The sequence below is a fragment of the Lactuca virosa genome, chromosome 3, assembly GCF_052849685.1.
Source record: "Lactuca virosa cultivar CGN04683 chromosome 3, Lactuca_virosa_CGN04683_v6, whole genome shotgun sequence".
Taxonomy (NCBI): Eukaryota; Viridiplantae; Streptophyta; class Magnoliopsida; order Asterales; family Asteraceae; genus Lactuca; species Lactuca virosa.
In genome coordinates, this window is record NC_136428.1 from 315,493,519 (window position 1) to 315,565,607 (window position 72,089).

Here is a 72,089-nt window from a genome sequence, read left to right on the forward strand (position 1 = left end):
GTCCTATAAAATGGAAAGATTAACCATGATATACATCAAGGAGGTAGTGAGACTTCATGGAGTGCCAATATCTATCATCTTGGATCGAGATAGTAGATTCACTTCACGCTTTTGGCAATCACTTCAAAAGGCTATGGCAACACAACTCGACATGAGCACTGCTTACCACCCACAGACGGATGGTCAAAGTGAGCGAACCATTCAAACGCTTGAAGATATGCTTCGAGCATGTGTGATAGACTTTGGAAGGTCGTGGGATACCCACTTACCTTTAATTGAGTTTTCGTACAATAACAGTTATCACACAAGCATCAAAGTTGCTCCTTTTGAAGCATTATATGGGCGTAAATGTAGATCACCGTTGTGCTGGGCTGAGGTAGGTGACACTCAGCTAGAAAGAGGACAGACCCCAAACAACGCTTTAACAGGGACAGAAACCATACGCGAAACAACTGAGAAGATAGTTCAAATCAAAGCTCGACTACAAGCATCGCGAGACCGACAGAAGAGCTACGCTGATAAACGGCGAAAGCCTCTGGAATTTCAAGTCGGAGATCGGGTGTAATTGAAGGTCTCTCCCTAGAAAGGGATGATTCGTTTTGGGAAACGGGGGAAACTAAACCCATGATACATTGGGCCATTCGAGATTCTAGCCCGAATCGGCCCAGTGGCCCATAGACTGTAGCTACCTGCCAAGCTCAGCAACGTACACCCCGTGTTCCATGTTTCCAATCTGAAAAAGTGCTTATCCGATGAAACTCTTGTCATCCCATTGGAAGAAATCGAAATCAACGAGAATCTCCTGTTCATCGAGGAACCAGTTAAAATCATGGACAGGGAAGTGAAGCGTACTAAGCAAAGTCGCAATCCGATTGTGAAAGTTCGATGGAACGCAAAGCATGGACCGGAATTCACATGGGAACGCGAAGACCAGATGAAGCAAAAGTACCATCATTTATTCTCGCATTCTCAAATCTAGCTTCAAAAAGAATTTCGGGACGAAATTCCCTCTAACGAGTGGATGATGTCACAACCAGGAAATTCTATGCTTTTGTAAATATTAACAAGGACAAAATCGTAAACAAAATTTGGAAGCATGCATGATGTTTATTCAATGACAACAAAATTACATCAAAAACTCTATACAAACACTTCAAATGGTCAACGAAAGATTGGAAACCTTGAAAATCTCGGTTTAAGTCCATTATAGACTAGGATTTCCTTATTGGGCCTAATGGACCAATAAGTTTCCAATTTGACTATTTTGAGCTTAGAACCCTTAAATGGGCTCTAATGGGACCCACTTTCATGAAACTTAACATTTTGGGCCATAATGGATCCAAAATGAATTGGTTTACCTTAATGGGCCTTATTGGGCCATAATTTATTCAATTAGCTTTCATGGACCATAAATCCATTATTTTATACAAAATTAGGCCGTAGACTACCCAAAAGGCCCAATGGGCCGAAAACTTCTTTATGGACCTCATAATTTCGAACCAAGATAAGAAGTGGGCCAAATTAATTTACCTCCTTCCTCCTAGCCCAAGATCTCGGCCCATCATCATAAAAAAAGGGAAAAGATTATGCATAGAGTAAATGGTGACACCTCAAGTTTACCTTGGGGTTCTCCATGCTAATTACCCACTATGCAAAGAACCAAATCTCATACTTCTAAGCACCCATCAACTCACACCTCTCTCCTCTTCCCCTCTTCTTACCTTCGGCCGAGACACCACCACCCCACCTCTATTCTATCATTTCAAATCACTTCAAAATTTCTCTCTAGAAACTCCCTCTTTTTCCCTCAAATATTAGAGATTTAGGGTGTTTACAAGAGGATTCTTCACCACAATCACCATCCTTGGTAAGTTTTTATTTAGATACATGGACTAACTTCTTGATTTCATCAAAAATCTCATCATAGCCCACCCTATTTCGTGATTATGCTTCCTAGAACCCATCTAAGTTCGAAAGTCCCTCAAGGAGCTTGTTAGGGCCAAAAACAACACCATCTTCTTCCATTCTTCTTTAAAACCGAGAACAACAAGCAAAGGTGAGTTTTTGGGTCAAATAGGCTAATATTTAAATTATTGGGTCAAGAATATTAAATTTATAATGCATGGTTTTTAAAATATTTATAGATATACATATATATATATATATATATATATATATATATATATATATATATATATATATATAACCAAAGCTTCGTTTTAAATCAAACGTCAAAGTATTTTTAACATCGCGAATAAACATTTGGTATATAAAAAAACCTACACTACGAACTTAAAATCGATAATCAGATAAATGCTACAAAGATTGGGCCCAAAATCTTCTATTTGTGCTATTGGGCCTTTGTGTTCCAATTCCATGATTATTGGGCCCAATATAATCAAAACATGTTTATTGGGCCTTGGTGACCCAATTACATGCCCAATGGGCCTTTATCAGCTTTAACATGATATTGGGCCTTAGTGGCCCATTTGCAATTCTAATATGGCCCTAATCATTCATCATATGCTTAATGGGCTATAACGTGTCCGTAGCATACTCGACAGCCTATAATAACATACATGATTAGTGGGCCACCGTTGTCCTCTTTCGTGTCTATTAGGCTTACTTTATATTCACGTAAACATCATTCGAGTTGTAAAACAAGGTTATTCAATTTCATTGGGATTTAGTGAGAAATAACGGGTGGCACCAATAAGTGTCGGTCGTAGCCTGTAGTTATAATCAGAGTCTCCTGGAGGGAGAGCGAGAGTTTGTGTATAGATCTATACGGGGATGACTCCCCCACACCTGAGCTGTTCGCTACAGTTAGACTCAGCCAGTCTAGGGTGACAAAATCTTGATCAAAACCGGCGTTTGGAAAAATGCCAAGACAGGCGAATTAGTCACTATTATGCATGGTTATAACGACTCACATAGAGATCCGTTACCATCTATGTATTCATGGGAAATCATATTCATACACTGTGATGATGCAAAGTGATTTATACAATAATACAAAACTATCATACTAGGTAAATTAGAAAACATCGGGTTTTCCGGGGAAACGACATTATTCACTTCTACATACAACAACTACAATACAAAGAACAATTATGAAGAACATTCACTTTTACATGTTTTGAAATCACATACATATACACTTATGGGATCATCACATCTTTTTCGTAAACAGTTTTTGGTACAGAAAATATCGGATTTTCTGGGTTTTACAAACAATAGACACTATTTTTATATCAAACATGCTTATGAACTCACCAACATTATATATGTTGACCGTTTTCAAAATAATTTGTATTCTCAGGAAATCGTTAGACTGAAGAACCTTCAAGTGTGTTTCAGGAATGTCTTTTGTGAAATGTTAATCATCAAACAATTTATGTTTTGAAATATGTAATGTAAACAATGTACTTGATTCGAACAAGGTCAGTTGTAATGTATTAATGCATGGTTGTTGTTTATGTTTTGTTTCATGTATATTCATTGTGATGATATTTCAATTTAAGTCACACGAGCCCTCGGACGTTTCCGCCGTCTGGTCCGGGGGTGTGACATGGAGTGAGTTGTGACACTATACCACAACTCCTAAGATGTTCCTCAAATTCATAGCTTAGATATTCATCACCACAATCTGATCGTATGAATTCAATCATTTTTCCTAGCTGATTTTGTACTTCAATTTGGAATACCTTGAAGATATCAAAAGCTTCATGTTTGTGTTTCATCAGATACACATATCCAAATCTACTGAAGTCATCGGTAAATGTAATAAAGTATCTTTCACTGCTTCTAGTCATTGTCCTAAAAGGTCTACATACATTAGTATGTATGAGTCCTAATAGATTAGAGGCCCTTTCACCAAGGCTGATAAAAGGAGATTTTGTCATCTTGCCACTTAGACATGATTTGAATACATCAAAAGACTCTGAGCTTGTTGATTCTAATATTTTTTTCCTTTTGAAGCTTAGCGATGTGAGTTTTGTTTATGTGCTGAAGGCGACAATGCCATAAATAAGTTTTATTTAAGTCCGACTTTGTTTTCTTATTTGTCAAATTGTAAATTGAAATTTCTATATTGTATGAACCATTCAAATCAATCTCATATATTCCATAATTGAGAGAAGTCACAAAATAGAATATATTATCTTTAACCACATATATGTTTCCAGAATGAAAGTAAAATTCAAAACGGAAACCTTGTTCATACAAATGGAAAATAGAGATAATATTCCTAGTTATACCATGTACATAAGAATAATTGTTCAAAACAAGATAAATACCATTTGCAAGTAGGAGATGATATTAGCCTATGTCCTTGACAACTACTCGAGTGTCATTTCCTACATACAGTTCCAAATCGCCATCTCGAAGTTCTCTAACATTCTTTAGTCCCTACAAATCATTTTAGATGGTAGTACCACTTCCAGTATCGAATACACAAGAAATACTATATAATGCATATAATTCAATTATATATATATATATATATATATATATATATATATATATATATATATATATACACACACACACTTGAGGTGCCGATCTGGTTGGCCTTGTTTTTCTTAACTTCCTTTAGGTATTTGGGAAAGTTTCATTTCCAGTGTCCCTTTTCATTACAGCGAAGCAATAAGAGTCAACAGTAGGTTTAGGCTTTGGATTAGGGTTAGTAGCAGGAGGCTACCCTTGACCATTTCCTTTGCCCTTGTCTTTCCCTTTACCGACATATTACTGGTTTTCTTCTTAAAGATTTGACCCTCGCAGATCATCAGCACTTGATTTCCAAATTTCTTGATGTTGCCCTCGGCATTTTTCAACATTGAATAAAGCTCATTAATTCTTTTTTCCTAGTCATTCACTGTAAATTTCAATACGAATTGATTGAATGACTTTGGTAATGAGGCAAGGATCATATCAGTTTCTAGCTCATCTCCAAATCGGAATCTAAGACGAGAAAGCTGCTCAGTGTAGGCTATTTTGAGCACATGTGTACTCACAGAAGAACACTCGACTATTTTGCAGTCAATGAAAGTAGTTAGGGTCTCAAACCTTTCTTGCTTAGCCTAAACCTGAAACATGATTTTTAGTTGCTCAATCATACCGAGCGCCTCACGAAACTCAAAAGGTTTTTGAAGCTTAGGAGACATCGTGGCAAGCATTATGCAAGCTACCTCAAGTGAATCATTGACATGTTTCATTCGAGCATCTTTCAATGCTTTAGTTGCATTGATTGTGAGTTCATCTGGGATACTTTCATCAAGGACATAGTCCTTTTTCTCAAGTTTGAGGACAATCCTAAGTTGTGTGAACTAGTCAAGAAAATTTGGTTCACTTAGTTTTTTTTTCAAGGATGGAACGGATGGTGAGAGAGGATATTACAGTTGGGGTTTTCATCTACAAAATAATAAGATTCATTTTGATATCTTTGATCTAATTCCTTTTAATTTTATTTACCCTTCAAAATAAGATTTAAGTCTAAGATCCACATCACCCATAATTACTTGATGTAGTGACCCACAAAAAAAGTGATCATGTTGATCGGTAGGTTGTGATAACCAGTTACAACTCTTACGTAATTCTTAGAATTTAATGGGATCCAAAAAACATCTTTCGTTTAAGAGTAAATTACACGAATGGTCCTTGTGGTTTGGCGTATTTTTCACGTTTGGTCCCTAACTTTTTTTTTTAACTCGGACGGTCCCTATGTTATTTTTTTGTTACGTCGTTGGTCCCTGCCTTAGATAAAAAGAATACTTTACCCTTACTTATTTTTATTTATTTATTTGTTTTGTGTTTATATTTTATAATATTAAAAATAATAAGTATACGCCCCACTCCTCTCTCTCTCTCTCTCTCTCTCTCTCTCTCTTATCCCCTTTCTTTTCTCTCTCCCAAGCTAGCTTCTTCTCTTCGTCTAATTGTTGCAGAAATTAGAATGACCCCGATACTGAAATTGGCAAAAATTTATCTTTGATTTATCAAGTATGGATATTGGAATAGTGGTTGGATCTCTAACAATTTCAAAGAAGTGATGATGAACTGATGAGCTTCTTCCCTCTCTTTTTTTAAACTCCACACCTTCTCAAACAATCAAACAAACCCACCTGTAACAACAGTTCTGACCAAACTCAAACCCAAACTACGCAGCCTAATTCCGACTACCAAACTCTAACCCAACTACCAAATCTAGCGGAAAACAAGAATAGAGATCTAAGTGTGCTTTTGCAAAACCCAGATAATCATAATCCACCAAATCTTGCAACAAGGTCGCCGACCATAGGAAGAACGTATTAAACCCCAATTAATCGAGGATTTCATCGGCTTATCCTTCAAATCTTGCAGCAAGGTCTCCGCCGATGGGATTGTTAGGGATGTAGAAGGTAAAAGACCAACAACTTTCAAGATTAGGGTTCGACTCCACCAGCAAGATCGCCGACGATGAGAATTTTATAGATCGTGTTCCATGATTTGAAAGGACAACGAACAAAAGTGATTGTCTTGAATAACCGCAGCAAGATCCCCAATCGATTTCTGACGAGTTCATCCACGCCCATCTTAATCGTAAGGTACGGTATTGATGGTCGTTCCATGGTTGTTCGATGATTGTTCACCGACACCGCGAACATTTTCAAGCATGAGATTCTGAGTAAAGGGAGGCTTTTGCGGCATCTACGTTTGAGGGGTGTAGTCGATGGAAGGGATTAGGCAAAAAGCAACATAAAGAAGGATTCAAGAAAGAATACAGACATGTTTGGCCCTATTTAATTCATTACATATTTATATTTAAATAATAAATAATAAACTAATTATAAAATAAAAATACATGGGTAAAATAGTCTTTTTGAGTCTAACAGGGACCATATACGCAACTAAAGAATATAATAAGGACTGTCCGAGTTAAAAAAAATAAGTTAGGGACCAGACGTGCCAATTAACCTAAACCACAGGGACCATGCATGTAATTTACTCTTTGTTTAATGGCATTTTAATCACATCTATGCATCAAGTCTCTCGTGCTTAGGTGACTTTTATTACATAGGATTATTGATCAAATCATCCAATTCAAATATCTTGTGAATTATACTTTATCAACGATTAGGTGACATGTATCCCATTAGTAAATATAAAATACCATGGCCATCATAGGACGATCCAAATATATAAGGTGAGCCAAAAACCAAAAATATTGCACAAATGATGCACGAGCAGTGTTTTAAAAACCGGTTCGAACCGGGAACCGGAGGTGAGGACGGTTTGATTTGGACCGGTTTTATAATGATTTTCTGACCGGATTGAACCGGCCGGTTTTGGTAAAAAACCGGTTCAACCGGCTGAATTGAACCGGAATGGACCGGGTTGAACCGGACAGTCTTGAATTTTTGTGTTTGTTTTGGGCTTCTTTGTTTGATTTTGGCTTCTATAATAATTGTTTTTATATGTTACATTCTATTTACGTTTGTAATACGAAAAAGATGACAAGTTTTGTAATCAATGTATGCAGAATAATTAAAAACATATAAAAATATAGAACCGGTTTGACCATCCGGTTGAACCGGTCAAACTGGTTGAACCGGAAAACGTCACCCGACCGGTTCAATTAAAAAACCGGTTTTTAAAACATTGTGCACGAGTGATATTTAAGTGGATGACATAAAAAGTTTTTAAACAAAGGGATTTTATAAATGTTTTATTATTCTAGGTTTTAAAAGATTTTGTATCATGATTATTTCATGCATAAAATATTTCATGATACATTATATAAGGTTTCAAATGTACATATTTAAAACAATATCTTATATTCAATTTTAGTTGTAAAACTAATGCCCAATATTAAATTCGACATTATAAACAAGAGGAACCGGTTTAACGTTTTAACAAAACTTCCTTTTATTATAAAGTTATGGAGATTAGATTTAGTTTTAAAATCATTTTAAACCCTTTAAATATTTAAAGTTTTGACTATTCAATAGTTTTAAAATAAAACTCTTTCATAAAAAAAACTCAATTTTGTATATATCTTATTTTGAAACTTTATTATTTAAAATTCCAAACTCCAACTTGATGTTATTTTGTTAAAATTTCATTTAGCATGGTAAACATATTTTCATACCTACAACACTTTATAGCAATATAAAATAAATATCACAAGCATGCATTATAAAGTGTATAAACAAAGTTGTAACAATTGGTAAAAAATTGTCAGAGTTTAACGGTTAAACCACCGCGAACCACTATGTATTAAGAACCAAATATGTGTAATTTTATGTTTATAATGTATATTAAAAATATTATATTCATAATTACCTTTAAAAGGTCACAAACTACTCAACCAACCGTCTATCGTTAAGGACCGAATTGAAAATCACCAAAAAAAATATTTTTAATTGTGACGTTAATTTTTTTTTGAGTAAGTATACTTGAGAGCTATGGATTATAAATTTGAATAGATTACGTTCTACTGATTTCGTGGATATAAAGAACGTCCAAAACGGAGATCGTATGAAGAAGTTACGCCCATTTTAAGTTATAAAATCAGTATTTATCTGATTTTCCTGAAATGAACTGTGCACTGCTTATTTTGGAATAGCTACGAGCCTTGTAAATCAATTTTGAGCATGTTTTTGAACTCAGACTATGGTCTATTATTTTATTTCATTTTTATCACATTTTTATTCTCGACCAAAATCAGATTCGTAAAATATGTCAAACGAATTAATCGCGAAACTTTAAAGGTTAGTTTCCGGGAGTACGGCGGAATTGAATTTCTTCCGCGTTTTTGGAATCACAACTACTGAGATAATAAGCAAGCACGTTCGTAAAAAATTTACAAAACAAGATGATGACACGAAAATCGAGATACGGGATTTAAAACACAAAAATACATTTCATTTGATCATGAGAGTTCACCGGAGACACCCACTACCACTTTGCTCCGCCACCACCAGTTTAGGACTTCAACCCTTCCTTTCCCTTGCTTCGTTGAGCACCACCACAGAACGACCATTCCTTCTCTCTCTTTTTTTGTTGTTGTTTGTGTTTGCTACCGAATCGGACCAGAAAAGGGAAAATGCACTGGCGACAGCCATCTGTCGGCAACCCTAATTGCGATTGGCTCAACCACCTGAACCCCCCACTCGATTTTGGCTTCCGTTCGCGTACCCTTTTGCTCCGATCAGACACAAAGACGCTGAGAGAAAAACCAAGGGGAGAACTCCGGAGATCGTCGCCCCTCCTCACGATCTCCCAGACACCATCGGAGATTTCCATCGCCTGCTTCCAATTCGTTTCTTCTCTGCCGATCAGTCGAAGACGACGATCCTTTTTCCCCCTTTTGTACATTTGGGGGTTTTGACAAAACCAGTCCCTCCTATTGTGATTTTTAAATCAAAATCAGCCCTCGATATAAATTTTTACAAACCAGGTCCCATTTGATTTAGGCATTACAAAAATGGTCCCTTTTTAGATAGAATTTATCACAAAACATTTTTTGTGTTAGATAAATTACCAAACAACCCTTTTTAAAATGTAAAATATTTCAAAACAAGTCCCTTTTAGTTTAAAATGTTACAAAAATAGTTTCGGGATTTGTTTTATCTCAAAAGGTTGTTGATTTTTGGTTTCTTACGTGAAGCTTCACCAAAGCGAACCTAGATCGAGATCACGCATCGAATGTGAGTTTCTACGACCCATCTTTTACAATTTTAATATTTGGGGGGGGGGGGGGGGTATACATGAGTTTCTATTAAATTTTCGATGATTTTCAAGTTTTATACACAAAATAACATCATACTTTATTATTGGTCAAAAGTTTATGAAATACCGATCCAAATTGTATAAATCATCAATAAATCATATAAGTTCTAGTAGAATGCTATAAATGATATAAGTACACCTTGTTGTGATATATTAATTAATATTAATAAAAATCACAAGATTTTACGTAGATTGCTATAAAGATATAAGTTATTTGACGAATCATAAATTGTAATACTCGTCGTATATATATATGCACGAAATGATGAGAAAGCATGAAAAGAGATTATACATATGACCAAATATGTTATTCAAAATAATTATGTACAAAAAGAATGTACATTGCCTTAAACGGTTGATAAACGAAGATTGGACAAATACATAATAATTAATTGAAAATATACCAAAAACCAATTATTATTATACTCTCGATCATCATCTAGAAATTATTTCTAAATAAACGATATATTTTATTTTTATAATTATTATAAAAATATAAATCATTTTAGTTGTAATACGAAATTCATCATATATGATAGCATAATTTATTCTCATATTTTAAGAATTGTTACCTAATAAATCATACATCGTATCAATTATACAATTTATCGAATATTATGGAAATCGTTGGTTTTCACGTTGGTTGAAAACTGGAAAATGTTATAAAATTAGCCGTTATGCTGCCCGAATTTCGTCATGACAGACAACAAGATTTGAAAATATATTAAATCTAACGAATCTCAAATACTAAAAGACTTAAATCAAAATTCATTCCTAAACATCAAAGAATTATAAGTATATTATAAAGTCTTATATCAGAGAGTTTAGGATTAGTATGCCTAGACATATTGTTAGGTTCAATCACACCCACAGGACGCTCTACATGAGCTATGTTTGTTTCTAAAAGATTGTGACAACCCGAAATTTTTTTATTTTGAAAGCCCAGTCAGTCAACTCAACTGAGTGTCAAACTCACTGGAAATGAGTTCTAGCCTGGTTAAAGGTCACTCTAAGGAGTATTAAGCCTAATACACTCAAGGAATGAGTGTTAGGGAATACCTGTTAGAACCACAGTATAACATGCAAGCCTCAAACTCCATCAAGAGGAGTTTACGGCCAAGTTACCAAGAGTTTACGGCCGTAAACTCAAGGGGGCCGTAAACTCACCTCTACATATATAAAACTTGGCCATTTTTCTCATTCTTTCTTTCCTTGGCCGATTTTCTTCAAATCCTCTCAAGTATCATCCAACTTTTCATCCAAGATCTTCATATATGTAAGTATTATAGCCTTGATTAGTTGATACATCTCTTAAACTAGCTTCATCCATTGATTTCATCCATAGAAATCATATTTTCATAGATCTTCAAGAAACACCAAGAACACCAAGAACACACACTAGTGTTCTTGGCCAAAATCAACCATTTCAAGCCTCTATATCGTAAGTACTCTTCCCTACACTTGATATCTAGTTAGGACTCATGCTTAGAGCCTTGAAAACATCAAGAACACAAAAAAAGGAGTTTACGGCCAAGCCATCTCCCATGGCCGTAAACCCCTTTAAGGGTGCCATTTTGGCCATAAACCCTCCTAGATGCAAAGCTTGTGACCTAGAACCCTTCATTGATGGAAATAGGACCTTAAACTACTCACAAATGCATAATGACAATGAGTTTACAGCTGTAATGTAACGCCCGTAGATTCGGGCTAGTCAATTTAGAGATAATAAGGGTCGAAAACTACTTTTCGACAAAAGATTATTTAGAATAAATAATCTTAACCAAGTTGTAGAATATGTCTCAAGGGTTCCGTACATATAAAGAACGCCGAAATTCGAGTTATAACGAAGAAGTTATGGCCCGTCGAAGTTTTTCGGCAAAACCGGCACGGCACCAGGAGACGTAAATAGTGAATTTAAGATAGAGGACTTTTTAGCCTTAGTGATCTAAACAAAATTTGTAGTATACGTTAAACCGAGAACATACAAAAAAAGAACGCCCAAATCTGACTTCGTATGAGGAAGTTATGAGTTTTCTAAGATTTGGCATAGCAGTGCACGACCCGAAACTCGAATTTTAGTTCGAGCGGTTTTTGGGCGACGCGACCTAAATGAGAGTTGAATATCTCATTAATAGGAACTCAACGATAGAAAGACAGACGAAAACGGAGTACGTATGAAGGAGTTACGAATTCTTCGCGGTCATTTAACAGTCTAATCTCTTCCTACTGTTAAATTTAAGATCGGTCGATAATTAGCCGACAGAGTCTAAATGAAAGTTGTAGATCTTGTTTTTACCTACGCGTGGATATAAAGAACGTCGAAAACGGAGCTCGTATGCGAAAGTTATGAATTTTTGAAAATCGACTGATTTCCACCCTGTGTGCGATGCCACGTGTTAGCACCAGGCTGTGACTTGGAGCCCAAGCTCACTCACGACGTGAACATCAAGAGATTCATGATGTGAACCTTCCTTCAGCTCCTATAAATAAGTGGTGAGGTCTCCATTCATTCTCACACCTTCCTACTTCTTCCTCTCTCTCTAGAACCTCTCTCTAGCCCCTGAAACCCCAAAAAGCCTAGGGAACCTCCCTAGCACGAGGCGGAAGCCCCGGAGCGCCCGACGGCTCCGAGAAGAAGAGCCTTTCGGCTCGGGAACGCTGCTCCAGCGGAGCCCGGTTTTGAGAAAAACCTGTTGTAAGTGAGCTACGCCTAACCTATCTTTAGTATAACTTATGTTTCAATATAGTAACATTATTAGGACCTTAAAATAATTATTTGGGCTATTATTTTGAGTTATATAAGAGTGTTTCTTAACGCTTATATAATAATAATAATGGCTAGACTATTAATTAGTCTCGGTAAATATTAGACTAAACCCTAGTGGTAATGGTACTAGGTTTTGTCGAAGGAAATTGTTTTAAGAGTAACGAAGTGCTGTCCGAGTGCCGAGTCACCACCATATCAGGTGAGTGCATAGTTACTTTCATCTTACACATAGATATGAAGTATTTAATATAAATTACGTGCTATGTGTGAATCTTATTTGTATACTTGCTATCTATGTTGGATGAACAATTTCATACATGTTTTAAATGATTTAAACTGTATATATATTTTATATCTACAAAATATGTTGGGTAAACATGGGTAGATGAAATATGAGTCGGATGATGAGGTGAGAGGTGAAATAGACCATGAGGTGAGGGTGAGAGGTGGACGATGTGAGAAGCTTTTTACCCAAATGCTGGCCCCGTCATTTAGCAGAGTATGGATGACAACCACAGACTATTCTAGACAGTCCAGTGGAACACTAGCAGGCTCGCAACCTGTAGGTGTTGTGAACGATGTGTTCACCGGTGTACTCTAAAAACCCATTGACATGTATTGCTAATGGACTCTCGAAAATGATACTGTCAATAAACGAGATAACCCTGGCAGCTGTGCCCGAAGGACAATACCGGCAGCTGCGCCTCATAGAGAATGTCACAATTCTGGCAGCTGCGCCTAAGTGATAGAACTAGCAGATGTGCTTGACAGCTGTGTCATAGGCAACGATGGACTTCGTGCCTACTCCTTAGGAATGAATGGACGAGGAATAGCAGAATCTTAGGGTAGATCCTTAAGAGTAAAGAAGATAATGGGGATGGGTAATTGGGTTGATTGTTTGATGTTTAACATAATAATTATATTATTGTGGGTTGAAAACCCTATGTACTCACCAGGTTTCCCAACCTGACCCACTCAAGCTTATTTGAATCACAGGTGCCGATACGAAGTTACATTACACTGAGAGATTAAAGAGGTGTAGATCACTAGTGTAAATGAATGTAAGTTTTGTTTATGCTTATGTTTCTGTATTAACGATGACATCCCAAATGTTTTAAAATGAATAAAAATACTTTTCTTCGGAAATGTTTTGATAACCTATTTATCATGTTTTACTGGGAACAAATTCCGCAACATTTTTATTAAAAGAGGTACTCTGATTTTTATAAAGCATAAACAAAATCGGTCTTTTCTGGCCATGAAAATGGGGATGTCACATGTAAACTCCTTTGGGCTGTAAACTCATCAAAAGCCTTCATTGATTTGGTCTTTCTCATCCTTGTGTAGAGCAAAAGTCCCTCAAGCTTCCCTAGCCTTCAAACAAACACTTAGGCATGTTTGACCATGAGTTTACGGCCGTAAACTCCCTTTGGCCGTAAACCCATGGTAGTAAACTCATATTAGTGTCATTCCACTCTCCTTTGATGAATCACATGTGATTCCAACACTTGGTCAAAGTGTTTCCTAGTCCCGGAAGGTGTTTCCTTTCATATAGTTGCTTATAAACACTATATTCATGCCAATATATGTCATTTAGGACTTGTTGTGTCTCGGGACTTCATTTGTGGAACTTCTCATCCTTACACATGTATTCGTTGAATCACCCACATCAGGTGAGTTCATACCCCGTAATGAATCTTTTAAACTGTTTTAAATGCTTTTAAGGGGGGGGGGGGATACAAGTTGAACACAATGATAATTGTGTAAATTGTTTGTTATAAACATCTTTCAAAATGTTGCTTATGTCTTTTATAAGTGATCAAAACATTTCAAAAACTCTTTTAAAGTTATGTTACTTCATAGTTTAGCAAAACTCCGTTTTTAAAGTACAAGCATAACTTAGTAGATAAATGAGTCTTTTCAACAACAGTTCAAGTAAAACATTAGTAAACTATAATGGGTATAGTTTAGAGATTCAGTTTATACTAGATACAATACATGATAACAGAACGAACATACTATGATGAGAAACAAACAGAACAAACATATTAAGTTGCTATAGCATGGAACTACTACAGGATCTAATTATACCAATGAATCACTAACTCATTGTTCTAAACAAAAGGTGATAGTTATATTGGGTATACATGATCATATAACTTTAATGTGAATTACACGGCGTAGCAACTGGTTTGCTAAAAAGTCGCGTTTGGTTCCCTTAATCTCTAGACAAGGAGAGCGTATAGTAGGGATACTAGCCTTCACATTATGACCAGTATAAAATAAACATGTTTTAAGGTCATCAGTACATCCGTATGTCATTTTAAACGACGACTGTGTACTTACTTTTCCCATTACTTTCATAGAGTGACAGTACCACTTGAAAGTCAAATGCAAACTATTTTCGAGTTAAGATAGTTATAAACTATGGAAAACTTACATTTTACAAAAGACAACCGAACAGTCGAGTCTAGTACATTCAGTAGAAAGGGACCATAATGTTAACCTTATGATTCCTTAATGTATACATCAAAGGATATATATATAACAATAGGATCCGACAGATAATAGGATGTGTGCTCTCCGCTTCACTTCCTGTTCCTTGTTTGGTTGTGGGCTTGGAACGGATTCACCTAATCTATTATCTATTCGATTTTATATATATATATATATATATATATATATATATATATATATATATATATATATATGTTCAATATACATTAAGTCATCATAAGGGTACCAGGTACATAGTTTTCTAGTACAAAACCTACTTTCCAAATCAGAACTTTTGGTATACAAAACTAGAAACTTCCCAGTAAAGGGAACCTCTCTCAAGGTTTGGTCAAAACATCGTGTTGAGTATTTGAGATATTGAAACTGATTTGACATATTTGGTTATTTAGGGAAGCCTTTTTAGGGTTAATCATTTTATGATTCCCTACGGTGCCTTTATAGTAGAAGTTCTTAATCGAGCTCTTCTAAGGCATTGATTTTATATTAAGGCATATATTTTATATTTATGGTATATATTTATTGTTCCCTATAAATAATCATTAGGTTAGCTTTTGGGGTAAGCTTTTTACCAGATTAGGGTTTTTCTCTGTACGTTCATGTTATAATCAAAATACACAAAACCTTTATCATATTACTTGCATATGATGGTGATTGATTCTTGATTGTTCTTGATATTCCGCATTCGTCATCTCGGATTTATTCCCAACAAGTGGTATCAGAGTGGGTTCTTGTAGATCTCAGCGATTTTTGCAATAATCGATCTTGTTTATGGCGATATTTTATCATGAATCTCACCTTGTTCTTCAAGTTTTGTAAGTTTTCTGAAAAGAAAAATGCTAATATCTCGTTTCATTGCAAAATCTTGTTCAGATTTGTTATCTTCTACTCATTATTTTATTTGATTCGTTCTTGAATCACGTTAGAAGAAAATTTTCGTGTTTATTTGAATTTTTCGTGTTCAGATCCACTTTTTCTCTCTAAAATCTATCTCGGATCTGTTTTCTCTCTCTAGAAACCATCTCAGATCCGTTTTCTCTTTCTAGAATCCTTATCAGATCTACTTTCTCTCTCTCCAAGTTCTATCATTTGTTGAAGATCTAATGGATCTTTTATTCTGTAACTCCATTTTAGAACTTGGATTAAAGGTCACTAAACTAATCTATGGTGTTAAAAAGGGACTTTGTTTCATGTTCTTGGTGATTTTACGTTGAGGGATGTTACTGAGTTATATAATTCTTTTGTTGATGAGAAAATAACTGAATACTCTCGTGTTAATGAACGTGAATTACAAAAGAATGAGAGAGTAGTAGACCAATTTCGTATTATATATGAACATTTAAATCGGGAACATAAACAGATGTTGGAGATGAAAAGGGCTGAAGAAGAAAAAGAAGAAGTTCATCATGTTCTTAGTGAAGTTCATGATGTTCCACATGTTTCTGAAGAAAAGATGACTCCAGATGTTCTTGTTGAGGGGGAGTCAAGTGGTTCATGTTTTTCAGAAGAGTTACATTCCGAATCTGGTACTTCAGAAGACGAATCTCAAAAAAATTCATCTGAAATCATGAAAGTGAAGACATTCTGTTCTATTGGAACTCAAACAGATGATTCTTTATGTTCTGAAGATGTTTTTGAAGGAATGATTCCTTACAGAAAGCCAATGCTTCAAGAAATTCAGATTTATCAAACTCCAAAAGTTTGTATGTCAAAGTCCTATAATGTTCAAATTCAGAATGGTGAAAAGGTTGTTCAAATGCACAATTTGTTTTTGAAGGTTCTTGACTTTAGGGTGTGAACCATTAGAGGTACTCTACTTTGGGTACTAGTCTTTCCACGAGCAACAAGAGATCAAAGGAATCAAGCTTCAAGGACAAATCGATTTTGTCAAAAGGTTAGTGTTTCGATCCTTTGTTTTTTAACTTGTTAGGTTAGTTTTAAAAGTATATTGCTATAATAGTAAAACTTAGATCAGAGGGAGCATGTACACTTAGGATGAATTTTGAATGCTTTCGATGCCTTAATCTAGTATATAGTTGCACAAAAAACCCAACAGTGGTATCATAGCTTAAGTTTTTGTTATATACACAAGATTTAAAATTGACAAAAATCATAAAAGAAGCCTGTGAATCGTAGGATGCAGCGCACCCTACCAACTTTTTGTGATTTCAGATTTTTTCAATTTTTTCAAATTTAGGATTTCTTTTTATTTTTAATTATTATCTAATCCGTTTAAATCTGATTAATTAAAATAGGAAGATAAATATGCCTACTTGATTTGAAGATATTGATGATGATTTAAAAAAATAATCAATTAAAAGTCAATTAAATATAATTAGATTAAATCATATAATTTTAAATTGTTTAAAATCACCCCTCGTATAATTGTAAAAGTTTATAAAAGAATATGAAATTTATATCTATGTAATACCTTATTATATGTAAAAGAAAATATTACAACATGTGCCCTCACATGTTTAATTATTGATCGTTAATCGAATCAAGACTAGGCCTCATTCATGAAGCCATAGGCAAATGTATTGAGAAACCCCACAATTCTATCTAGTTACTTTTGATTAAAAACATACCGAACTAAATTCATTAATTCGTGCAAAAAAGTCTGAAATATCACTTTCCCATTTTACCCTTTGGCTATAAAACATAATTAAAGAGCTTAAATTATTTAACCAACATTATCAACATTCAATAGTGTCTAAACTATATTCCTTTGAAGCCCAAGAGTTTTACTTGATCACACTACGACTCGAAATCCTAAAATAATAAACGTTTCGAAACTAGATGTTATAGTGAGTTTGAGTGTCAAAATTAACACATGAGAATATGTATAGGTTTGTGAGTAAGTATGGTTATGTAGATTTAATAATAATAAAAAAAACATTCAATTTTTTCTTAAAATAAAAAACTTCAATGTATTTTAGAATTTAGATAGTATTATATAATAAAAACACATAAAAAAACTAGCGTATATGAAAATAAAACAAAAACCTAAACTAATTTAATCATGTAAGAATTTAGAGATGATTAATTTTAAAAAACAATAAATTTTATTATCAGTCTATATTATAATAAATAAATAAAATCCTGAAAAAAATAATAATTTAATATCAAAGAAAAGCGTTAAAAAATAAATTAAATTACAACATAAGATATTATAAACAAAAAACATTAAAAAAAATTGTCTTCAAACGAATCGTAAAAAAACCTTGTATTTAAACAAAACTTAAAAAAACATTGTAATTGAACAAAACGTAAAAAAACAAAAACATAAAAAATTAATATAATGATAATAATTTAAATAAAAATATAAAAGAAAATAATAATTATATTTTTTATTTGTATTTTAAATAAAAAAAAGTAAAAAAAACTTATATATTAATTAATCTCTTTAAAAAAACATGATTAATAAAGTTTTATTTTTTTTAAAGAGATTAATTAATATATAATAAAGTTTTGATTGAATGATTGTTTTTTTTTAAGAGTTGAATGGTTCTTTTAAGAAACCTAAATAGATAAATACAGAAATAAATCAATAATGAATTAGTGATTGTAAATTTTGTTCCTGTGAAACAAAAGTTTTTGGAAAATTAGGAAGGGCAAAAAATTGATTCTCTCCCCTCTTTGTTTGAGATGAAATAAAAGTAAGAAAAGGCTTGCGGAAAGGCACCGCCTTCTTCCTCCATCTCAGGCACCTTCCATTTCCCTCTCATACTCAACCCCAACCCCAGATCCACTTTTTATCTTACAGATTTCAACAAAATTACATCAATCCGCCATGGATCTACATCAAGAAGAGCTCCAATTCCTCTCTGCTTCCGATATTCTCAAAGAATCAATCGCCATCCCCAAACAATCCCCTCAAACCTTTTACCTCATCACCCTAACCCTAATTTTCCCATTATCATTCGCTATTTTAGCTCATTCTCTCTTCACCCACCCTTTAATCACCCAAATCCAGGATCCATATGGCTCCCACACCTCCCAATGGACTAAACTCCTCGTCTTTCAATTTTGTTACCTCATCTTCCTCTTCGTTTTCTCCCTCCTTTCCACCGCCGCCGTCGTCTTCACCGTCGCCTCCTTGTACACCTCCAAACCCGTCTCCTTCTCCTACACAATGTCCGCGATCCCCTCCGTCTTCAAACGCCTCTTCATCACCTTCCTATGGGTGGGTCTCACCATGGTAGCTTACAACATTGTGTTTCTCGGGTTTATTGTTCTGTTGATCATCGCAATCGATACACAGAACTTGGTTTTGTTCTTCTTCTCTCTGATTATCGTCTTCCTGTTGTTCCTCGTTGTGCATGTCTACATCACTGCACTCTGGCACTTAGCAAGTGTGATTTCTGTTCTTGAGCCTGTTTATGGCTTCGCCGCCATGAAAAAGAGCTTCGAGATTCTCAAAGGAAGGGCTCGCATGGCGTCTGTTCTTGTTTTCGGGTATTTCGTCATATGTGGGGCGATTAATGGACTATTTGGATCAATTGTCGTCCATGGTGGGGAGTATTATTACGGGGTTTTCTCGAGGATCGTGGTCGGTGGATTCTTGGTCGGTGTTCTTGTGATTGTGAACCTGGTGGGATTACTGGTTCAGAGTGTGTTTTACTATGTGTGCAAGAGCTATCATCATCAAGAGATCGATAAGAATGCTTTGTATGATCATTTGGGTGGATATCTTGGAGAGTATGTGCCTCTTAAAAGCAGCATTCAGATGGAGAATTTGGAATAATAATGAATCAGTATCAGTAATTACACTGAATCTTTGTTTGTACTTGTTGTGTATCACCAACGAAAAAGGTTTGAGATTTTCTTTTTTGTAAATTTGGATACTTTGTTATCAGTATGACTTTTAATTTCAATCCTTTTTTTAACCCATCTTAAAAAACCTATCTGGAATAATCATTGGATATAGATTGGCCATTAAATTTGTCATTAATCTTGTTTTATGTTGGATTCCTGTTATATAATCAAATGCTTATTGATGAAAGCTCAATAAAACCCCTCAAATGCCCACTAAGATTACCTTAATTAATTGCGATATTTGTCTTGTGTTTGTTTGGGTATGTATGTATTAAGGTTTATGTAAGAATATGGATAGAAAGTGAGAATTGTAAAGAGCATTTATAAAGGTTTTCGAGTTATTTAATGACTTAATTTTTGTCTCATATCTCTGCAACTTTATTTTATATCTACCAAAATCTCCTTTATCAACTTTTTCAAAAACCTTTTACTTTTATCATATTAGATTGGGTTAATAGTAAGCAATTTGTTCTTCAGATCATTTATCTTTTAATTGTGTCAAATATGTCACTAAACTTTTTTTTCCAGTTCAATTGAGATAGATTTTAAATAATTATATGTGTCGTCCACCGGTGACACATAATTTGTTCATTTAGCCCTACTGATATTGCTTCTATTACGGCATCAGATAAAAATGCAATCTAATGGCATAATGACAACCTATAAAAAGTCCAGTGACATACTATTAAATATATTTATAAAAAACACATTATGTATTATTATAACCTTTAAGATTTTGAACATTGGGGATAGTTATGTATTTTTATTATATTTTGGGGTTGGTTTGGTTGTTTTACATTCTTTTATGCAAATCGTACAAATAATTTTAATGGCAGTGGGAGCATAGTGAATGAGCAGGTCAGCAGGTGTTCTACAACATTTGAGAAGCTAATTCCATGAAGATGCTTGTCGGGGTACACCTCTAGTTTATTGAATAGGATTAAAGGGGGAATCCGAAAATCCGATTTGATATCTTGTTTTTTCCGATTAAGATTGTAAATTTCAAAAAATTGGGATATTTTTTAAATTGGAATTCAAAAATACTAAATTATTAATTAAATGTATATATTTTGCTTTGCATTTGAACTGCACTTAAATTAGTTATCGGTCATTATGTTTCTTTCGTAATTACTTTGTATAAATTTACTGCACTTAAATTAGTTATTGGTCATTATGTTTCTTTCGTAATTACTTTGTATAAATTTATAGGTGTTTATGACTTCTTGCAGGATGTGGTCATATATATATTTCCTTTATTAAACATATATTAAATTGGTTCAGTGTTGTAATAAGATGAATAGATGGAGCTTTAACTTATTTACTATGGTTAAGATACTTTCTGAATTGTCTTTGTTTGGATATGTATGAATGTATCATGTGACATGTGCGGGATGTACATCCACTATTTGCTAGTTACGTGAATGAACACCAGAAAAATGATGAAAGGAATCAGGTGCTGCTTCAGCTTCAACTAAGGGAGGAATGAAATTAATGAATTTGTTGAGTGTTGACGACATTGAAACGGAAAAAATTCTTATTATATGGAGTAAAATACTAAAACCGTCTATGTGGTTTGGTACTTACGGTTTCTATTTATTTATTTATTTTTTTGCGCTTGGATAGATCTTGTTCAAAGTTTTAAAAACTGATTCCAACCGGACAAAAACCAGGTTGAACCGGGAACCAGAGAATAGAGAATAGAGCAGTTTAACTACAACCAGTTTTATATTTATTTTTGAACCGGAATGAACCAGCCGGTTTTTACAAAAACCAGATTGAACCGGTTAAATTGAATAAAAACACATGAAAAAAAACATTTTCATAATAAACTTGGTGGTCTGTTTCACATCTATTTATATTTTTCTAAATAAAAATATATGGTAAATATTATGAAGTATTTTGATGCATTTGTATTCATCTAAAAATATATTTTGTTTCGGTATTATACTTTATTTTTCTTTTTAATGTATTTGGTTTGATGTAAAACTTGTGGTTATGTGTTTTTAATGTATTTGGATTAATCCATGAACTTGTTTTTATATGTATTTTTAATGTTTGAACTTGTGGACGTCAAATTCTTTATTTATGTATGTATGTATGTATGTATATGCATGACAAAAAAAAAGATGAGAATTATAGAAACCGGTTGATCCGACGCTCGAACTGGTTAAACCGGGAACCGGTCACTATTTCAATTCAACTAAAAAACTGGTTTTTAAAACATTGGTTTTGTTGTGTTTTTCGTCCCTTATAAATATAAAAAAACAATGTTACATTGATTTATTTTATTTGTAATTTATTCTTTATTTATTACTATAATTCATTGTTTAGAAAAAATAAAAAAGGCTCTAACACACCACCTCCCTCTACCTATATTCCTCCCACCATCGAAAAACATCGGCCTGTGTCTCTCTTCTTCCTAAACCACCTCCTTCCGCCTCTCCTCCTCCCTCCTGAAGCACTTGAACCACATCTCTCCATTGAAATCGTTGCCTTCTCTGGTCAGGTTATCTTCTCCGTCGAAAAGCTATGGTCCGAATATAAAGAAAAATGTGTATTTTCTTTAACTAATAAATAATAAATATAAAAAAAGCAATATGTAAACGCAACAAAATCATAACATGAGAACGGTCCGAATGTAAAGAAAAGTAATAAAGGTACCAAATCCGCAATTTTAACCAAACTACCGGGACTATTTTAGTTTTTACTCGATTATATATGTTAATCCATATACAAATTATATTGCATGCTTTTCCAATTTTTAATACTTGAGTTTATATTTAGTTGGTTCTTGATATTAAAGATAATGAATTTAGGATATCCGTATTTAATATTCGTATATGAAAATTCAGATAAATATTCGAATACCCAAAATCTACTATCCGAATTTAACGTAACCAAATTTCGGATACCAGACAAATTCAAATATCCATTTTGAACACCCTATACATTGTTAGTATTTTAGATAATGTGTTTTGAAAACCATCATTTTGAAAATAATATAAAATTTTGATGATTGTGGGTATGTTTGACAGCAAAACTTTTACCTTTAGCTTATTTTATTTTTATATATATATAAAAATAATAAAAAAAAATATAATAAAACTTCAATTTTTTTTTTTGAGCTTTTAGCTTATGTTTTATGATATTTTATATCTTTCAAAAAAGTTCGGCTATTTATGCTTGCCATATACTTATACACAGGTAAAATAATTTTGTCATCTAACCATTAACCATGGGTTCAAAAAAAGAAAAATAGTTTTATCAAACATACACTATATGACTATATGATGTGATAGAGAGGTAGTAGAAACTATCTTTCACATCAACTAAGAATCAAATCAAATACAAGTTCATAAAATTATGCATTTTTAGAAAGATCATCCAACCAAAACTACTTTAACTTTTAATTCCATATCATTTATATACATCCAATACGATATCTATATATCATTTAATAGAATTTATCTGTTAGGATCATATAAGTTACTAATGAACGAAATTGATCCCAAAATCATAATATTATATTTAAATCAACCTTCATAGTTCCACTTATAGTAAATCGCAGAACATAACAAGTCAAAGGTAGACTAGACATACGAAACTAAAAGTGTAAAACAAATAATAAAAACCCAATCAATTACATGGATGTGACACTAAAGGGAGTTGCAGAATTTGACCTTAAAGTTTGCTCTTTGGAACACCAACAGGGGCATCTCTAGACCTCTTTTCTACGACCTTTGAAAGTTGTCTTACGGCCTCTTTTGGCAAATCTCGTGGCTTGCTCAGCCATATTCCACCATCAACCACCAATGTTGTCCCGTTTACATAATTACCTTCAAACATTCATTACCATACTTTTTCTCAATTTCACGCAAAATGCTAAAACTCATAATTCTATTGATACATTTTGTTTTTCTAGTAAAAGGGTTGTTTTATGTGTCAAACCCGTTCTCAAATAACTATTGACAAAACATCGAACACCTAGAGTGCATATGGCTAACTGACCTGCATTGGATGCAAGATAGAGAGCAGCCATGGCGATATCCCATTTCTTCCCCATCCTGTATAAAGCAGATGCTTCTTGTTTCTTGCGCCTGACATCCTCAGGTAAGAGCTTGGTAACACCAGCAGTGTCATCAATGGGACCTGGTGCAATCCCGTTAACTCTGATTCCATAATCAGTTCCCCATTCTAACGCCAGGCTCCTTGTAAGGCTATCTACAGCTGCCTGTTACAATGAAAAAACAAGATATCAAGATTAACAGGTTTGATCTTGCATTTCCGTAACAATTTAAGGGTAATTCACGAGACCTTAGCAGCAGAGACATGGATCTGATACCAACTTGCTGTATAATGCAAAGTTGCACTTATGTTTATGATTACTCCCCCTTTCTTCAGATACCTGAGAGCTTCATGACACATTGTGAATGTCCCAACTGCATCTATATCTATCACTGCAATCACCAGAAGTTTAAACTTTAAATAATGGTATATAAGTTACAGAAATCCGTAATTTTAGATCGTCTGATCTTAATCGTACCTGTTCGGAAACCATTAGGCGATAAATCCTCGGAAGGGACAAGAAAGTTTCCAGCCGCCGAATTTACGAGGATGTCAAGCTTGCCGAACTGCTTAATCGTTGTCTCTATAACTCGAGCAGCGTCCTCTTTATTCCGAACATCTCCTTCAACCCCAATAGCCTAAAACGAATAGTTGAAATTACGTTTCAGAATTTTAAAGTGAAGTCGAAGATACAGAGAGAGGAATAGGGTTTTACGTGAATGCCGAGGGATTGAAGAGCAGAAACCGCGGAATCAAGGACGTGTTTACGACGACCCATGATGGCGATGGAAGCTCCATGTTTACCCAATTCTGCAGCGATTTCAAATCCGATTCCAGATCCACCGCCGGTCAACAGCCCCACTTTCCCTTTCAGTATATCTCCCTTGAATGGGGACTCCATTGTTTCTTCGGAATGGTAGTTGAATTGGGATTGAAAGAATTGAATTTGATTGTGAATGGAGGAGTCACCATCGGAACAGTCGGTTGGCCGGCTGCTTCAGAAATATGCTTCTTTTCGATTCCCAATTTTGTTTTATATCGACGGGCATCGGAATTCAATGGAGATTCGATTTAGATCCTTCCCTCGCCAACATCTGGACAAGTAGCATCAAACTATCAGTTGTATATTTACGAACCGATCCAATTCCATCCGAATGCGGAACCAAAAAAACCAAATATAATAACCGAAAATAAAACCAAACCGATCCAAATCGATCCGAATGAAGAACCAAAAATAACAAAATATAATAACCGAAAACAAAACCGAACCGACCCAATTCGATCCGAATGCATAACCAAAAATAACAAAATATAATAACCGAAATACTGGTTCGATTCCGGTCCCGTTTGGGTTCCTAAACTGCAAAGAACCGAATTTATTAAGTACCGTGCTCTTTTTGCATTTTGAGGTGACATTTTCTTATTATCAACGGATTTAATTTACCATTCCAAATTACAATGAGATATCTATACAAAAACAAATTCTACAACCTTAATAACCTCTCTTTAGAGCTATGTAATAGAGTTACTTCTTAACCGATTCAACTATTTTTTGAGCCAAAATTGTAGCCAAAACAGAGGACTACAACCTGAGAAAAAAGATCGGGATTAAGCTAATCCTTGAGCTCGTGTGAAGGAGTTATGACCATTCATAGTTGAGCGAAAATTATAATCAATGCTGAAAAAAAAATATTGGGTAAATGTCATTGTAGCCCTATGAAGTTTCACCTTTTGGTTTAAATGGTCCCTTTCGTTTTTTTTTTCTTTTTTTTTTTTGGCATTTAAGGGGTACGTAGTGTAGTTTTACATATTATTAATACCATTCTATAGAAAGCGAAGGGGTCAGGCGGTTAACCCCATCCTAGTCAGGGGGTATGAAGGTCGGTCTTCATCAATAAATGACCTTTTGACCTACTTAACCCTTTTGTAAATGACATATTCACTCGTCACTATCTTCTTCCCCTTTCTTCTTCTTTTACTGTCTCTCTCCAAATCGTTGCTATGAGTATATGAAGGTCGGTCTTCATTTTGCTGGCATTTTTACTAGGTACCCCGCAATAAGTTACTCAGATGGAGCGGAGCAACGCTTTGAAGATGTCGATTTTGCAGGAATGGACTTGAAGGAATTTCTACTATTTTTTAAAAGATTCGCAAACGAGGAATGTGTGAATGTGTACTTTTGCATGCCCAATATAGAATATCCTGATGGATTGAGGATAATAGCCATTGAGAAAGACTATCAGGAGTTGATTCAAGTAGGGTACGACAGCGGATGTGTAATCCAAGTATACATGGATCATCTTGGTATCAATGTCCATCAATGGATAGTGGATGACCAAGCTGGAGTATGCAGTCTTGAAGACAAGCAGTCGGGTGTAGGGGGAATAATGAGGAGTTACATAGCATGGGAGCTTTTCAGAACGACACTGATGACTTGCAAGGTAATGTACATGATGACCTTGGACATGTTGATTCCACTCTTATGAATAACACCATAAATGATGTTTTCTTTGAGCAAGCTATGCCGCAAGGTGCAGTCAATCTCATCAAGTCCTCCTCATGAGGACGCTTATTTTCGTATGGACGATAATGACATCATTGTTGAGGAAGTAACTGTTGGGTTTTGAGCATTCTAACACTCCTAAGTGTACATGCAACCCTAAATACCTTGGATCTATGTTTTCTCTATTATACATACAATTATGAACATCCAAGGTATTATCCTAATCTAGCATACAAAATAATAAATATAACAAGATAGAATACATACCTCTTTGATGTAGAATGTCTTCATAAAGCTTGAGTGCCTAGTGCCCCAAGTGTGACACCTCAAATGGTTCACACAACACCAAATACACTTGGAATAACTTGAGAGAAACTTGAACACTCCTTGAAATCGTCTAGCCCTCACACTCACACATTAGTGCACGATTTCTTGAGCCATGGGATTCTTTTATATGGTGGCTATTAGGGTTACACCATGTAACTCATAACTTTACCCATTCCTTATGCTCCATGGATTTTAACCTCCATGGAGTATCCATGGGTCACCCCATGGACTTAGTCCAACATAAGGAATCTTGGATCACAAGCCCACATATATAAGAATGAATGATTTACACAATCAACCCATATATTTAATTAGTCTCCTTTTGATCACTTAATTAATTCTAAATTAATTCTTGATCAATACTAATTAAATAACCTTATTAATATATTAGAACTTATAATATATTAACCAACCTTAAGTGTTATTTCTCTCATTATAGTCTATCCAAATGCATGATGCCATGCAACCCAAATGGACCATGCCGGGTCGGGTCAAGTCTTACCAATTATAGTTATGGACTTAGACATTAATCCAACAGTCTCCCACTTGGATAAGTCTAAAACTATTATTGCGTATGACTTCAGGAACCGATCAGCAATCGTAGCTCTCAAAAGCTTCTGTCGAACTCTGACCTTGTCGATGAACTCTGACCTTTGTCAATGACTTGTCTATTAGATAAGGGATCATATATTCCTCCATTCTAGATATCATATGGACTGAGACATGGATTATCAATCATTCTCTCTGTCCATTTGTTGTTTCCCGATTTCCGATTCATGATGACTGACTGATTGAACAAATCAAATCAGTCCTGGCTTGGCCAAGCACTCACATGTATCATCTTTAAATCATCGAGGGGCCCACAGATATCGCTTTTATCCCGAAGGTAAAAGGAATGGATAAACTTCGACTCATATGGATTGTTCTACTACTTGTTGAATCATACACAAAGGTACGTTTTATAATATCGAGTTACCAATGCGTTTTCGTGCAATCAATGTATAACCAACTCATAGTAACAACTCATATCTCTAGGTTTTAAGAATATAAGATATTATCGTCTCATGATCACTCGTGATAAAATCCATGAAGTGATTCAAATGAGCGTGGGTTGAATCCAATACTCAGAACTTATGAGCACTCATGAGTGTTGTAGCACCACTTTGTCCACCAACTTGGACCTCTACAAACCAACCCATTACAGTCTTGATTCATATCTACTTCCAACAAATGACCGACTGTGGATGGTTTGAATAACTTAATCATCCAGGAAGAGCGACTTAGTTATTCTGGAAGTCAAAACATGCAAAGTGAAACACAAGAATAAATGAATCAAATATGGTATCAAACCCTATGAATATAAATAAACACTTTTATTTATCACCATACTGATTACTCATTATTCATTGTTTCGGTTTTATCAACTTTATACTTGAATTAAAAACACTAGTTGTCCCATGCTCCAAGCATGTACACTATGTTTTTCTTAAACAATAGCTTTACCATACACCAAGTATGCACTCTATGTTTGTCTATGATCCTTACTTTGTGAAATAAACCAATTGAACATGATTTCAATGATTCTAATTTCACACTCCCAAATCCTTATCGAAAAATGTGAGAATTTCAAATTCCTATCATTTATCGAAATCTGTTTAGATTTTAAACTTATATGCACTGACCCTCCTGTAATGAATATGTACAAAGTCACAAAGACTTGTCAACAGTCATTATAAGGTATTCCAATGGAGATCAACTCCATGGAAACTAAGTCTCATATTCAAAGTACATTGCTTTGGACATGCTTCTTGCATTAAGTTTTCTAATCTTACATAGATAACTTCCACCTATGGAGACAACTCCATATTCTCATTTTGACTATCACTTCTGAATAAGAGATGCCTCTTTTCAGAATATGTCAATATGGTCCTTCCAAAATTAGCACTATACTTCCAACTGTCCCTGAGCAACCAATCTTTGGTAAACCTCAGATTGTCCTCGACAATTGCTTAATCATTTTAGTCATATTCAATTCTAGACCTTTTCCCTTCTTAATGCCTTTGGGCATTTGGAAAAATTTAGAAATGACAAATATTATAGCACATGCAATCGATCCTGTACCCAAAGCAAATGGTACACGATTCATGATGTCTCACATAAAGACATGATTCTAGACCAGTCTTTTGCTACAATATTTTATTTGCCATGTTTTCAAAATTTGACTATGAAGAGGGATGCCGTAATCATAATCGAATTTTGAGAACGCAATATATAGAATTTCCTTAAGTTGAACCAATCCAACATGAAATTCATATATATATTCTTGACTAAAGATGATTAAGGTCTCAATCTAAGACTTTAGAACTGAAATGAAGTATATCCTCTCCCTTAATTATAGCAAAACAACTTTTTCAATTCCTGCAGCCTCACGAATTGAAACTTTTGTTTTCTATAATTAACATTGCTAACTTGCAACACTAACAATAATTATCATGCTCCCACTAACATGATGATTATTAGCATAACACTTATGCTCCCACTAGCTTTGACATGTACTCAGAAATCAACTGGACTTCTAGAAATCAATACTTTATTGACTTTCTTACCAAAGTTCAGATTTCTGATACGAGATGCTTTGATAAAACTTTATCAAAATCATACACCTTTCCTTAGATAGCATGCATGTGTGTCTAAACAATTTCAGAACTATGAAAATGGATGCCGTAATCATAGTCTCAATTGTTTAGACCTTTTGCCATCTGCTTCAAATCTACTTGGTGGAAGTGTTTCCTCACCATCATTTTCATGAATCGGAAAGAAACCTTATGACCCTTAGATTTTATGGTGTATGTGTTCTTATCCATGTGAATCGTCAAAACCATAGTCACAAGACAAGGATAATGACAAATCCAAACTCATATTGATTAAACTTGTGCAATCTTAAATTCTTGCCATTTGGCAGCTCAGGTGCCTGCCATTGCTTCCAAGTAGTTGTGCAACCAATTGAGAACTCTCAGAACTCCTATGCAAAGCCAACTTGAATAGGCACAAAAATTTCAACACGATAGGTTATAAACCTCAAGTCGTGTGCTAGTAAAGGACTTTAGGTTTTATTCTTGATTAAGTCTTGAAACTTTCAAGAGCTTTAAGACTCCCACTGTCCTCTTGACATATAAGACTCCCTTGTCAAATATTCAAGAGATAGTGCGGATTCTTTATCAAGACTAACACTTTACACAATTGGCCTAAGTTGGTCTCTGTTTTATCCAAAACATCACAACTTACCAATTTCAAATGTACAAGAGTAGATAACCTTTTACTCTTACATTTGACTAGTGTTAACAAACCCTCTTTAAGATATGTCACTCAAGTTACAATCTTGGAGTATGACTCTAAGAATTGTTTTGGAACGAAGTATGACTCATCTTTTTTTATTTAACCATTTCAACAATTCATGACTCCTCTTCTTAGTCATAAGAATGCACTAAGATGACTTTAGAGGACCAATTGTGATATGGTATCTTAACCATTAAGATGATCATAAACATGATACTAAAGTACTCTCCCATCTTTTCAGATTTGAGAAACTTTTATCTTTCTGCCACACTTTGATTCTTCTTATTCGTTCTGTCTCACATTGAAACTTCTCCAATGCTACAGACTTATACTTAAACTTATAAGTATACCCATATTTACTGAACTTAAGTAAATCATGACGAATAGTCTTCTTGATCTTTTGTGGTGGACTTGACCAGTGCACAAGAATGTGTACTCGATCCCTTAGTCCTTTCCTTATTCACATAAGGAATTAGTCTTAATTTTCCAAGCTGAAAGTTCTCATTCATCATACTATAGAACTTGCATGATTCCAAGTTTCGGTCCAATTGAACCTTGGGTGATGAGAATCTTTCCTTATTTGGTAATATTAGACACTACCACAACCGAAAGAATCAAATCCATTTTTCCAATATTGCTATCAATGGAATCTTATAAGCAACAACTTTTCAAAATGCCATTGTAAGGATACTTAAAATAAATAAAATCAAAACCTTTTTCTTTTATTTTAAAACTTTGCGGAAAAACTTATCCTTACAATCCATATGAAAACCTTGTTGTTATCTATTCCTAAGCAATATAAATATCATAACTCTTAAGTAATAGCCCAAAATTCTGATCACCGAACCATGCGATTGAAATCCATCTTCGCGATCAGAATCAGCATGTACTTAATAGAGTTAGACAATGGACTTTACCTGAAGTAGAGCCAAACTTATTGACTTTAACATCCTTAGGTAAATTTGGCAGCTTCGTAACCAATGCCCCTTCCTTTGGCAATAGTTACCTATGGACCCTTGATAATGGGACTATCTCAGACTTCGCCTCTCTCTTTACCATTGGGTCAACCGAGTTGACTATGGCCGATCCCTTTCCATTGGGAAGAGAGAGCTTTACTGGATATCCAATGTCATCATTGTCAATGTCCATAGCGTTTTAGGAAGTTGATCTTAGCAAATAGATAAGATCATTAAGGGTCTTGTCTTAGTCTGTTTCATAGGATTCCCAAAAGAACTCACTATGTGACTTAGAAAGTAGTTGAGCCACCAACTTTCTCAAGACTTTGACACCCAACTCTCCCGGCTTGTCAATATGTGACTACATCTCCAAGATGTGATCACACCTAGACCTTGCCTTGCCAATAGGGCTTGAGTGACCTTAAACTTTTTAGGAACTTGTGGGTTAAGGAGAATAATTGGAGGAGGTGAAAGAAGTATGATATCCATGGGACATCATCTTCATTTAGGAAAGCTTGTTTCAAGAGATTTGGGAAGATCATAAATGTCTAGACCAGACATCTTTTTGGGAGATATTCAAGATAGTTGATTTAAAGTCCTTAATATGACACCCAATATGAAATATTAAGGCTAGGACCCAACAAACTATTTTATAACTTAGAAGAGGGATGCCGTAATCCAAGCTATAAAATATTTGAAGGTAGGTGAATGACGATTCACCAATTTCCACCATGAAAAACGAAATAATTTATTAGGTTTTAATTGGATTTGAAAGTCCTAGATCTTTGAGATTCATTGAACAGTTCAAAGGCATGTTTCAATCTCGAGTGTGCCCTTCAGGTTTTGTGACTGGGATGTCGAGGATCACAAAACAAGGTGTGAATAACCATGCAAATATACTTGGTACCCTTAATATTTACCCCTTAATCAGTGTGCCGGTTAACCACACACGCTCCACCGATACTATGATAAATATTAAGTTGCCCTTTGCCTACCTTGTTAAGTCCAGGTTAGTGTGCCGGTTAACCACACACGCTCCACTAACGACTTAAGCAAAGTGCAAAGTGTAATTTCATGGGTTAGCACCAAATTCACATTTTCCTAAGTAACTAAGATTGGGTATTAATAAGAGTTTAGTTACTTAGTATTTATCATTAATACTTTTAATGAAAGGAGAATTATAGTCCTTGTCCTACCCGTTCGGCTAACGACCCTCCACCAGTCAAGGAAGCGGTGGGTGAGAGTGGACACCCATTAAACTGCCATTTTATAGGCAGTAACCTTATACCCCCTTATAGACCAGCTTCGTGAATGAGGCCTACTAACGGTAAGACTGACTTTACTCTTATACATATATATAAATATTATTAACTTATAATATTATAAAGTATAAGGGTTGAATTTTAACTTTTAAAATTCTAAGGGCTAACTTGGAATTAAAGTATTCATAAGTGAAAACTTTTCAAATTCCAAAACTTGAGGGCAAGTTTTGAAACTATTCAAAACTAATTAATTCCATAACTTATGAGTTTAAAGTAGTTTTAATTAAAAAAAAAAAAACTCTTCAAGTTCCATAACTTGAGGACAAGTTATGGAAGACTTTAAACTAATTAATAAAAAAAATAACTTTTTTTTATTGTAACTTATGGAACTAATTAAGGTTACACTTTTTTTTTTTAATTTAATGAAGAGACTCTTGAACCTCCATAACTTGAGGACAAGTTATGGAGTCATAAAACCATTTAATTAGAACTAGACTCTTCATTTTGTAACCTTTGCCAACTTTTATGAGTTTTATGATTCTTAAATGTGACTTTTCATATAACTTGAGGACAAGTTACAAAAACACACTTTGGAATCAACTCTTAGATTAAAATGGATTGAAAACAACTATTTCACACAACTTTTCTATTAATCTAAGAACCTCATAAGAACAAGATAATTCAAATCATCAATCTTCAAGAAATTAGCATGAACATACAAACTAATACAAATTTTGAAATTATGACAATTATCTTAGAAATTGGATTAGCATGAACATTACCACATCAAAAACAAGTTTATAAGTCCAAAAACATCTTAGGGTAATGTTCCTAGTCCAATTCCGGCCAAAACAATCGAATATATGCATCCAACTCGATTTTTCAGCTACTTTTGCAAGTATAACAAGAAAACAAGCCTAGTCTCTGATACCACTGTTGGGTTTTGAGCATTCTAACACTCCTAAGTGTACATGCAACCCTAAATACCTTGGATCTATGTTTTCTCTATTATACATACAATTATGAACATCCAAGGTATTATCCTAATCTAGCATACAAAATAATGAATATAACAAGATAGAATACATACCTCTTTGATGTAGAATGTCTTCATAAAGCTTGAGTGCCTAGTGCCCCAAGTGTGACACCTCAAATGGTTCACACAACACCAAATACACTTGGAATAACTTGAGAGAAACTTGAACACTCCTTGAAATCGTCTAGCCCTCACACTCACACATTAGTGCACGATTTCTTGAGCCATGGGATTCTTTTATATGGTGGCTATTAGGGTTACACCATGTAACTCATAACTTTACCCATTCCTTATGCTCCATGGATTTTAACCTCTATGGAGTATCCATGGGTCACCCCATGGACTTAGTCCAACATAAGGAATCTTGGATCATAAGCCCACATATATAAGAATGAATGATTTACACAATCAACCCATATATTTAATTAGTCTCCTTTTGATCACTTAATTAATTCCAAATTAATTCTTGATCAATACTAATTAAATAACCTTATTAATATATTAGAACTTATAATATATTAACCAACCTTAAGTGTTATTTCTCTCATTATAGTCTATCCAAATGCATGATGCCATGCAACCCAAATGGACCATGCCGGGTCGGGTCAAGTCTTACCAATTATAGTTATGGACTTAGACATTAATCCAACAGTGACAACTTATAATGAGAATGTTAACTGGAAAAAACAAAAACCTGTCCTAGGTATGAGATTTGAAAGTCCAAAACAGTTAAAAGATATGTTATGTAATTATGTTGTTGCTAATGGCTATCAGTTGTGCTACAAGAAAAATGATAGTAGGAGACTTTTAGTGAAATGTTGTTCTGGGCAGTGTAAGTTTAGACTTTGGGCCTCATGGATGAGTGAAGAACAATCTTTCCAGATTAAGTCACTCATAGATGGGCACAATTGTGTAAGAATTTTCAAATTGGGATCAATTGTTAGCTATGCTTGGATTGACAGCCACTTTACAACTGAGTTCTTAAATAAGAAAAAAATGAGTGTTAGGATGGTTAAGGAAGTGGTCAAACAAACTTTTGGAATATATGTGAGTATGGGACAGTGTAGGAGAGAAAAGAAACATGCCATTGAGCTAATTGATGGCACACTTGTTGAGCACTATTCAAAGCTTTGGTCTTATGGTGATGTCACACCCCCAAACCGGAACGGCGGAAACGTCCGGGGGAGGATGACTTCATATTAAGTATCACAACACATGCATCATAGTAATCAAAGTAACAACAACCATCGTATTGATAATATAATATTTACATTATGTTCAAAACATTACTTGAATAACATTAAAAGTACAACAAAAGTTAAGACGTAAAGCTCCGTCTTCGCAACACCTGAGAGGTACCTGTCTACTAACGTTCCTGAGAATACAAGTGGTTCGAAAAAGTGTCAACATTGAAGTTGGTGAGTTCATAAGTATTTTTTAGTAATAAAAAATATACTCTTTGTTCTTTGGAAAAGTTCGCCTGTTCCTCCAGAAAATCCTATATATTTTCTTTAGTAGAATGGTAACCACAATAGTTTCTTCTACAATTACTTAGTTTATACTAACTATATATAACCTAATATCGAACAGACAGTTGATTGTGTGAATCTGCCCTAAGCCCACAACCAAACAAGGAACAGGAAGTACGGCAGAAGTCACACATTCCACTACCTATCGTATATTATTTATATATAATTCTGATGTATAAACTAAGGAATTATAGAATTAACCATTAAAGGTCCTTTATCTTATACTAGTTTGACAATAAGCATTAAACCATTTGTAAATAAGTTCCTAGTTCCACTTACTCTATTGTAAAACATTGTTTTCAGTAATAATTGTTATTGTTTTCGGGAAAGTTCTATCGAAGACTGATTACCTTTAAAATAACGATGTTTACCATTGAAAATCCTATATTTTCTATAGAACCGATTTATAGTCTTAATCGTTCCAGGACCAAAAAGCACAAGTATAATTACTATACTTACTTTAATGATATCTAGTTTTGTTGATAAGTTAAACTGGCTGAAGACTTGTTTGCCCTGAAAACCTGATGCGACGATACTACCCTCCTATGATCAATTAATACATATGAGTTGTATATAACCGAGATCGAATAGACAGTTGAATGAGTGAATCTTCCCTAAGCCCACAACCAAACAAGGAACATGAAGTAAGGCGGAAGTCACACATTCCACTGTCTACCGGACATCAATTTTATCTAACCCTATTGTATATGCCGAGTAATCACATAGTTAGTATCTCTTGAGATTGTTTAAGAAAAAGTATATTACTACCTAAATATGTCGTTATTTTCTCCTTGTGAGTTCTTATGACCATACTAATTGATACGACGTGAATCGGACGCTAATATCGTTTATGACGTTTGTCACCCACAGACCTGCCGGTCGAACTGTAGCTAACAGTAGAGGTGAGGGATTGTCGGTCCCATATAGATCTATACACAAACTCACGCTCTCCCTCCAGGAGACTCTGGTTCGTAGAGGTAGACTTCCACTGGTACTTAGGTAAGTACACGAAGACATGTCTCACAAACTAGATCAACGACTTTACAAGTAATAACGCGAAAACCTTTTTATAAATAACAGGTAACATTGTAAAAAAATCCCTTTGTTCCATAAACTATATTTATCATAGTTTATAAGTTTATTTTCATGTTTTAACCTGGACTTTGTAAAATAGTTTATATAATCCATTAACTATACCTATTATAGTTTATAAGTTTATTTCCATGTTTTAACAAGTTTCTTGTTTAAATACATATTGATGGTAAGAAAAATATAATAAATAAATTATATTTTAAAACACAAAATTTTTGTGTTTTACTTGTATTCTCCCCCTAAAAACATTGAAAAAGCTTGGAAAAATATGGGGGTATGAACTCACCTTTTGTAAATTTCCGGTTGATGATACAGTGCAATATAGCTAAATCCACAAGTTAGCACTTGTGACAAAACTCGAATCCTAATTTATATTAATATCAAAATTAAGTATAAATTAGACGTTATAATAATGTTTAAAATGTTAAACACCACTTAATTATCGTAAGAAGACTTACGATAATACTTAGAATATCGTTTGTGTGTTTTTCATGTTCTTCGTGAAAACTAGTGCTTTTATGTGTTTTCGGCCCAATATAGGATGATTAGAAGGTGTTTGTAAGTTGCTTACAAGATCAAGGTATGATCCTCGCAAGATTCTAAGTTGAATTCAAGAGAATTTCACATGAAATTCAAGAAAGGAAGAAGTTTCTCATGTTCTTGAGGAGAGAGGAGGATTTTCGGTTGATGATACTTGAGAGAGGATCTTGAGTTTTCGGCTAAGAAGTGTAGAATGCTTGGTTTAAAAAAGCGTGTTGCGCTCCGTTGCGATTAGGTCCCGGAGACCGATGCGTGTTGCGAGATGCGATTGCGAGCGCATCACGTAGGTGTGGCGCACAAGTAGTAATTACTAAATATATAAGCAAAATTCATGTTTACCAATAACTAACTAAAACACCATAAACATTAAACATATCAAATGAAACCAAATTCCAAAATTCATGCCATATGCAAACTGAAAAGTGAAAACAAACCTGACAGTGATTAGTTAAAACTCAAAAAGCAAAATGCAGGTTTACCATACTCATGCAAAATGAAACTAAATCTAATTGTCATGCAAAATGAAACCAAATATAATCATCAAATGTCATCAATCCTCATCAAACCGAGCTCACAATCTACCTCCTCGACCTCGTCACAAGACAATCCAATATCTTCTTCTATCTCTTCATCCACCAACACAAGTCTACTAGGTTCAGGTGGTAGTGTATAAGGTGACTTTCTACTACATGCAGGTGGCCTACCATTTCCAGCAACACCTTTATCTTGTGCAGGTGGCCTACTAGTACTACTTCCAGCAACTCCTTTATCTTTCAAAGCTCCTCTTGTTGAATAGATAGGCTCATTTACCCCAGCTGCATCTTCTACAACATCCCAAGTCAAATCCTCACCCTCAAACACTATATTATCAGCTCCATTCTGCTCCATTGTTCCCAACAACCACTCATTGCTCTCATCTATTTCATTTAGAAGGATAGGATCAGACTTGTCATTTCTTTTGGATCGACGATTCAAGGAACGGTTGAATTTCACATAGACCATATCATTTAGTCTACTTTGTGCCAATCTATTCCGTTTTTTGGTGTGAAGCTACAATAATACAAAATACAATGAAAGAGTTAAATAATATTAGACATGTAACAATGTGTAAACAAATGAAAAGATAATAACATAAATCCAGGAACTTACGTGTTGAAAGACTCCTCAGTTTCTCTCACAGCTTGTAGCACTACATGTGAGGCTAAGGACTCGTACATCAAAGTTTTGCAAGTTAGGGGCTGAAGACCCAAAAGATATCCACCACTCAGCAGGTGCTTTTGACTTTCTTTGTCTTATTGCCATTGGAAAACCAAATAAACCTTGAGCACTTTGATATAAAGATAATTCTTCCATAATCTTGTCTTGGATACTCAAATCTGGTACCAATCGCTCGATGCATGCATATAATCCGGTCATAACTTCTTCACAAGATGTGTCAGCTTGGTTAGCATAAAAGATTTCTGGATTTAGGTAATGTCCAGCTGCATGCAAGGGGCGATGAAGTTGACATTGCCACCTGTCATCAATAAACTTAAAAGCTTTCTCATACTCCTTTTCTTTGTAGAGAAAGGATTTTGAGATAGTCTCCTTGGCTCGGTCCATTGCCTCATAAATATAACCCATAGCTGGCTTTTTCTCCCCGTCCACCATTCTAAGGACCTTAACAAGCGGTCCTGTCAACTTACGAGAATACAAAATATTTCTCCAAAATGTGTGTGATATGAAATATCCTTTAATCTTGATTGTTGTTGCATCGTTGGCCCACTTGCTTTTATTCCACTCTTTTGACAAAACCATTTTTCTTAAGTTGTCTTTTTGTTTGTGAAATTGTGATAAGGTGATGAATGATGTTGCAAACCTACAATTAATGCAACAATTGAATATTAGACACAACAAAAATAATGAATGGTTAATCAACTGTTAAGAGTCACAATTCAAAAACCTGGTTATAGCTGGTCTATGCAAGTTTCTTTGATTGGTAAAGTTCCTCATCATATTAACAATAGCAACATGGGTATATATGTACCCATTTGCCAACATACATTTCTTCAAAGAACTTTTCACTTGAAGGATGTTCTTTCCAATATCCTCTAACATAAGATCAATACAATGTGCTGCGCATGGAGTCCAGTAGAGGTGTGGTCTTTTGGCTTCCAGTAACTTCCCTACAAATTTCACAACAAATAAACTTGAAAATAAACAAATAATGAATAAAATAAAGAAAGTTAGACACTTAAACTTAGAATTAATTATCTATTATTTACCTGCTTTAACATAAGCAGATGTGTTATCTGTGATCACTTGTATAACATTGGACTCTCCCACCTCCTGAACCATGTCATCAAGAACACCAACCAACAAGTTTGCATCCTTTGAAACTTCTGACACATCCATGGATTTAACAAAAACAGATCCCCGTGGTGAATTAACTAAAAAGTTTATTATATCTTTTTGCACCACCGAATCGCGCCAACCATCCGACATTATTGAACAACCTTTTTGAGCCCACTCGGTCTTGTGGTCTACCATTTTTTCTTGAATTGTGGCTACTTCTTTTTTCAACAAGGGAACCCTTAACTCATACATGCTTGGGGGATTCATCCCAGGACCAAACAGTCCAATTGCTTTGCCCATGATATGAAAACTGTCATAGGTTGCAGCATTGAAAGGAATGGCTACACAATAAATCAACATATATAACATCAATAAATCAGAACATGTATATAACATCAATAAATCTGAACATGTATATTAACTTTAAGAAACAGAATAACAGAATATATAACTCTAAAAAACATTACCTGCATCATAAAACCATTTTGCTATTTCCCTGCGTGCTTTAGCCCGTAGTTCTTTCCGACACACGTCATTTATAGTTTGTTGTTTCCCTCCTTTCCCATCTTTTCTACCTTTAAGTGCATCTTCAGCTTTTGGAGTGAAAAACATATCCATCGGCCCTTTTTGTTTTGGTTTCTTTCTGGGTGGTTGCTTGCTGCTACCTTCACCCCTTTTTCCTGTTACTTCAACACAATCTTCCTCTTCTCCGTCTCCATAATAATCATCAAAGTCTTGCATTCTTGATACCATTTGAATGCTCTCCTTCATTTGTTGTTTCTGTTTCATATAATCCCTGACCTCTTTTCGAATATGATCTGGACATTTTTGGCATGCAAGAACATTTGTAAAACCTCCAGCAAGGTGCTCTTTCATACGGCTTGCACCTCCCTTGGTGACTTTAGAACAGAAGTTGCAAGTGAAATTATTTCTGTTCATAGGGTTTTTCACACTGTACTTTCTTGCAGGATCAATGTTGTGGTCCAACGAATCATTGTTAGCAGCCATGATTGTCAACACTTAAGAGAAGAGAATGTTAAGACTTAAGAGAAGAAGAGAATGTTGAGCACTGTTAGTGACTTAGTGCTAACTATGAAACGTGGGATCAATAAATAAGAGGGTGGATCAAGGGAAAATGAAGAGGTTACTCATCGATAATGACAGAGAGAAGAAAAAGTTTGTCGTGTGATCATGATGTTGTGGCTGTTAGTATTCTTATACACACGTCTCTAAGGTAGAAGTAGGGTCGACTGCTAATTAAACAATTGCATTTGCATGGGCTTTATTAGATTTTAATTATTTTCTAAGTCAAATGGGCCAGACACAGGATGCAACAAAGCGCAATGTGCAGGATGCGCTTCGATGCGCACGCATCACCTCGCATCATGTAGGTTGCTTCACCCTACATCTCTGTTGCGCTTAGGCCATCGCAACGCAACGCAACATCGCAACGGTCGCAACATGCACGCTTTTTTAAACCAAGGTAGAATGAAGGAAAAATCAGTCAAACATATATATATATATATATATATATATATATATATATATATACATATATATATATATATATATATATATATATATATATATATATATACATAGGAGTTTTCGACTGTAAACACTTCCCGAGGAGATAAGATCCTCGGGTTTGCGGCTGCGAGGAGTTCACGACTGCGAACTGTTTGCGGCTCTCTTCAGTTTGTGGCTCCCTTCGTTTGCAGTCCGAAGAGAAGAAAAGAAAAGAAGAAGCAGTGAGGGTTTGCTGCTCGGAAGCCGTCTACGGTCCGAAGGCTTACTGCTCATGCGAGACTTCTCAGATTAGCACTACTCTTCTAATTTAAACAATACTTCAAATAAAAAGCTTTTAAACAAATAAAGGTTATCAAACCAACCGTAATAACAAAATTCAAAATAATAAGTTGGACTTTAGTTGACTCAAGTTTGACTTTAATTTGATATGTTTGACTTGAGTTGACTTTTATTGACTTTTACACAATAGAAAATAATGGGGTGTTACAGGTGAAGAGATAAGAAGATAAAACCCTGGATCAACTGTGAAGATTAGTGTCAATAGTATGCCTTATGGGAAGACTTATTTTAGTAACTTTTACATATGTTTTGAGGGACTAAAACAAGGATGAAGAGGTAGTTGCAGAAGTGTAATAAATATGGATGGGTGTTTCTTGAAAGGCTTATGTACTGGAGAGTTAATATGTATAGTTGGAAGGGATGCTAATAATCATATATTTCCAATTGCATGGGCAGTTGTTTGTGTGGAAAACAAAGAGAATTGGAAATCGTTTTTCGAGAATTTAAGGGATGATCTAGAAATGGTAAATGGTTTTGGTATTACTTTGATGTTAGATCAACATAAGGTATGTTAACTACCATATCCTTTCATTTTAATCTAAATGTAGTTGTTTGTTTTAATAATTTCCCTTTATGGTGTAGGGTTTGTTGGAGGCTGTGAAAGACATTTTACCTACTACAGAACATAGGCAGTGTTCAAGGCATATTGTAGCTAACTTTAGGAAAAGATTCACCGGAGTACATTATGAGCGGATGTTTTGGAGGGCATGCAAAGCATCTACTGAGCCTTTGTTTAATGCGGCAATGAAACTTCTAAATCCTGCAGCCTTTGAATATCTTGAGTTTTCGGCTAAGAAGTGTAGAATGAAGGAAAAATCAGTCAAATATATATATATATATATATATATATATATATATATATATATATATATATATATATATATATATATATACACATAGGAGTTTTCGACTGTAAACACTTCCCGAGGAGATAAGATCCTCGGGTTTGCGGCTGCGAACTGTTTGCGACTCTCTTCAGTTTGTGGCTCCCTTCGGTTGCGGTCCGACGAGAAGAAAAGAAAAGAAGAAGCAGTGAGGGTTTGCGGCTCGGAAGCCGTCTACGGTCCGAAGGCTTACTGCTCATGCGAGACTTCTCGGATTAGCACTACTCTTCTAATTTAAGCAACACTTCAAATAAAAAGCTTTTAAACAAATAAAGGTTATCAAACCAACCTTAATAAGAAAATTCAAAATAATAAGTTGGACTTTAGTTGACTCAAGTTTGACTTTAATTTTATATGTTTGAGTTGAGTTGACTTTTATTGACTTTTACACGATAGGAAATAACGGGGTGTTACATTATCCCCCCGTTAGAGGGAATTTCGTCCCGAAATTCGAATTCTGAGTGTCTACTAGGAACTAAGAAAGAGGTAAATATTTCAGTTATATCTGATCTTCTATCCTGATTGGTCGAGAGTGTACGGGTTTGGCTTATTTGACTATGCTTATCCAACTGGTAGGATGTCCACTTGTAGCTCTAGGCAGCTTTGTCCAGAAGTTCATAGTAGGATTTATACCTGGTCCATATATCCTTACCTCGTGTATACAAGTCGTATATAATTATGATTAATAAGACGGTCGGATGTGCGACTCTGCCCCAGGTCTACAACCTAAAAAGGAACAGGAGATAGGGCGGAAGCACACATCCTAGGTCTATAGAATCTTAGTTATATACCACTCTCGTGTATACACTTAACAGTGATAGGTTAACCGTATTTGTCCCTAGCCTTTGTGCTTGAACTTTACTTGCTGCATATGTGGTATTTCCAAAAGGTCTGTTGGGAATACTTCGGGAAGTCACAGATTTCCAGAACATCCTCGGTATTTTTCACTTTAAGTTTCTTGTCTACGGAATAAGCTAGGAAGACGTGGTACCCCTCGCATGGGTACTTCAGAGGTTTTAAAGCGAGAGACGATTCTGAGGTTTGTGTTGAGTTTGTCGTTATAGATTGAAAGGATTTCGTTAGACGGTCGTTTAAGGCGAAGGGTCTTTAAGTGGCACAGGAAATTGGTATGGTGAGGACCAAACCAATCCATTTTTAAAGATGGAATTATAACTTCTTATCGCAACAGATGTTAAGTTGATTTGAAAGATGTGATTGTTAGAACGATGAATTATTCTATGTATATGTTTTCAGTTTTATCCTTGTTATTACTACTGCGAACATTTTGTACCGCATTTAACGAATATTAGCAGTACGAGTTTTCTGATAATTGAAAATAATTAACTTTCATAATATAATCCCTACAAGGTCCCACTATAATCGCTTGGTGTCTACAAGTCATGTATAATTAAGATTGGAAAGACAGTCGACTGAGTGACTCTGCCCTAAATCCACAACTAGACAAGGAACAGGAAATAAGGCGGAATCACTCACTCTATGCCTACAAATCTTAATTATAAATGACTCTAATGTATACACTAAGCCTTCATAGCTTACCTGCAAGGGTTCTTAGTTTTTATATGAACGATGTGTTAGCTTATGATTTTTAATTTTAGTTGTCAAATATTTTTCGTGAAAATTCGATGTTTAATTATTGTTGTTTAGAAAACGTACCAAAATCCTAGAAAGTTCCTCGTTGTTCCTTTATGTCCTATCATCAAACTCCTCCCGCTCCTCCGTCATTCTTCTCTGTTGGACAATCTCTTTTGAAATGTCCCATTTCACCATATAAATGGCATATTGGACTTACCCCAACATTGGTGGTTGAAGTGAGGTGTTCCATTAGAGTCCTACAGAAGCGGGCAGTGTGCCCTTTCATGTTGCAACTTTTGCAATGCAACTCCCGGTAAACTCCATAATGATGGTAGTTGCACTTGCTGCAGTGTGGGAGGTTTCCTAAATACAGTGTTGGCGGTGTTAGGGTTGTAGGGTTGGTGGGAGTATGGACTATTCCTGCTTGTTGCTTTTTGGTAGGTCTTTGTGTTGAACTACTTCCTTTTTCGTTTCGGAACTTTCGTTTCATGTTTTCAGGTTTGTGGGTTGGTATATTCTTGTAGGTAGATACTCGTTGGTTTCCTAAGTTGTTATTATGGTTTGAATTGTATACACCATTTCCATTTTCACTAGCGTTATTTGCATTGAAATATGCCATGACAGCTGTCACGGCGGTCGTAACTGCAGCTTGGAAAGTAGCAGAATCTATCTGCAGAAATGGAGTTTCGTCGGTTGGCTGGTTATTTCCATGTGAAGACATAATTCTGTTACATGATGTGAAATGAGTCGATAAGTAATTAGGGTTGTTTCTAGTTAAACTTTATCTATTTATATATACATATAAATTTCTCGTTTTGTTGTGCGGTTCTTAATGTTTTGACCTACATCCCTATGATGTATTCATGGTAGAGAGTACTAATTGGTTTTGTTCAGATGTTAAGTTTAACAAAGTAGGATATAGATATTTAAATCTTAAGTTGATCGGGTTTCATAGGTTTTGGAAGGGAGTATCTCTCTTGATTTTACTGTTACTAGTTGTGACGAAAGGTACGGTAATTTAATACATATTGTGAGTAGTGTAGTCACTGACTCACTAGGTTATATTATTTTCTTAGTTATTAGTATGACATATAAGGTGCTCTCTAGTTTGTTTCTGATAGGGTAAGGTTTGTTAATGATCTCTCTAGTGACTTTCTCTTTGTCTGATTCTTTCTCGAAATCCTCCTCGTGAACCCTCTTTTGGTTCTACCTCAACTTCTCTGTTGACTGTTGTAATGGAGTAGTTACATCTACCTATGTTGTTCTTGCTAGAATGAGAATGTCTAAAGAATCTATGAGATTAATAAAATATTTTTATTAAAAATAAACTTTTACGAGGATGATCCTTAGCGGGTCTTTCTATAATCACTTAGTGTATACAGATTATATATAATCCAGATCAAATAGACCTTCGAATAAGTGATCCTACTCTAAAACCACAACCAAACAAGGAACATGAAGTAGAGTGAAAATCACCAATTCTAAGTCTATATAATCTCATTTATATATAACCTTAACGTATACACTCAGTAATTATAGACTTATCAGTAAAGGTCTTTTAGTTTTCACATGAGTTAGTTCTTGTACTTAAAATACTCCTATAGTATTTTAACTTTATGTTTTGTTCTAACATTTCTTTGTATATAGGATTGGTAAGTTTTAGACTTGCTGCAACACCACTATCACTCCCAAACACATGTTGGTCGTATCTCAAATAAATGTAGTTGACCAGGCTATATTTATTCCAGATATGATTACATAACAGTCCAGGTTTGAATGTAGTGTCCAACATCTAAATACTTTTGTTTTGTTCTTCTTGTGATACTTGTTCTAGTATTTATATATACTTTTATAAAATATTGTTATATTTTAAAGTATAATTCTTGGTCAGAGTGTTTTAGTCCCATTGTATTTATAGTTGTATATCTTTTATAGGTTGATATACTTAGTTCACTATAAATAATGCTCTGATACCAATCTGTCACACCCCCTAACCGGAACGACGGAAACGTCCGGGGGTGGATGACTTCATGTTAAGTATCACAACACATGCATCATAGTAATCAAAGTAACAACAACCATCGTATTGATACTATAATATTTACATTATGTTCAAACCATTACTTGAATAACATTAAAAGTACAACAAAAGTTAAGACGTAAAGCCCCGTCTTCGCAACACCTGAGAGGTACCTGTCTACTAACGTTCCTGAGAATACAAGTGGTTTGAAAAAGTGTCAACATTAAAGTTGGTGAGTTCATAAGTATTTTTGTTATAAAATGTATACTCTTTGTTCTTTGGAAAAGTTCGCCTGTTCCTCCAGAAAATTCTATATATTTTCTTTAGTAGAATGGTAACCACAATAGTTCCTTCTACAATCACTTAGTTTATACTAACTATATATAACCTAATATCGAACAGACAGTTGATTGTGTGAATCTGCCCTAAGCCTACAACCAAACAAGGAACAGGAAGTAAGGCAGAAGTCACACATTCCACTGCCTATCAGATATTATTTATATATAATTCTGATGTATAAACTAAGGAATTATAGAATTAACCATTAAAGGTCCTTTATGTTATACTAGTTTAACAATAAGTATTAAACCTTTTGTAAATAAGTTCCTAGTTCCACTTACTCTATTGTAAAACATTGTTTTCAGTAATAATTGTTACTGTTTTCAGAAAGTTCTATCGAAAACTGTTTACCTTGAAAATAACGATGTTTACCATAGAAAATCCTATATTTTCTATAGAACCGATTTATAGTCTTAATCGTTCCAGGACCAAAAAGCACAAGTATAATTACTATACTTACTTTAATGATATCTAGTTTATTTGATAAGTTAAACTGGCTAAAGACTTGTTTGCCCTGAAAACCTGATGCGACGATACTACCCTCCTATGATCACTTAATACATACGAGTTGTATATAACCGAGATAGAACATACAGTTGAATGGGTGAATTTCCCCTAAGCCCACAACGAAACAAGGAACATGAAGTAAGGCGGAAGTTACACATTCCACTGTCTACCGGACTTAAATTTTATCTAACCCTATTGTATATGCTGAGTAATCACATAGTTAATATATCTTGAGATTGTTTAAGAAAAAGTACATTACTACGTAAATATTTCGTTATTTTCTCCTTGTGAGTTCTTGTTGATGGGTTTTAGCCAAAAGAACATCCTATGTGCTCATGAAAACCCTAAAGCTTGGATCTAGGTTTCTCTATTGTACATGCAATTCATCCAAGACTTATAAACCCTAGATCTAGCATACATATTTCAAAATTAACATAAGAAATCAGATCTAGATGATTACCTCTTCTATAATGGCTTGAATCTTCTTGTCTTGGAGCTTAGAGTCACAAGTGACACTCCTCTAATGGCTTACAAACACCACACAAGCAAGAGGATGATATTGGAGAGAGGGGAGAGGCACAATTTCAGCTATGAAGACTCGTAGGGTTCAAGTGGCCAAAACTGGTGCTGCTAGCGTTTCAGTCAAAACCCTAATGGACAACTTAGGCCTTAAGCAGCCCAAGGAAGCTTCTGGAATAGGGCTTCTATGGCCGAAATTAGGATGGACACATCCCTAATTTCGTCCAAGCCTAGTCCATAAGCCTTCTCAGCCCAATACTCAACTATCACACATTTGACAGTTTAAGTCCCCGTTATTTAATTAATGTCTTTTAGTCACAGAATTAATTCTTAATTAATTCTTGTCTAATATTAATTAAACTATATGATTTCTCCATTAATATATTATTCATATAATATATTAATAAACCATAATAACCTCTCTCTTCATAAATCACTCTGTCAAGTTGCTCTGGTGAAGGCAACCCAAAAGGACCATGCGCAACCGGGTCAAATACTCACTAAGTAGAGTTACGGGCTTAGACGCTAATCCAACACTTATCACCATACTAATTGATATGACGTGAACCGGATGCCAATATCGTTTATGGCGTTTGTCACCCGCAGACCTGCAGGTCCAATTGTAGCTAACAGTAGAGGTGAGGGATTGTCGGTCCCATATAGATCTATACACAAACTCACGCTCTCCCTCCAGGAGACTCTGGTTCATAGAGGTAGACTTACACTGGTACTTAGGTAAGTACACGGAGACATGTCTCACAAACTAGATCAACGACTTTACAAGTAATAATGTGAAAACCTTTTTATAAGTAACAGGTAATTTTGTAAAAAGATCCATTTGTTCCATAAACTATAATTATCATAGTTTATAAGTTTATTTTCATGTTTTAACCTAGACTTTGTAAAATAGTTTATAATCCATTAACTATACCTATTATAGTTTATAAGTTTATTTCCATGTTTTAACATGTTTCTCGTTTAAATACATATTGATGGTAAGAAAAATATAATAAATAAATTATATTTTAAAACACAAAATTTCTTGTGTTTTACTTGTATTCTCCCCCTAAAAACATTGAAAAAGCTTGGAAAAATATGGGGGTATGAACTCACCTTTTGTAAATTTCCGGTTGATGATACGGTGCAATATAGCTAAATCCACAAGTTAGCACTTGTGACAAAACTCGAATCCTAATTTATATTAATATCAAAATTAAGTATAAATTAGACGTTATAATAATGTTTAAAATGTTAAACACCACTTAATTATCGTAACAAGACTCACGATAATACTTAGAATATCGTTTGTGTGTTTTTCATGTTCTTCGTGAAAACTAGTGTTTTTATGTGTTTTCAGCCCAATATAGGATGATTAGAAGGTGTTTGTAAGTTGCTTACAAGATCAAGGTATGATACTTGCAAGATTCTAAGTTGAATTCAAGAGAATTTCACATGAAATTCAAGAAAGGAAGAAGTTTCTCATGTTCTTGAGGAGAGAGGAGGATTTTCGGTTGATGATACTTGAGAGAGGATCTTGAGTTTTCGGCTAACAAGTGTAGAATGAAGGAAAAACCAGTCAAACATATATATATATATATATATATATATATATATATATATATATATATATATATATATATATATATATATATACATAGGAGTTTTCGACTGTAAACACTTCCCGAGGAGATAAGATCCTCGGGTTTGCGGTTGCGAGGAGTTCACGGCTGCGAACTGTTTGCGACTCTCTTCAGTTTGTGGCTCCCTTCGTTTGCGGTCCGAAGAGAAGAAAAGAAAAGAAGAAGCAGTGAGGGTTTGCGGCTCGGAAGCCGTCTACGGTCCGAAGGCTTACTGCTCATGCGAGACTTCTCAGATTAGCACTACTCTTCTAATTTAAACAATACTTCAAATAAAAAGCTTTTAAACAAATAAAGGTTATCAAACCAACCGTAATAACAAAATTCAAAATAATAAGTTGGACTTTAGTTGACTCAAGTTTGACTTTAATTTGATATGTTTGACTTGAGTTGACTTTTATTGACTTTTACACAATAGAAAATAATGGGGTGTTACAGGTGAAGAGATAAGAAGATCAAACCCTGGATCAACTGTGAAGATTGGTGTCAATAGTATGCCTTATGGGAAGACTTATTTTAGTAACTTTTACATATGTTTTGAGTGACTAAAACAAGGCTGAAGAAGTAGTTGCAGAAGTGTAATAAATATGGATGGGTGTTTCTTGAAAGGCTTATGTACTGGAGAGTTAATATGTATAGTTGGAAGGGATGCTAATAATCATATATTTCCAATTGCATGGGCAGTTGTTTGTGTGGAAAACAAAGAGAATTGGAAATGGTTTTTGGAGAATTTAAGGGATGATCTAGAAATGGTAAATGGTTTTGGTATTACTTTGATGTTAGATCAACATAAGGTATGTTAACTACCATATCCTTTCATTTTAATCTAAATGTAGTTGTTTGTTTTAATAATTTCCCTTTATGGTGTAGGGTTTGTTGGAGGTTGTGAAAGACATTTTGCCTACTACAGAACATAGGCAGTGTTCAAGGCATATTGTAGCTAACTTTAGGAAAAGATTCACTGGAGTACATTATGAGCGGATGTTTTGGAGGGCATGCAAAGCATCTACTGAGTCTTTGTTTAATGCGGAAATGAAAGAAATCCAATTTCTAAACCCTGCAGCCTTTGAATATCTTATGGAGAAGAACCCTAAATCATGGTGCAGAGCTTTCTTTCAGGAGGGTAGGATGTGTGATGCAGTAGAAAATGGATTATTTGAATGTTTTAACAATGTCATAAGAGATGTAAGGAAAAAACCAATCATAACAATGTTAGAGGAAATTAGACTGTATGTTATGGAAAGGAAGTTTAGTTTGAGCATGAAAGGTAGTTTATGGCCTGATTTTAAACCATGTCCAACAATTACAACCTTACTTAATCAACTAAAAAAAGCTCAAAGGTAAATATAATGTAATATGTTTCTTTTGATTACTATAAACATATACTAACTTCCAACCAATGTTTTTAGATACTGGAAGGTTCTACCAACTGGTTTAAACCAGTCCGAGACAAGAAACTTGGCCGAGTCTTATGTGGTGGATTTAGACAAGAAGACCTGCTCGTGTAGAGTGTGGCAACTGAATGGCTATGGCTGTGTGCATTCAGTTGCAACCATTTCCTTTATTAATAGGGATGTTGGAAGTTATGTGGATACAATGTACTTTGGAGCAGTTTACAAGAACACTTACAAGTATCCAATGCATGGGATGAATGGCAGCAATATGTGGCCATGTACTAACTATAGTCCACCACTACCACCATTGAGGAGAAAAATGACAGGCAGACCAAAAGTGAATAGAAGAAAGAACCCAACTGAAAAGACTACAAGGCATACGGTCTCAAAGGTTGGCAATAAAATTTTATACAGTGTGTGTAAAGAAGTTGGACATAACAAAGCTACATGTCCTAAAGTTGACAAGCCCAAAAAACTTAAGGTCAAAAAGAGAAAGAAAGAAAATGGAGGAGGTAATGGAGGTGAAGGAGGTAGTGGAACAAACACAAATGGAGGTGGTAATGGAGGTGAAGGAGGTAGTGGAACAAACACAAATGGAGGTGGTAATGGAGGTTAAGGAGGTAGTGGAACATGACCACAAGGAAAAGAGACTACAAGGAAAAGGAAATATTCTTAAAGGATTATAAAAAAACAATTGGCTAAAAGGGTTGAAGGAAAAAATGGAGAAGGCAATACAAGTGCTAATCCACTAGATATTGAATAAGGATAATGTGTTTATTTTCTGTTTAAGTTGTTGGATTTACGTATGGATATTTGTATGGATGTTTGTTGCATGTTTTTTACTACATTTGGTTGTGTCTTGTTATGTTATTTGAGGTACGATGTTTGCAACTTATGATTATGTAATGGACGTGCATGGTTGTGTTAATAACTTCATGTATTATTGTATATCTATGTGGTCCCTTTTGTGGTCCACTACACTAATTTCCAATTAAAATATGAGCATGCAAAATAGTGATAATGTGGGTGTTGTGGTCCACTACACTAATTTCCAATTAAAATATGAGCATTTTCATTAATTTCCAAAAGGAGTACACAAGTCACAATCACATTGGTAAATTATTACAAATCATCAAAAAAGACCATTAACAACCCATTACAACTTGTACACTATTATGACAAAGAAAATAGCCCAACTAAAAAATACACAAATTTTCATCTTCCTAACATCGGACTTAAGATTCTTATTCGACCTAAGCAAAGTTGCAATCATGATAGCCTCACCACTTGTGCTCGTTGTATCAACTTCATCTACCCAACAAATAAACCCATTTCGGGGATCCTGAGATTAGATATTTGTGAGAAACAAACAAATTGTGTAGAAAACCCTTTTCAAATCTAGGGCTAAAGTTGAAGGAAAGTTGCAATCACTTTTTACCTTTTTGGGGCAAGCATAAAAGGGTCATCCTGGGTTGCTCCGAGTGGTTGAGGTTCGTATTATAGCATCATACCCACAAGAACATTCCATTAATTTCATGGTTCCTTCCATCTTCATACCTTCAATTTCCAACAAGAGAACAAGCAAGCAAAAACAAGGATAAAATTGTAACGGATCTATCTGAGTGGTATATATTGGAGACTACAATGTGAAAGGACGAAAATACCCCCAAGTTCCTCAGTAACTAACGGGACAATTCTAGGGTTAGTGTTATTAAAATTGTTTATTTAAATGTTAAACTAATATATAGCTTAGTTAACAAAGGTAATCATTTCCATTACATTAAACACGGTTACATAGTCATTTATACAAAATTCCTGCTAAGACAGGACTTCATCATCCACTTCAAAACGATTACACCAAAAAATGATTCCAGGTACTAGACAGCAATCCACATTAACCCTAATAGACAACAATGCACATAAACACAAAAAAAGACAATCTAAGTAAACATATCGAGAACAAACACCACCAGACTCACTGTTAGATTAGAGTGTGCATTTTCTCCATGAGAAAACCAAACGTCACCACCACGAGTCCCACCACCACAACAGTCATAGCTTGTGTCTTCTTATCGTTACAGTCTAATTGGCGCTGTACATCAAGCATTTCAACCCTTGATATTACATAATCATGCCCCATTTCCTCCATAATGCGATCCATCTCCACCCGTGTTTCCGCCGTTCTCTCCCCATAATTGCAGAATATTGTGTGTATGTCACTGAAGTTCATCCGGTCTCGATAATTTAACGAAATCGAATCTGGTGACGGTGGTGGGGTAGCCATCTCGTGAATCTCGTGAAATGGATTGTCTCCTTCTTGTCGGTAGTTGTTTGGCCGAAAATGGGTATACAGTTTTAGGGTTTGATTTATTAAACCATCCTTTTTATAAATCTTGGGTCCACAGTGACCCTTAGGGGCCAAGCAAGTGATTCAACTCAACTCGGTGACGTGTACGGCGAGTTGACTCAGAGTTAACCCATTCGATGACGTGGACTATGACTTGGCTTGGAAACCTCTTAAAACAGGTCAATGGACCATTTTAGCCGGTAAAACTACACTTCGTACCCCTTAAATGCCAAAAAAAAATGAAAGGGACCATTTAAACCAAAAGGTGAAACTTCGTAGGGCTATAGTGACATTTACCCAAAAAAATTTGACGCCCCTAACAACCCCCTGTTTAAAGCTATGTAACTCGGTAATTCCTTAACCGATTCAACTGTTTTGAGCCAAAATTGCAGCCTAAATGGTGAAGGGTTTTGAGCATTGTAACACTCCTAAGGTGTACATGCAACCCTAGAAACCTTGGATCTATGTTTTACTAAGATACATGTAAATTTGATTTTCCAAGGTTCTTAACCTAACTAGCATGGCATGGGGAACTTTGAAACATAAAGCTAGTAGGAGAACATACCTTTCTTGTTGCTTGGATTCCTTGAGAACCTTGTGAGCCTAGGACCTCAAGTGTGATGCCTCAAATGTTTCACACAACACCACAACTCTTGGAATAACTTTGAGAGAAGTACACAATCACCCAAAATCGGCTAGCCCTCTTGTTCTACACATATATTATCAATTTTGGTAGCCCATGGGGTCCTTTTATAGTTGTGTCACAAGTAGGATTACTCCATGTAAACCCTAATGTGCATGGCTTTTCATATTCCATGATCCATGGGTTTATAACCTCCATGGACTATCCATGGAGCACCTTATGGATTTTAGCCCAACTTAATAAACCATGGATCATTAGCCCACTATAAAAGAATGGATGATTTACACAATCAACCCCATATATTTAATTAGTCTCCTTTTGATCACCAAGTTAGTTCTAAATTAATTCTTGATCAATACTAATTAAATAATATTATTAATATTTAGAACTTATAATATATTAATAAACCATAAGTGTCCTTTCTCTCATTTAGTCTATCCAAGTGTTGCAATGCCATGCAACCCAAATGGACCATGCCAACCGGGTCAAGTACATTCCAGAAATAGTTATGAACTTAAACACCTAATCCAACAAATAGAGAGCTACAACGTAGGAAAAAGTTAGCTTATTTTGAGTTTGTATGTGTCACAACTAGCATTTTTGGCTAGGAAATTCTATCTATGTATGGTCAACTCTTGATGTATCATGTAACTCTAAGATTGGTGTTATACATGTTATTCATTTAAAAAACAACTATTCAAATCAAAACTCACTCGTGAAGCCCTAAACCTAATTCAATGCACTATTATCACTCTACTTTGGGTTGTAACCCTAATTTCCTAGTTCAACCTCTTATTGGACCAGGAAGCATATTATTGGGCCTAATGGGCCAATAAACTCTCAACTTGATTCTTTTGGGCTACGAATCCTCATTTGGGCCCTAATTGGACTCACATTCACTAAGTTATTGATTTTGGACCACAAAACTCTTCATGGGCCTTAATGGGCCGTAAACGCTTTCTTGAACCTCATTGGGCCGAAAACCCATTGTTTATACCACTTTTGGGCCGAAAACTTGTAGATGGGCCCAATGGGCCGAAAAATTCCTTATTTGGGCTATAATTTCGATTGTTATTTAATTTGAGCCCAATGTTCATTCTTTTTTTTCTTCCCTCCCAATCTCGATTTTTTTTAAAAAAAGGAAGAAAACTTAAATTGGGTTATTGGAGACACCTCACCATTAACCTACAAATATCTATGTAATTTATCCAACAAGTATCTATGATTAAGTAGTTAACCTCCATGTAATGACCTCTCTCTCTTCTCTTCATATTCTCGGCCATAAGGACTTCACCACCACTCTCATTTTCTTTCCATTACAACTACACCCAACAATTCTCTCTAGAGCTCTAAAAATTGACTCATCCTCCCTCTCCAAATTCGTGTGTGCTTGTATGTGTGTTCAAGAACACTTCATCAAAGATCATCATTCTTGGTAAGCTACTTTCTAATCAAGGTGTTCAACTTCATTTTATGATAAGTCCTTCACTCATAAACACTCCATTTCATGATACATGCTTCTTAGAACTCCATAAGTTCGAAGATCTTCTCAAAGTAGCTTGCTAAGGCTGAAATCTCCTTCAATCTTCTCACCAAAACCGAATCCATCAACCAAAGTGAGTTCATACCCCCTTGTTTTCGGTTTTTACTATGTTTTAGGGGAGGATACAAATTGCCTTGTGTTAGATCTATGTATTTATGCATGTGTATGTGTGTTTTCATGTTATATGTTGTGATTATGCTATGAAAACTTGTTAAAACCTCATAAAAACTCGAGATCTACTAAAGTTTGGTGATGTTTGTAAACTAAATCATCATAAGCAACATACTATGAATTTGAAAGGACTAAACATGTTAAAGAACACTAGAAACTAAACAAAACCGTGTAAGGGGCCACTTTTGACAAATAAACAAAAAAATGAGGTCTTTATGTTAACTCACGGTTTTGGAAAGGACCAAAAGATACATTTTTAAATAAAAATGGGTCTTTATGATATTCATGGTTTAAAAGGGCCAAAAAGTGTTAATTTTCACAAATGGGCTTATATTTGGGCCTTCACGGTTTTAATGGGCCAAATATGTCAAGTTTCACAAAAATGGGTCTTATTTAGCAACTCACGGTTTCATGGGCCTAAACAGGTAATTATTGACTTTTTATGGATTAAATTGTTATTTTAAACAAACATGGGCCAAAAAAGTAATATTTCGGTTAATGGGCTGAAAAGGTCAGTTCTTTTAAATTTGGGCCGAAAATGTTATTTTTATCAAAAGTGGGTTGAAAATGTCACTTTATACAAAATAAGCCCTTAAAAGTAAACTTTCGGTCTTAATGGGCGTAAAGTGTCATTTTTACCAAAAATGTGCCTTAATTGTAAGTTTTTGGTTTAATGGGCCAAAAGTGTCATTTTTACAAAAGTGGGCCCTTTTATGTCATTTTGGTAAATAATTGAGCTAAAATAAACAATATAATAACACACGGGCTAATCACGTCATTCTCACTTTTATTGGGCCTTGTTTACCCATTTTCATGTTATTGGGCCTTCGTGGTCCATTTACATGCTTTTTGGGCCTGATACATTCATTACATGTTCATTGGGCCTTAGGGACCCAATTACATGTTGGATAAGGTGTCTAAGTCCATAACTATTTCTGGTATGTACTTGACCCGACCCGACATGGTCCATTTGGGTTGCATGGCACCATGCAATTGGATAGACTAAATGAGAGAAATAACACTTGTGGATTATTAATATATTATAAGTTCTAATATATTAATAATATTATTTAATTATTTTGATCAAGAATTAATTTAGAATTAATTAAGTGATCAAATGATAACTAATTAAATATAGGGGTTGATTATGTAAATTATGCATATCTTGTATAGTGGGCTAAGAGGCTCCATGGATTATCAAGTTGGGTTAAACCCATAGGATGCTCCATGGGAGTTACAAACCCATGGTTCATGGAAATGAAGAGTCATGACACATTAGGGTTTACATGGTGTAACCCTAGATGTGTCAACACTATATAAAGAATCCATGCTCCACCAAAATCGGTGGCACACAAGAATCAAGAGGGCTAGAGCCGATTTTGCAAGTGTAATATTCTCTCAAAAGTTTACTCCAAAAGCATTTGGTGTTGTGTGAAGCATTTGAGGCATCACACTTGGGGTGCTAGGCTCACAAGGTTTCAAGGATCATAAGCAACAACAAGGTAAGTTATTCTATCTTTCATGCAAGTTAAAATTTGTTCCCCATGTATGCTAGATAGGAATATAACCTTGGAATTCAACTTTGCATGATAATTAGACAAACATAGATCCAAGGTTATTAGGGTTGCATGTACACTTAGGAAGTGTTAGAATGCTCATAACCCATCAGTGGTATCAGAGCCTAGGTTTGTTTGTTGTTTTTTTTTTTGTGCAAACTGCTTGAAAAACAATCGTTTTTCTGTTTTCTGCTCGTATGAAAGTTTGCACTTTTGTTGCTGGAAATGGACTAGAAACATTACCCTAAACTGTTTTGATGTTTTAAAACTTGTTTTAGATGGTGTAATGTTTATGTTAATCCATTTACAATGGCAATTATCAAAATTACAAGTTTTTTTTAAGTGTAATTTTTGATTTTTGAAAGTGTTCATATTCATGTTCTTGAACTTATGAAGATTAGATGATCATAGGAATTGTTTGTAACCTTCATGGTAGTTTAATTCATGATCATAATGTGTTTTAATGGAGTCCATAACTTGTTCTCAAGTTATGGAAAACCAAAAGTCTCACTTTAATTAAAGCCATTAAAAGAACACAAGAGTTATAAAAATGAAGAGTCTTCATTTTTATTACTCAATTAATTCATAAGTTATAAGAAATGAAAAGTTTTTGAAGTTTACAAAACTTGCCCTCAAGTTTTGGAACAAGTAAAGTCTTGATTAAAACTTTAGTTCCAACCCTTAGAATTTTAAAAGTTAAAATTCAACCCTTATACTTTATAATATTATAAGTTACTAATATATATATGTATAAGATCAAGTCGTCTTACCGCTAGTACGCCTCATTCACGAAGCCGGTCTATAAGGGGGTATAAGGTTGTTGCCTATAAAATGGCAACTTAATGGGTGTCCACTCTCACCCACCGCTTCCTTGATTGGTGGAGGGTCGTTAGCCGAACGGGTAGGACAAGGACTTATAAATTCTCATTAAAAGTATGATGAATATTATAAAGTAACTAAATGCTTTTATTAAATTCCCAATTTTAGTTACTTTAGGAAAAATGTGAATAAGGTGCTAATCCATGAAATTACACTTTACACTTTGTTTAAGTCGTTGGTGGAGCGTGTGTGGTTAACCGACACACTAACTTGGACTTAACAAGGTAGGTAAAGGGTGACTTAAGGTTTATCATAGTATCGGTGGAGCGTGTGTGGTTTACCGACACATCGATTGAGTGATAAAATTTAAGGGTACCAAATGATTTGCATGGTTACTTCACACCTCGTTTTGTGATCCTCGGTATCCCAGTCACAAAACTTGGAGGGCACACTCGAGATTGAAACATGCCTTTGAAAAAAAAATTCATTGAATCTCAAAAGAATCTAGGAATTTCTAAGAACCAATTAAAAACCTAATATCTATATTTCGTTTTTCATGGTGGAAATTGGTGAATCGTCATTCACCTACCTTTCAAATATGTTATAGCTTGGATTACGGCATACCTCTTCTAAGTTATAATATATTGTGATTGGATCCTAGCCTTAATATTACATTTGGGTGTTTTATTAAGGACTCTCTTAATATCTAAACTCATCTTGTTCTCTTCTTTCAGATGTCTTCAAACAATGCTGCTTCTGGCTCTATTCCTAATGGCTCCTTTACCCTTATGAACTTGTGTGAGAAAGTCATTTTTGATGGATCCAACTTCAATGAATGGATCAGAAACATCAGGATGATTACCCGCTACGAGGACAAAGAATATGTCCTTGACAAGGAGCTTAAGGAGATTGATGAGACCACTGCAACTCCCCAGAAGATCGCTGACTTCCGGGCACATGAAAGGGATGCTACAAAAGTGGCATGCATCATGTTGGCCACCATGACAGCGGAACTCCAAAAGTCCTATGAGGACTTCTACCCTTTTGAAATGCACCAAGATCTGATGGAAAGATACCATCAAAGTGCACGACAAGAGAGGTATGAAATCATATGCTCTATCATAACAACCATGATGAAGGACGGGGAATCCGTCACGAGCCACATGCAGAAAATGCAAAGGTATGTGGATCGGTTGCTGAAGCTTAATGTGAACTTCCCTGAGGAGCTTGCAATAGATATCATTTTGCACTCCTTACCATCGTGCTATGATCAATTCCGCATGACATATCACATGAATAAGGAAGAGGTCACACTCAGCAAACTTCAGGGACTCCTCAAGACTGCAGAAACAGGTCTTAAGGGTAAGTCAGTTGTTAACACTCCTACTCCAAACTCCGCCCCGATTTTGGCAATCGGGAAAAGTCGAGGGAAGAAGAGGATGGGCTCTTCGAAGGGTACCAAGGCTAGGACCCTTGATGGCTCTTCTTCAAGTGGAACCAAGAAAGGTTTCGTCACTCCTTCTTCTAACCCTAAAGAGGCTGAATGCTTCTATTACCATGAAAAGTCACATTGGAAGCGGAACTGCCCAAAGTACCAGCAAGATGTGAAGGATGGGAAAGTTAAACCCAACCATGCAGGTATTTACACTATCTTATCTAATAACTCACCCCATTCTAACTCTTGGGTCCTTGATACCGGTTGTGGTATTCATATCTGTTCTGATTTGCAGGGACTAAGAAGAAGTGATAATGTGGAGCATGAAAGAATAAACTTAATCATGGGGAATAGGAAAGCTTTACCTGTCACCAAGATTGGAGTTTATACTTTATCGCTAAGTAGTGGGTTTAGTTTAGATTTGAATAAGTGTTGTTATTCGCCAGAAATGGAAAGAAACATTATTTCCTTTCATGCATTGTATAAACAAGGTTTCACCTTTTCATTTGATAATGAAGTTGGTTCGATTAATGCTTTCTTTAATAATGTTCTTTATTTTAAAGCATTACCTTGTGATGGCGTGTATGAAACTGTATCTGTGGTTGATAACTTAGGAAATAATGTATTGTGTATTGATTCTGTTAATAATAATAACTTGGATAAAGCATCATTATGGCATTGTCGTCTTGGACATATAAGCAAGAAACGCATAGGCCAACTCTAAAAGGATGGAGTCTTGGAGTCATTTGACCTAAAGTCAGATGATAGTTGCGAATCATGCTTACTTGGAAAAATGACAAAGTCACCCTTCACAGGTTCTTGTGAGAGGGGTGAAGGTTTGTTGGATCTTATACACATGGATGTGTGTGGACCCTTCAAACATGTCACAAGGGATGCTAATCCTTATTATTTGACTTTTACTGATGATTATAGTAGATATGGATATGTCTACTTAATCAAGCATAAGTCAGAGACTTTTGAAAGGTTTAAAGAATTTAAATAGGAAGTCGAGAATCAATTGGGCAGGAACATTAAGATGCTTCGATCCGATCGAGGTGGTGAGTATCTTAGTTCAGAGTTCCTCGACTCTCTTAGGGAATGTGGGATTGTCTCACAATTGACACCTCCCAGGACACCGCAGTTGAACGGTGTAGCTGAGAGGCGTAATCGAACCTTGTTGGATATGGTTCGTTCCATGATGATTCGAGCTTCGCTACCAATCTCATTTTGGGGGTATGCCTTAGAGACTGCCGCCCATATCCTTAATCTAGTCCCTACAAAGAAAGTTGCCAAAACTCCTCATGAGATGTGGACTGGTAAAGTACCCAAACTAGACCACATTAAGATTTGGGGTTGCGAGGCTTTCGTGAGACGCGAGACTCATGATAAGCTCGAACCTCGAAGTGAGAGGTGTATTTTCATCGGCTACCCACAGAAATCCTTTGGTTACCTCTTCTACAGACCTAGTGAGAATGTGGTCTTTGTAGCTAGGAGGGCTGTCTTTCGAGAGAGAGAGTTCATAAGCCAAGGAGACAGTGGGAGGCAAGTTGACCTTGAAGAAATTCAAGAGTCAAGTGGTAAAGGAACTTCAAACCCTAGCACTCAACTTGAGGAGGAAACTCCTGTTGAGCCAATTGACAAGTCTGTACCTCTAAGGCGTTCCACAAGGGTTAGGAATGCACCTGAGCATTACTATGGATTCCATATTACTGCGGAAGGTGATACACTTATCAGTGATGAGACACTGATAGGTCTGGATGAACCTAACAGTTACGCGGAAGCCATGGCAGGCCCTGAGTCAGCCAAGTGGAAAGAGGCAATGGACAACGAGATACAGTCCATGTATGACAATCAAGTTTGGAACTTGGTTGAGAATGTACCGGGTCGTAAGACTGTAGGGTGAAAATGGATCTTCAAGAAGAAGACCGACATGGATGGTAATGTACACACTTATAAGGCACGACTGGTTGCAAAGGGTTTCTCACAAACTCCGGGAGTTGATTATGATGAAACCTTTTCTCCAATGGCCAAGATTAAGTCTATTAGGGTTCTGTTAGCCATAGCCGCATTTCATGACTATGAAATATGGCAAATGGATGTCAAAACCGCTATCCTTAATGGAAAGTTGGCTGAGGATGTTTACATGAGTCAGCCAGAGGGTTTTGTCAACACAGAGTACCCTAATAGAGTGTGTAAGCTTGAGAAATCCATTTATGGGTTAAAGCAAGCACCTAGCAGATGGAATCTTTGCTTTGATGAGAAAGTCAAGGAATTTGGCTTTTCTAGGAGTGAAGATGAATCTTGTGTATATGTCAAGGCTAGTGGGAGTATAGTTAGCTTTTTGGTATTGTATGTGGATGACATACTACTCATAGGAAATGACATCCCAACTCTGCAGGAAGTTAGGTCCTGGCTTGGGAAGCATTTCTCTATGAAGGACCTAGGAGAAGCTGCCTATATTCTAGGGATAAGGATCTTGAGAGACCGAAGTAAAAGACTAATTGGACTTAGTCAGAGTACTTACTTGGATAAGGTGTTGAAGAGATTCGGCATGCAGGACTCCAAGAAAGGAGAGTTACCCATCCAGAGTAATGCCAGATTGAGTAAGACACAAAGCCCTAGTACTGAGGATGAGATAGTAGAAATGAGTCGAATACCTTATGCTTCGGCTGTAGGATCGATCATGTATGCTATGACGTGTACTCGACCTGATGTAGCCTTTGCCTTGAGCATGGCAAGGCACACTGGACTGCGGTAAAGAATATCCTCAAGTACCTACGGAGGACTAAGGACTGGGTCCTTACCCTCGGTGGGAGTGAAGACTTGAGAGTTGTAGGGTATAGTGATGCTAGCTTTCAGACTGATAGGGATAATTTCCGCTCTCAGTCAGGCTGGGTCTTTACCTTAAACGGAGGAGCAATTTCTTGGAAGAGTTCCAAGCAAGAGACAGTGGCTGATTCAACTTGCGAATCAGAGTATATAGCAGCTAGCGAGGCAGCAAAGGAGGCGATATGGCTGAAGAACTTCATTGGAGACCTTGGAGTTGTACCAGCTATTAAAGAGCCAATGGAAATTTTCTGTGATAGTGAAAGTGCAGTTGAATTAGCCAAGGAACCAAGGGATCACGGGAGATCCAGACACATCGACAGAAAATACCATTTCATCAGACATCGAATAGAAGAAGGACTCCTCGTGGCAAAGAGGGTATCATCGAATGAGAACCCAGCAGATCCCCTCACGATGGGACTGACTCGGGTTAAACATCTCCAGCATGCTCGGAGCATAGGGCTGAAGGATGATATTAGATTTAGTAGTTAGATAACCTCGAAATTTGTAAAGTGTAATTGACATTAGATGATGAATAAAAGGTGTTTTATTTATGAGTAAAGTGTTGCTATCTCTTGTCGATCGTTTACTATATTTCTTTTGCATGTTTTGACTTCCAGAATAATTATGTTTGGTATATCATATTATTCGAACCTCCACAGTCGGTCATATGTCGGAAGTAGGTATGAATCAAGACTGTCATGATTGATTGCAGAGGTCTAAGGTGTTGGACATGGCTACAACAATCTTGAGTGCTCATAAGTTCTGAGCATTGGACTCAACCCACGCTCACTGGAATCACTTCATGGAATTTATCTCAAGTGATCGTGAGACGGTAATATCATATGAGTCTTCAAACCTAGAGATATGATTTGTTACTTATGAGTTGGTTATGCATTGATTATACGAAAACGCATTGGTAACTCGATGTTATAAAACGTGCTCTTGTGTATAATTCAATGAGTGGTAGAACAAACATATGAGTCGAAGTTTATCTGTTCCTTCTTGGATTAGAAGCTGATATCTAGGCCCCTCGATGATTTTGTTTTGACTTATGTACCAGGCCTGGTCAGAACTAAGTTGATGTGTTCAATTAAGTTCTTTGTCAAACAAATCGAAAATCGGGAAACAAACTGCTGGACAATAAGTAAGACATTGTTCCATGTATTTGTCCGGCTGATATCTAGAACAGAGGATTATATGATCACTTATCTTAAATGGCATATCATCATCTTCTCAGTTCCGAGAGACCTTGAAAGAGCTACGATTGCCGTTCGGTTCCTGAAGTATTACAGTTATAGTTATTAGACTTATCCAAGTGGGAGACTGTTGGATAAGGTGTCTAAGTCCATAACTATTTCTGGTATGTACTTGACCCGACCCGGCATGGTCCATTTGGGTTGCATGGCACCATGCAATTGGATAGACTAAATGAGAGAAATAACACTTGTGGATTATTAATATATTATAAGTTCTAATATATTAATAATATTATTTAATTAGTTTGATCAAGAATTAATTTAGAATTAATTAAGTGATCAAAAGATAACTAATTAAATATATAGGTTGATTATGTAAATTATGCATATCTTGTATAGTGGGCTAAGAGGCTCCATGGATTATCAAGTTGGGTTAAACCCATAGGATGCTCCATGGGAGTTACAAACCCATGGGTCATGGAAATGAAGAGTCATGACACATTAGGGTTTACATGGTGTAACCCTAGATGTGTCAACACTATATAAAGAACCCATGCTCCACCAAAATCGGTGGCACACAAGAATCAAGAGGGCTAGAGCCGATTTTGCAAGTGTAATATTCTCTCAAAAGTTTACTCCAAAAGCATTTGGTGTTGTGTGAAGCATTTGAGGCATCACACTTGGGGTGCTAGGCTCACAAGGTTTCAAGGATCATAAGCAACAACAAGGTAAGTTATTCTATCTTTCATGCAAGTTAAAATTTGTTCCCCATGTATGCTAGATAGGAATATAACCTTGGAATTCAACTTTGCATGATAATTAGACAAACATAGATCCAAGGTTATTAGGGTTGCATGTACACTTAGGAAGTGTTAGAATGCTCAAAACCCATCATTACATGCTTGATATGTCCTGTATACTCTTTACATGTTTAATGGGCCTTGTTGACCCATTTACATGCTCGACGGACCTGATATACACATTTCACGCTTATTGGGCCTCATTCATCCATGTACTTAGACATTGGGCCTTGTAACCTAAATACATACACGAAAAAATTATTTAAAACATTAAATAGTGTGTTACACTGTTCGCGTACATTTTAGTTAAGGTTCTTGTGAGACGTTCTTTCATACGTACCTACCTAGTGTACAACCTTAAGTCCTGTAGTTATAACCAGAGTCTCCTGGAGGGAGAGCGAGAGTTTGTGTATAGATCTATACGGGGTTGACAACCCCGTACCTGAGCTGTTCGCTACAGCTAGATTAGGCCAATCTAGGGTGACAAACGTCTTTCCTTAAACAAGCGACGCCTGAAAAATGTCATGACAGGCAAATCAGTGATATAAAGTATGGTTATAACGACTCACCTAGAGATTAACTCCACTGTAAAATTTACGGAATACATATACTATACTTTTGATACAGTACAAGCTATTCATTCTATAACATTCAGGTCTTATGGTTTAAAGACTACAACTCATTTACAGTCAGAAAATATCGGATTTTCTGGGAAACAAACATTATACATTACCTTCTACTTGCAACAAGAAATATAGGATTTTCTGGAATACTCTCTTTATGCATTTTCAAAACAGGAACACACATGCTTTAATACAAGATTTGATACAAAACTTTCAAACCTTTTTTACAGAAAATATCAGATTTTATGGTGTTTACAAAGTAATACAAAGGTTTTCATATAAACATGCTTATGAACTCACCAAAATTATATATGTTGACGTTTTCAAAATAACTTGTATTCTCAGGAAATCGTTAAGCGGGTTGGTCATCAAGAACACATGGATTTTGTTGTATTTTGTTATCATCATACGCTTATCATTTTGGAATATAATTTATAATCCAATACACTGATGTAAACAATGACGGTTGTATTATTGTACGTGTGATGATGATGTTGTCTTGATTCAATTATTTACACTATGATGATATTACAAGATGAAGTCACCCAAACCCCCGGACGTTTCCGCCGTTCCGGTTCGAGGGTGTGACAGATTGGTATTAGAGCAATCTTTATAGTGAATTGGCATATCTAATCATACATGATATGCAACTATAAATACATTGGGACTAAACTACTTTGAACAAAAATAAAATACATACCTATGTGTGCATCATTACAATAACAATAAAAGTCTTTGGAAGAATTGAACATTGTGGTTAAACCCGGACAGTTATGTAGTCGTATTGGGGATAAATATAGCCTGATCAACTATATTTATTCAAAATACTACCAACATGTGTTTGGGAGTGATCATGGTGGGCAATGAATCTAGAAACTTACCAACTTTGTATCCAAAAAGTTCTAAGGAACTCAAACATAAACAATTAAAATATTATAGGAGTATTCTTGTATACTATCCATTTTTCCCACATTCATATAGTTCTATGCAGACTCTTTGGCTGGATTTCATCACCCCAGAGATCCTTACTTCCCCGACCAGGGGAATGGAGGATGGCTAGAACCGGAACCAAAGGAAGAGCCAGACGAAGAACCAGAAGAGGAATCAGAAGAAGAACCGAAGAAGGACCAGCAGAACCGGTGGTGGACTCAGAGGAGGAGGAGTCTGACGGTGATGATGCAGATGACTCAGACACGGAGTCCGAAGTCATTAATCCGTCATACGTGGCCAGGGTGCCCCCGCACAGGATGGGTCCCAACGGCCCTACGTCCCCATGGGCACATGAGATCTGGAGGTGGAGTCGCCAGCAGGGGGTGCGTCCCCCATTCGGCATGAACCGAGACTATTACGACCTGAGTCACGGCGGACTTGCAGACCGAGCCCTGCCAGTGATGGTTAGGAGGACGCGTGATATAGGTGAGCAGGCACAGGCATCCGCCGGTTAGATGGTTGCAATGAGAGCTGCGGTTAAGCGTGCAGAGAGAATGAATCATGAGGTGGTTAGGGACAATAAACGAAAGGGGCGATAGAACCAGGGATCCTCCACAAAGCAGCAGACAGTAGTAGTCCATGCTGCTACCGCTCAAGTTGCACCAGCACCAGCTGCTTCAGCCTCAACTGCACAAACCACTATCAGGCCATACTCAAGAACTTTACCAAAATGTAACAAATGCAACTACCACCACCATGGAGAGTGCAGAGAAATGCAGTGTACCAACTGCAACCGCAAGGGGCACACCGCCCGGTACTGCAGATCCCAACCCCAACAGAACCAACAGCGAAACAACAACAACAACAACAACAACAACAACAACAGCAACAACAACAATTACGCCGGGGCCAACCATACTTGTTATGGATGTGGAGGAACTGGCCATTTTAGGCGAAATTGCGCCAAGGCCAACAACCAAGGAGCAGGAGGATTAGGCAGGGTCCTGACATTGGGTCAAGGAGAGGCAGTTCAAGACCCGACTGTTGTTACTGGTACGTTTTCCCTCAACAACACTTACACATGCATTCTATTTGATAGTGGGGCTGAGCGGAGTTTCGTGAGTAATAAATTCAAACACTTACTCAACCAACAACCCTAGAAGCTAAGCAAAGCCTTCACGGTGGAGATGGATAATGGGAAAACCGAAACAACCAAAGATGTTTACATAGGGTGCACATTAACACTAAACAACCACTCATTTCAAATAGATTTGATGTCAGTAAATATTAGGAGTTTTGATGTGATAATCAACATGGATTGGTTAAGCCCCCACCATGCTGACATTATGTGCCACGAGAAGGCCGTTCGCCTTCACCTCCCCAATCACGAAACCCTAATAATCTACAATGATAAACCTGGCGCCAATATCCGTCTTATCTCGTGCATCAAGGCACAAAAATGCATGCACAAGAAAAATTATGCCTTCCTCGCCCATGTTGTGGATAAAAAAAAGAGGAAATAAACATCAAAGATATCCCAGTGGCATGTGACTATCCGGATGTATTTCTTAAAGACCTTCCGGGAATACCCCCAGAAAGAGAGGTCGAATTTCGAATCGACCTAATACCGGGAGCCACATCAATTTCCAAATCACCCTACAGGTTAGCTCCCACCGAAATACAAGAGTTATCCAGTCAATTAAGCGAACTTCTGAACAAAGGATTCATCCGGCCGAGCTTCTCGCCCTGGGGAGCTCCGGTCTTATTTGTCAAGAAGAAGGACAGATCCTTCAGAATGTGCATCGACTATCGGGAGTTGAACAAACTCACCATCAAAAACCGATATCCACTCCCCCGGATTGATGATCTATTTGACCAACTTCAAGGAGCCAGTTATTTTTCTAAAATAGATCTAGGATCCGGTTATCATCAGCTGCGAGTTCGGGAAGAAGATATCCCCAAAACTGCTTTCCGAACCCGATATGGCCATTACGAATTCGTTGTTATGCCCTTCGGTCTGACAAATGCTCCCGCAACATTTATGGACCTCATGAATCGAGTCTGCCGCCCATTCCTCGATAATTTTGTAATCGTGTTCATTGATGACATACTCATATACTCTCGAAGTAAGGAGGAGCACGGTCAGCATCTACGCCATATCTTGGAAACTCTGAGAGCCGAAAAGCTATATGAAAAACTCTCCAAATGCGAGTTCTGGATTCGCAGTGTGAATTTCTTGGGTCATGTATTCCGTGAGGAGGGAATTCATGTGGATCCCTCAAAGATCAAAGATATTGAATGTTGGGCGATTCCGAAGACGCCAACGAAGATAAGGCAATTCTTGGGCCTTGCAGGCTACTACCGTAGGTTTATTCAGAATTTCTCCAAGATTGCCAAGTCCTTCACCACTCTAACACAAAAAGGTGTACCCTTCAACTTGACTGAAAAACAAGAAGCTGCTTTCCAACCTTGAAGCGAGCCCTCTGTAGTGTTCCAGTTCCATCTTTACCAGAGGGAACCGAAGACTTCATATTATATTGCGACGCTTCGAATCAAGGGTTAGGCTGTGTTCTTATGCAGCGTGAAAAAGTGATAGCTTACGCGTCCAGAAAATTGAAGACACACAAATTAAATTACACCACCCATGATCTCGAGCTGGGAGCTGTAGTCTTCGCCCTGAAAATTTGGAGGCACTACCTTTATGGTACAAAGTGCACCATATTCACGGACCACAAAAGCCTCCAGCACATTCTAAATCAAAAGGAGCTGAACATGAGGCAACGAAGGTGGGTTGAGCTGCTAAATGATTATGAATGCAAGATCAAGTATCACCCATGCAATGCTAATGTGGTGGCCGATGCCTTAAGCAGGAAAGAATACTCGGGTCGCTGGGTGAAAACATTATCAATGACTTTACACTCTCACCTAACTTCACAAATCAAGGAAGCTCAATTAGAGGCATTGAAGCCTGAGAATGCCGCGAATGAAGCACTGCGTGGAATGGATAAGAATCTGGAAAATCAAAAAAGACGGAGCTTACTACTTCATGGAACGTATATGGATCCCAAAATTTGGAGGATTCAGGAATGTAGTCATGAACGTAGCGCACAAAACATGATACTCCGTCCATCCAGGTTCCGATAAGATGTACCTAGACATTAAACAACATTATTTGTGGCCAAACATGAAAGCATAGATTTCCACTTACGTGGGAAATTGTCTCACTTGTGCTAAGGTTAAAATGGAATATCAGAAGCCCTCAGATTGTTACAACAGCCAGTAATACCCGAGTGGAAATGGGAAAGGATTACCATGGATTTCATAACCAAATTACCTAAGACAGCGGACGGATTGGATGCTATCTGAGTAATTGTCGATAGGCTAACTAAATACGCCCATTTCCTACCAATAAAAGAAACATAAAAGATGGAGAGGTTAACTCGAATCTATATAAAGGAGATCGTGAGACTCCATGGGGTGCCGATATCTATTATCTCAGATCGAGATAGTAGATTTACTTCACGATTTTAGCAGTCGCTCTAGAAAGCTATGGGAACACAACTAGATATGAGCACTGCCTACCACCCTCAAACTGACGGTTAAAGCGAGCGAACCATTCAAACGCTTGAAGATATTCTCTGAGCCTGTGTGATTGATTTTGTCAGGGCATGGGATACCCACTTGCCCTTAATTGAGTTCTCATATAATAACAACTATCACATGAGCATTAAGGTTGCTTCTTTTGAGGCTTTGTGTGGCCGCAAATGCATATCGCCTCTTTGCTGGGCTGAGGTGGGAGACACCCAGTTGGCAAGAGGACAAACACCAAACAACACTCTTACAGGACCCGAGATCATTCGGGAAACGACGGAGAAAATAGTTCAAATCAAGGCACGACTCCAAGCATCGCGAGAACGACAAAAGAGCTATGATGATAAATGGTGAAAGCCTCTGGAATTTCAAGTCGGAGATCGGGTGCTATTGAAGGTCTCTCCATGGAAAGGGATGATCCGTTTTGGGAAGTGAGGAAAACTAAATCCGCGATACATCGGACCATTCGAGATTCTTGCCCGAATTGGTCTGGTGGCATATAAGATGCAGCTACATGCGGAGCTCAGCAACGTACACCCCGTGTTCCACGTGTCGAATCTGAAAAAGTGCTTATCAGATGAAACCCTCGTCATTCCTCTAGATGAGATCGAAGTAAACGAGAATCTCCTGTTCGTCAAAGAGCCGGTTGAGATAATGGACAGGGAAGTGAAGCGTACAAAACAAAGCCGCATTCCGATTGTGAAGGTTCGATGGAACGCCAAACACGGACCAGAATTCACATGGGAACGCGAAGACCAAATGATGCAAAAGTACCCTCACCTTTTCTCTAGATCCTAAGAATACCTTTCAAAAGAATTTCGAGACGAAATTCCCTCTAACGGGGGGATGATGTCACAACTAGCATTTTTGGCTAGGAAATTCTATCTATTTATGGTCAACTCTTGATGTATTATGTAACTCTAAGATTGATGTTATACATGTTATTCATTTAAAAAACAACTATTCAAATCAAAACTCACTCGTGAAGCCCTAAACCTAGTTCAATGCACTATGATCACTCTACTTTGGGTTGTAACCCTAATTTCCTAGTTCAACCTCTTATTGGACCAGGAAGCATATTATTGGGCCTAATGGGCCAATAAACTCTCAACTTGATTCTTTTGGGCTACGAATCCTCATTTGGGCCCTAATTAGACTCACATTCACTAAGTTATTGATTTTGGACCACACAACTCTTCATGAGCCTTAATGGGCCGTAAACGCTTTCTTGAACCTGATTGGGCCGAAAACCCACTGTTTATACCACTTTTTAACCGAAAACTTGTAGATGGGCCCAATGGGCCGAAAAACTCCTTATTTGGGCTATAATTTCGATTGTTATTTAATTTGAGCGCAATGTTCATTCATTCTTTTCTTCTTTCTCAATCCCGGTTTAAAAAAAAGGAAGAAAACTTAAATTGGGTTATTGGTGACACCTCACCATTAACCTACAAATATCTATGTAATTTATCCAACAAGTATCTACGATTAAGTAGTTAACCTCCATGTAATGACCTCTCTCTCTTCTCTTCATATTCTCGGCCATAAGGACTTCACCACCACTCTCATTTTCTTTCCATTACAACTACACCCAACAATTCTCTCTAGAGCTCTAAAAATTGACTCATCCTCCCTCTCCAAATTCGTGTGTGCTTGTGTGTGTGTGTTCAAGAACACTTCATCAAAGATCATCATTCTTGGTAAGCTACTTTCTAATCAAGGTGTTCAACTTCATTTTATGATAAGTCCTTCACTCATAAACACTCCATTTCATGATACATGCTTCTTAGAACTCCATAAGTTCGAAGATATTCTCAAAGTAGCTTGCTAAGGCTGAAATCTCCTTCAATCTTCTCACCAAAACCGAATCCATCAACCAAAGTGAGTTCATACCCCCTTGTTTTCGGTTTTTACTATGTTTTAGGGGAGGATACAAATTGCCTTGTGTTAGATCTATGTATTTATGCATGTGTATGTGTGTTTTCATGTTATATGTTGTGATTATGCTATGAAAACTTGTTAAAACCTCATAAAAACTCGAGATCTACTAAAGTTTGGTGATGTTTGTAAACTAAATCATCATAAGCAACATACTATGAATTTGAAAGGACTAAACATGTTAAAGAACACTAGAAACTAAACAAAACCGTGTAAGGGGCCACTTTTGACAAATAAACAAAAAAATGAGGTATTTATGTTAACTCACGGTTTTGGAAAGGACCAAAAGATACATTTTTAAATAAAAATGGGTCTTTATGATATTCATGGTTTAAAAGGGCCAAAAAGTGTTAATTTTCACAAATGGGCTTATATTTGGGTCTTCACGGCTTTAATGGGCCAAATATGTCAAGTTTCACAAAAATGGGTCTTATTTAGCAACTCACGGTTTCATGGGCATAAACAGGTAATTATTGACTTTTTATGGATTAAATTGTTATTTTAAACAAACATGGGCCAAAAAAGTAATATTTCGGTTAATGGGCTGAAAATGTCATTTCTTTTAAATTTGGGCCGAAAATGTTATTTTTATCAAAAGTGGGTTGAAAATGTCACTTTATACAAAATAAGCCCTTAAAAGTAAACTTTCGGTCTTAATGGGCGTAAAGTGTCATTTTTACCAAAAATGTGCCTTAATTGTAAGTTTTTGGTTTAATGGGCCAAAAGTGTCATTTTTACAAAAGTGGGCCCTTTTATGTCATTTTGGGTAAATAATTGAGCTAAAATAAACAATATAATAACACACGGGCTAATCACGTCATTCTCACTTTTATTGGGCCTTGTTTACCCATTTTCATGTTATTGGGCCTTCGTGGTCCATTTACATGCTTTTTGGGCCTGATACATTTATTACATGTTCATTGGGCCTTAGGGACCCAATTACATGTTGGATAAGGTGTCTAAGTCCATAACTATTTCTGGTATGTACTTGACCTGACCCGGCATGGTTCATTTGGGTTGCATGGCACCATGCAATTGGATAGACTAAATGAGAGAAATAACACTTGTGGATTATTAATATATTATAAGTTCTAATATATTAATAATATTATTTAATTAGTTTGATCAAGAATTAATTTAGAATTAATTAAGTGATCAAAAGATAACTAATTAAATATATGGGTTGATTATGTAAATTATGCATAACTTGTATAGTGGGCTAAGAGGCTCCATGGATTATCAAGTTGGGTTAAACCCATAGGATGCTCCATGGGAGTTACAAACCCATGGGTCATGGAAATGAAGAGTCATGACACATTAGGGTTTACATGGTGTAACCCTAGATGTGTCAACACTATATAAAGAACCCATGCTCCACCAAAATCGGTGGCACACAAGAATCAAGAGGGCTAGAGCCGATTTTGCAAGTATAATATTCTCTCAAAAGTTTACTCCAAAAGCATTCGGGTCTTATGGTTTAAAGACTACAACTCATTTACAGTAAGAAAATATTGGATTTCCTAGGAAACGAACATTATACATTACCTTCTACTTGCAACAAGAAATATAGGATTTTTTGGAATACTCTCTTTATGCATTTTCAAAACAGGAACACACATGCTTTAATACAAGATTTGATACAAAACTTTCAAACCATTTTTACAGAAAATGTCGGATTTTCTGGTGTTTACAAAGTGATACAAAGGTTTTCATATAAACATGCTTATGAACTCACCAACATTATATATGTTGACGTTTTCAAAATAACTTGTATTCTCAGGAAATCGTTAAGCGGGTTGGTCATCAAGAACACATGGATTTTGTTGTATTTTGTTATCATCATACACTTATCATTTTGGAATGTAATTTATAATCCAATACACTGATGTAAACAATGATGGTTGTATTATTGTACGTGTGATGATGATGTTGTCTTGATTCAATTATTTACACTGTGATAATATTACAAGATGAAGTCACCCAAACCCCCGGACGTTTCCGACGTTCCGGTTCGGGGGTGTGACAGTAGGAATGAGTTATTGTCGTTCAAAGTTGG

At 36.0% G+C, this 72,089-nt stretch overlaps 3 protein-coding genes and 1 pseudogene across 3 annotated transcripts; 1 reads left to right on the forward strand and 3 right to left on the reverse strand.

Moving 5' to 3' along the window:
* The first annotated feature begins 18,647 nt into the window (after positions 1-18,647).
* On the forward strand, positions 18,648-20,950 carry LOC145167343 (uncharacterized). The gene is made up of 2 exons (XM_079086520.1): positions 18,648-19,867; positions 20,707-20,950. The coding sequence occupies exon 1, from the start codon at positions 18,846-18,848 to the stop codon at positions 19,797-19,799; it is 954 nt and encodes a 317-aa protein (XP_078942646.1). The 5' UTR covers positions 18,648-18,845; the 3' UTR covers positions 19,800-19,867; positions 20,707-20,950.
* A 2,422-nt stretch (positions 20,951-23,372) lies between these two features.
* LOC145167344 (peroxisomal 2,4-dienoyl-CoA reductase [(3E)-enoyl-CoA-producing]-like) lies at positions 23,373-24,961 on the reverse strand. Its single transcript, XM_079086521.1, has 5 exons — positions 24,651-24,961; positions 24,414-24,573; positions 24,185-24,327; positions 23,879-24,101; positions 23,373-23,706 (listed from the first exon to the last, which is right to left on the reverse strand). Exons 1-5 carry the CDS (start codon positions 24,834-24,836, stop codon positions 23,552-23,554), a joined length of 867 nt encoding a protein of 288 aa, XP_078942647.1. The 5' UTR covers positions 24,837-24,961; the 3' UTR covers positions 23,373-23,551.
* A 12,095-nt stretch (positions 24,962-37,056) lies between these two features.
* On the reverse strand, positions 37,057-38,511 carry LOC145164715 (uncharacterized; annotated as a pseudogene).
* A 179-nt stretch (positions 38,512-38,690) lies between these two features.
* LOC145164716 (uncharacterized) lies at positions 38,691-39,858 on the reverse strand. The gene is made up of 3 exons (XM_079083415.1): positions 39,318-39,858; positions 38,781-39,191; positions 38,691-38,704 (listed from the first exon to the last, which is right to left on the reverse strand). Exons 1-3 carry the CDS (start codon positions 39,856-39,858, stop codon positions 38,691-38,693), a joined length of 966 nt encoding a protein of 321 aa, XP_078939541.1.
* Between the last annotated feature and the right edge of the window lie 32,231 nt (positions 39,859-72,089).

Excerpts from the sequence above, each read along its gene's own strand:
- LOC145167343 (XM_079086520.1), top strand. The coding sequence starts at position 18,846 with ATGGATCTACATCAAGAAGAGCTCCAATTCCTCTCTGCTTCCGATATT.
- LOC145167344 (XM_079086521.1), bottom strand. The coding sequence starts at position 24,836 with ATGGAGTCCCCATTCAAGGGAGATATACTGAAAGGGAAAGTGGGGCTG. Across the intron at positions 24,574-24,650 it reads TTCAATCCCTCGGCATTCAC|GCTATTGGGGTTGAAGGAGA; the intron begins GTAAAACCCTAT and ends TATTCGTTTTAG. Across the intron at positions 24,102-24,184 it reads TCCATGTCTCTGCTGCTAAG|GCAGCTGTAGATAGCCTTAC; the intron begins GTCTCGTGAATT and ends TCATTGTAACAG.
- LOC145164716 (XM_079083415.1), bottom strand. The coding sequence starts at position 39,858 with ATGGCTGCTAACAATGATTCGTTGGACCACAACATTGATCCTGCAAGA. Across the intron at positions 39,192-39,317 it reads AAAATGGTTTTATGATGCAG|CCATTCCTTTCAATGCTGCA; the intron begins GTAATGTTTTTT and ends TTTATTGTGTAG.